We start from the raw sequence: 71,242 nt of genomic DNA, 5'->3' as shown, positions 1-71,242 counted from the left end.
GGCCTATTTGTGGGGTATTAAGGTCAAGCGTCCCCATCAGGAAGGCTAATTGGGCAACAAGTTAAGTTCCAATTTAAAGGTCACAGTTATTGAGCCATTACACCCAAAGAAGCACCCTTTGTTAGTTTCTTTGTTGCAGACTAGATCGGCCTGCAAGTGTTCAAAACAGTCTCATTATTATTCAGTGATTTGTTGAATATTAAGAGAAATATATTAGATAGACATCTGTGATCTGTATTTATCGTAGGTCTGGGTGTGAGTGGTTGCTGGTTGTCCAGCAGCTGATTGTCTAGGATGTGCTGACTCTTAGCTGAGATAGGTTCTTATAATTTCATGTCAAATAACCTTAAAGCCAAATGTAGTCCTGTGACGGGTTTGACTTTTTCTTGATAGAAAAGTATAAAGGTTTGCAATAATCCATCACTTGCTCTCTATCTGTATGTCAACTATTGTTTTGGAGGCTTTCTCAAACAGCCTGTTCCACAGCTGACCCTATGACCAGTTATCTGCCATTATGGATGATGCAGGCCTCTTCTTCCACTGGCATTCATGTGGCGATGTAAGGAGAGTCAGATTCACACAAGGCAAACATGTAAAAATGCATTGTTTATTAAACAACTGTCATGTTCATAACCTTTATTTACATACATCAACATTATTACTGATTTAGTCCACTCTATACTCACTTTTGTGGTGACTCAATGTTAGCAAAAATAACTCACTGTATTCTTCTAATAAAGAAATCAGTTTAGTCCCCACATTTTTTGAGAGTAAAATAAGAAACTAATGACGCAGTAACAACATAATACATCAAACACTGTTGGCCAGTAAAATCAAAGAACTGCGACAAAGCATGAAGCTGGAGTTCAGTGTTCCAGGGAGGTTTTGCCAAGTCTTCTGTGCCAAGTAAAAGTTCATCCCGGCTTCTTTATTGGCTTCTTGCCTTGAGCTCCTTTAACCAGCCATCCAGAGAGTGAAGGGAATCAGAATTGTGGGTAATGTAGTTAAAGGTGCCATACCAAAGTAAACAACAGAGATAATTCCAAGCAGCCCGGAAACGATAACAGTGCGCTGGTCCCTGATGATTGATTTCAGGACCTCACAGAACTGCAGAGGGAAGAAAACAGAAAAAAAAGTTATTTATCATTGTAATATTTCTTAAAAGTCTCGGGATACTTTAGACATGGCCCCAGGCAATTCGGGATGTATACCTGCTCTGTTTGCCGGCTCCTTGCTGCTCCGTACCTGCAGTACGTCACGAAGTGTTCACAGTTACTCCACAGTAAACTGTACGGAAAGGCTCCTATGAGTTTTTCAGCTCTCTTGGCGACGGTGTCGTCGGGCAGAGGTGGCGTCTTCATCATCTTATCAGCGTGGTTCACGAGGATGTTGGCGCCATACGCGAAGTCCTCCAGCGTGTCTACGCGCACCGTGGCACACCTGTATATGCAGCCGAGGATGAGCCTCTCGTTTGTGATGACAGAGCTGATGAGCTTGTCGTTGCTCGTGAGCACGGGGAGGATGTCTGGAATCAGGTGAGCTACTTTGTTGTCGCCTAAATAGATGCCGAAGTGAGTGAAGAGGGATCTGGGAACCTCTAGCACGTCTCCCCTGCGGAGGGGTGGCGATGGAGCGCGCCGCTCAGCGCGCTCCCGCTGCCGGCTTTCTAACCAGCTGGACTCAAAGAGTTTGAACTTGAAAAGAAGGGAGACCTTCTCCACCAAGAATGTCAGCAGCTGCAGCATCGTGAACATATGCGGGGGAAGTACACCAGAGTGCGTCTGTGGAATGGCCTTTTTATCCTTCCTCGCACGAGGAGGAGAAAGACCGTCCATAAAATCCCAAGGGCACGATTGGCCAGGAGTGACTTTGCGCACGTGCGCATTCCTCGTAGTTCGTCTCTTTAGCATCTTGCGTTTAGTTGTTTTCTGCGGTGCACAGATGCGCAATTGTTTTCCGCTAAACCGTTTTAATCTGTCTCACTGAGCACAAAAAGAACTCGTGTGAAATATTAGTTCAACGAGGAACGGCAGAGTACATCTGCGTTCAGACTGCAGATTTGAAATGTTAAACATCTGAAGATGAACTCATCATAATATGCATCAAAAGTTTTTGAATACACTGTAAGTTAAGGGAAGTCCTTTTTCACAGAGGCTGTATAAACTCTATTCATAACAACTTTACTGCTCTGATAGCCACATGTGCTCCAGCCTTTATTATGTTTAAAAGTGGAGGAGACAAACAAAAGCAAAGTTATAACTACAAAGGAAAATCTCTTTTTTAAGTTATGTTTTTCTATATTTTACATGATGTCAGCAAAGCCTTATTTTATTTATTGACTTAATAACTAACGGATTTCTGGATATTCAGTATCAATATGTTGTCAAAAGCACAAGCTTAAGAAAAAACATTTGCATGAACAAAATCATTCAGTCACATTCATGTGGCCAATTTAAAATCAACAGTTAACCTAATATCAGTGTATTTGAACTGTGGGAGGAAGCTGTATTACGTGGAAAGAACCCATGCAGATGTGGGTTCAACCAGCCGGTGTTTCAAAGCCAGGGGCGTCTTGCTGTCAGGAGATGGTTCTAACCATCTCACCACTTTGCTCCAACTGAGTTCGATGGTGTTAGATACCTGTACATAAAACAACTAGAATAATATAAAAGAGTATTTTAAAAAAAATTAAGTTAAATGAAAACTTTGTTCTCATTGGAGCTTTTTTCTGTCAAGCTAATTATTGTCATGTGAACTGTTTTTTTATTTGTGATTTCAAATTGGACAGTTAAGCTGATTATCACCCAAACAGTCATTTCTGGGCCGTGGATTTTGTTGACTCACAAGCCGTTCTTTTCCATCATCAATCCAGGATCAGTCTACCAAAATAAGTTGGATGGCCTACACTTTCCCAGAGGAACCATATGATGAGATTACCTTAATCCTTCAGGCTTCACTTACACGCTCATCTTTAACCCAGAAAATACTTTGAGAAACACAACAGCTTGTTTCGTTTTGTGTTTTGGATCATTTGTTGCACATTCGTCTGCTGACCTCGATTCTGCAAAATCCTTTCAGAAAAGTATAAAACGTTGCTGGTATTTGACTGTGTCTGTGAGAAAGCCGGTTTAATGAGGTGTGTGTTTGATTAATGACTATAAAAAGCATTAAGCTATACAGCTCACTATAAAACTTCAGTTACACTCATAAATTATAAGCAAAGATGAGGATCAAAGTGTCATATCAATATTTGTGCTGGAGGTGTCCTAATTAAAGCTATGATTATGATTCATTAAGATTATTCACTTTAATTTCAGCGTAACCTAAACAAACATTAGGAAGACCTAAGCAGTATTAGTAAGACATGTTTGTCTTTTATTAGTAGTATTATTGGATGGATGAAGTCTAAAAATGCCAATATCTACTTAAGGGAAAACCTACAATGTGTAGGTATTGCATCTAGACCTAAAGATAAAATGATTCTCTGATTTGTAATTCAGTGTCTAAAACAATATTTATAATGAGAGTTCATTAAAAACTCTAATTGTGATGAATGAAGGACCCAAGTAAAAAGCAATGGGTTGCAATCAGTTGAAAAACTGATATCAGTCTCTCATGGCAGCAGTGGTTGTTAGCAGTAGCAAACAATGTTAAAGAATGCGGTTGTTAATATCCTCTATCTTTCTATGCATCATCCAGCAATCTCATGAATAAAAACAGTGATTTGGCTCTTAGCTGGGGGTTATTTCTCTGTGTAGCTGACATCTAATGTCAAAAACACATCAACGGGCAACACGTAGCACGCACAGCTGTGAATTCACCTGTGGATGATAATGAAGAAGAAGCCACTTTCAGCTCACAGTGGGTAACTCCAAATTTTCTATTTTGTAGAGTTTTACACCAGAGGCTCTTTCTGACACAATCCCAAAAGGGATTTGTGTCTCCAGCTGGAACCAGCGACCTTTTGCTTGCCAAGTAAATGCGTAACCCACAACAATACTCTAGATGAAGTAATGTTTCATAAAAACTGCTACCTGGTCCAGTTTTAAGGGAATCATGAGTAATGTTAGGCTATTCAGGACTTTGTGTCTAATGAGTGCGAGGGCCACAACCAGTGCACAGAAGATTGTTATTGTTATGCATTCCACAAAGGTTTGATCTGATGTATTTCTTATTAACACATGAATGCGCATATACAGCAGACAAACACAGGTAGTTGCATTATTAACATAAAAAGTTTATTTCCACAAAAACACGCCAGCAGAACCAAATAAAGTCTGTGTGAATTACGCTGACTACAAATCTGCTACATTTCCTGATATTAGAAGAATTACTGATGATGATAATGTACTTTTTACTCATTAGTTTGTGATATGTGGAAAACAAAGTGTCAATGTCCCCGGATATGTTACTGCAGATCACACCACCTTCAGCTGAGGCGACTTAACCGCGCATGGCCGCAGGTTGAACCCGAATGTGGCCAAACCGCAAACCTTTGCCCTCCATCCTGGGGAGATTTACGCCACGGTCAAACAGCTCCAGAATTATAGTTGTGACCGCTGAAGCATCCAAACAAGGCTCTTTAAATTTAATTCCTGGTCAGACGACCTGTGAACTATGCTGACTTTGTTTTCAGCTTTGGTACTTAAGTTGATTACTGACGTAAGGACGTATTTTCCTAAGATGTAGAATGTGAATGTTTTCATTTTAAAGAAAACTGCATTTATTCTGCATAATATTCTTGTGACCTATTTCCAGAGTATGCACAATCTTTATAAAGAAAACTAAAAACTTGCTTTTTTGGTTGCTTTGCATCCTGATAACGCGCGAACAGTGTAAGAATGTCAGTCGGGCATGAGCATGTGAACGCATCGACAAAAGCCCAAAACACATCTAAACATCCTGAACCTGGTGTTTAGAGAGCGTGCCCGTGTCTTCATGGCACTTAGAGAAAGAAAGAGGCACTTTCCATCTGGTGTCTCTAGAAAGTTCAGCAAAAGTTCAACACTGTTTAGGTTCATGGGCCTGGCAGTTCATTCTCAGGTCAGCGAGGCTTTATATCCATTCTGGGCCTGTTTTTTTTCCACATAATAAAACCTGGTCACACAAAGGTAGTCAAGGTTTATCATTTAATGTCAACATGGGGCCCACAGATCAAGCATTATTAAGCTATATTAAGTCATATGTATCTTTAGTGTTTGTTCTGTTGTAATAAAGGTGTGTTTGCTCACAGCACCTTGAAGAGATGGCCACAGAAAAACAATTTTCAGCAGCTACACCTTTTTAAAACTACACAGCATCTTTGGAAGGATCTGTTTACTTAGTCGTGCCGGCTTATTTGATTTTTCCACCATACTCTGAAATTATAGCAGTGAAGTCTGCAAACACTTTGCAGTAGAAATAAAAGTCAATTCATTCATAAAAAGACAGTAGAAATCTTTAAATTCACAGCTGTCAAGGTACTTTCAAACTCATCTGCCTCATGAGAGCATGTTTCCTGTAACTGTGACTCAAACAAGCAGAGCAGCATGAAACTGGAGCCTTGTGATGAGCTGAATTGGTGCTTTTACTGGGCTACACACACAAAATCGCATTAGTGCATGCATTTTTACCTGTAGTTTAGTTTAATGCTAACTGTATTGTCTTGCTGTCTGTTGGTGGGGGTTAGCTTAACCCTCCATGGAATGATCCATCCAACTGATCCTTAAAATTCAATTTTCTTTTTTAAATTTAATGGCACAAGACTATTCAGTAAAATGAGGCACAGAAGAGAGTTTGACCTTTGACCCGGGGAAGCAATCCTTCCAAGAGCCAAATCCGGATTGGACGTAATGCCAGCTGCTTTTAAGACTAGTGTCTCCTTTATCTCTTTAAATTGAAATAAACATATTAAAAACATGCATGTACAGAAATATTTAAAAAAAAAATTAAAGTTTTTAAAGAAGTAAGACACACTTTGATTTAATTTATTTACCAAAACAGGATTGTTGTAGGTCATTTCCTACAACATTATGTAGTTACATTACAATAATGTTTGGTTTCTACACTCTGGTCCTTGAAACTGCTTGTTTTAGGTTTTTAGGTGCTTCTCTGCCCCCACAGCACTTGATTTAAGTGATTTAATACCCACCTGATCATTTGACGTGTATGAGCAGGGATTACAGTCACGTTCCCAGAGCGTTGTGTGATGGCATATATAAGCAGGCAACATGAACTTGTAGAGAAATGGGTAGAGGATATTAGCTAATTTGTTGATTGATTTGTCAACAGGGAACCCCAAGAGTGAAATTCACGTGATAGAGTAGTATAAAGGCTAGTATAAAATTCCTCATGATGTATGCATGTATCAGTATGTGTATTTTTATGCATGCAGTGGTTAGCAAGAAGGCTCAGGGCTCAGATGCACTGGATTCATGCTTCATTAACTCAGTTAGCTGTTATTTCCCAACACCATAATAAAGGTCAAAAGCCATCTGGGTCTGCGGACACTGTGGAGTAAATCTGAATATGTGTTCATGTATTGTCTTATGGGTATTAAACAACTAAGTGCTATTGATAAATACAATAAAAATGTAAGTTCCCTCAGAAACACAGAAGTGTCGTCTAGAAAATGTAATCTGCTAACACTCACCCTGCATGAAGATTAACTGCGCATTGATGATGAGATTACTTCAGATGGACTGAATGGGACTATATGTCCCTCTAAAATAAAGCAACTTTATAAAATGTTTTAAAATGGATTCATCCACAACAAAGCTGTTGTTAGTTACACTGATGTGTCCATGAAATTGAAATTAGCCACTGACAAAGAGTGCTGAAGTTACTCATTAATCATACCTGAGCTTTCTTTGACCACACGCCACAGTTTGGGTTTTTTCTTTGCTCTTTCACGTTGGTCTGTATTTGCTTCAGTTTGGCTCCAGCTCAGTCAACAATAACGCAGCAGCACATGTGCTCCTTATGAATTAAGCCTGTAACTTAGCTGCTTTGTTTTCCTAGAAAAGTAGATTTTTCCTGCATAATTAAGGAAGAGGATCATTAGTGTTCCCCTGCATACATACAGACTGCAAAGTCCACAGGGATTATTCCACTATGATTATTTCCAATAGCATTTTGTTCACAGACCCTTTGAAACTTGTTTTCTTGAAACTTCAGTAAGGCAAAGCTTACTTTGGTGCACTTCAGTGCTGTCTAATGTAGCTTATTTTCAATGATTTAGATAGTTCAGAAAATGGTGTTAGAGTTGTCTGTTCTCGCTCAACAACAACCAAAAAATAACCGTTTAAAAGTCAGTTCACTGCATCAGACCAAATCCTGTTAAAGTCTTCAGTTTGGTGGTGTGTTTGGTGTCCTGTGTATACAGTATGTGTCTTGTGGGGTCTATTGTGATTCCACACCCACTAGTGATTGGTTTTACATGCCCGTGCAGTCAACTTTCAAAATAAAAGTTTCAAAGTATCACAGCCTGTCCTGTTATTGTAAAACAGTTTATCTAGTAAACATATTTTAGTGACATTATAAGGCTTTGAGGATTCACTACAGAAAGGTTTTAAAGCTGTTTGCATTCAGTGATGGCTTTACAAGTAGGCTGCCCGTTGTAGTTATGATGAAGGCATTTCCTGCTTTATACCATGAGTGTATCATCACATGTCAGAAACCACAGATAACTACTTTGCTAGGGTTAGGGGACCCTTGTTAGGATAGTAAAGAATAGTAATAATTTTAACCGGCTGACTGAGAATCAAAGTGATCATTAAATAAAATTACTGTTGCAGGGAGAAAAGTCTCATTCAGGCAAGTGTAAATTAAACAAGCCAGAATGATTTATTAATGTGTAATTTTGGTTATTGTCAGTATGGAGACTTAACACAATCTTTTGTGCTGTTAATAATTGTAATTGGTATCAGTCTAAAATATAAAAACAATGTGTTTAATCCAATTTTTGTTCACAGGAACATATTATGGCATTTTTACAAGGAATGCTTGTTGTCTGTGTTTTATCAAGCAAAGATTAAGAAAGGTAAATAAACTATGTTACAATCTGAACTCTTGGCTAGAGCGAGCTCAATTGCGCTGGTTTCCAAATTCAATAATACTGTCAGGTCTTAAAGTGCAAGATGAGTCACGATTTCTTCAAACCTGCTGACAGCCTTACCATCACCAGAGTTTACAAAGACGTACAGTACATGGCAATCTCACACAAGTGTCCTTTACCACAGCTATCAGTTTCAGACCGCATCAGCTCCTGGCAATGATGTCTGTTGGACATTTGAGTCACAGGATTTTCACAACAAAGTGAGTGGGATTGTTTACCTATGAACCCCTTATCAAAGTCTGGACTGAGGACCTTGTTCAGATAAATAACCAACAGAGTCGAGCTGCTCTTCATTCTCCAACAAGACTAAACCACAACTGGCGGCCAAAGAAACATGGCTCCATCACTTCTTACAACAGCAGGAGGACTTTTATTACTTTTCTCCTTCTCGTCAGCAGTAAGTCACTGAGCACTGTTGCACTTTTGCTGATGTAGTTTTAGTGAGCATAAAAATTGTATTGATTGTTCCTTTTTTGTGCAGCAAATCCGAGGAGACAACATACAAGAATGCACCCTCAATGATGGCTTTGTAAGTGCGCAGCTTTAAGTCAAAGCTTTAAATGTTCTTTCAGGATGGATTATATTTCTATAAAAGCACACTATCATAAAGAGTTTTGTTTGTTTTGTTGACATGCTCCATCTGTGTTTAGGGAAAATACTGTCCAACCACATGTGGAGTTGCTGATTACATGCAAACATATACAGAAACAGTGGACCGGGATTTGGACAACTTGTTAAGGGAACTGGAAACAATTGCCAATTTGACTCGAGGGGCTGAAGAAACAATTACCTACATGAAAGATACAACTGTGGCACATCAAAAGAGCTCTGACCCAGGTACTGCAGTTATTTTGTGACGTTTAATCATCTCAGCACTCACATTAATCCAATCAAGTTGAGCGGCATATTGATGCGAAATCGAGAATACAGTCAAACCGGCTCATTTTTTCCATTTCAGACGTGCATTTCAAAAAGTCAACAAGTATCCTGGATGATGTTGTTCGGTTTGAGAAGACCATACTTGCTCAAGAACAGCAAATATTGTAAGTTACCTTACCGAAAGTTCAATTTATACTCTTATAACAGTTAGTTACTCCACTGCATTTGGTTACAATGCTCGTTTGTTGATTGATTTTTTTAAATCAACAACATATAAATGATTCTTTTTTTTAATATAATGTGCTATTGCTGAATAAACATGAACTTCTGTCAGGTTCTCAATGTGCAAAACACAAAACTGAATCTCTATACATAGCAGCATCAGTGTCCACCTATTCCCACAGTTCAATGCACTCAGGAGACATTTGTTACCCACACTATGTCCCTAAAAATCTTTGAGCTTATACGTTATATTAGATCTTTGTATACGTTCGGGTTCATACTCAGGATTCATCTCAGCTTTTTATCTATGTATAAAACCAAAGTAGAGGTCATAGACTGTAATCCTCCCTTCCAGTGAACTGCAGAACGTAATCTCCTCCAATGAGAGAAGAATGGCAGACTTGAAACAGCTCTCGAATCAGCTGCAGCAGAAATGCAATGAGCCCTGCAGAGACACAGTTGAGATCCAACCCACCACAGGAACAGGTAAAAAAAGAAGAAAATGAAACAGACCTCTAGGTCCATTTCACAAGAAGTTTCTCAATCATGTCTCATCCGAACAACATTTGTTCTCTTTCAGCGTTTAGTCACAGGCTAAATCAATATGCTGCTTCAGAGCAGAGCAAACATTTATCCTAGATGTAATGTCCTGTGACCTTTTCTAGTGGATGTGATTACATAATTATTTACCCAACTTAGAAAATATTCAGGTTTTTGTGTTTCATAATAGGCCGCTCATTTTTTAAAATATGTTTTTCCTAATCAGACTGCCAGGACGTTGCAAACAAGGGCGCCACAACCAGCGGTCTTTACTATGTGAAGCCAATAAAATCAACGGAGCAGTTCCTGGTCTATTGTGAGATTGACAGCTTTGGACGTGGCTTCACAGTAATTCAAAGGGTATGTATCATCTGAGGCCATAATTATCTTCATCTTACACTAAGTGATTCCTGTGTATTTATTTTGGGATGGAAATGGATAATAAGAGTCAGACAAAAGTCGCGTACACGTGAAACCTAAGAGTAACCAAAAATCGAGGCTTTGGCTTTAAAAACAAGTCCTCTTCAGTGTCATTAGCATTTCTTTGGACCATCCCTATGACTTGAGAAATCACGACAGTGATTTAATAACAGAAATCATAAAATGAAAGGTAACATAACTGTGTATCTAAACGTTTATGATCTATTTTAATTAATCTCTACATTTATGTAAAATTAAATATTCACTACAATTTTCATTAAGCCATGAAGGCATTAAATCATTAATGTTTTGTTAACTAACCACCCAATAAACTGATGACGCTGATCACGCCTTCCTGCCTACAGAGACGTGATGGCAGTCTGGACTTCCACAAGACCTGGGTCCAGTACAAGGAGGGCTTCGGTTATCTCTCACCAGATGACACCACAGAGTTCTGGTTAGGTAATGAGAAGATTCACGCGCTCACTACCAGCACCAACATCCCCACTGTGCTCAGGATAGAGCTTGTTGACTGGGATGGCAACAAAAGGTACACACACACGATAACAGATTATGTAAGAAAGGGACTTGTGGACAAGGCAAACATGACCGCTCTAGTAGCGAGGTTAGCTTAGAGGAAGAAAAGAGATGATTCAACAGTTGTTACCAAAAACTAACTTTAGATCCACGATTCTCTGTGGCCGTATTTCTCCAGGTATGCCGACTATAACATGTTCAGAGTGGGACCAGAGATCGACATGTACCGGATGACCTATGGTTTCTACTTTGGTGGAGATGCAGGAGATGCATTTGATGGTTTTGACTTTGGAGATGACCCCAGCGACAAGTTCTACACATCACACAATGGCATGCAGTTCAGCACCTTTGACAAGGACAACGACAAGTACGATGGCAACTGTGCTCAGCAGGACGGCTCTGGCTGGTGGATGAACAGATGTCATGCTGCACATTTGAATGGAAAATACTACCAGGGTAAAACCCTCCTGGCTAAGAGCAGCCATAGTTAGCATAAACAGAGACAAATGTACTAATTAATGTGAGGTCTAAACTGTTTGCATTATTTTTATGCAGGTGGCAGGTACACTGAAAAGGATGCTGGTGAATATGGCTTCGACAATGGCATCATTTGGGTCACGTGGCACAACCGCTGGTACTCCCTGAAAGAGACCACCATGAAGCTCATTCCCCTCAGCCGCATCACAGCAGGAGGACAGCAGGCTGGAGTCAAACAGTTTGGTGGACTTGGAGATGCTTAAAAAAAGGGACCAGGTTTTTGTTATGCTCTCACTAACAGCCCTGAAAACTCCTTAGATTAAATAAAATGCCTCCATGGAAACTTACTGACTTTTTGTTTTTCTGTAATGTCTCCAGAATATCTGAGTTCCTTTTTCCTCTTCACTGTTTTTCAGATCTTTAAATAAAGCTCTTTGCTTCTCTAGAAATGGGTGGTCAGTATTTATATGGATCATGTTGTTGTCAACTCAGATATACATTAATGTAAAGTCAGTTTGGCTAGCTGCTGAATTATAAAACCAACAAAAAATATGTTGCAATGAAACAAAAATATGTCTTAAAGTATAATGAACAGTCAGTTATATACACCTGTGTGTGAAGACATGCCCTGACATAAATGCCACCTTAAATACTTATTTTGTGTCCACTTCATTTGCTGTAATAAACGCCACAGACTGGTCAAACTGAATACCACATCAAACCTCTCTTACAGAACTTATTGCCAACTGAGTTTACTCTAAAAGCAACAAAACACGGAAACTAGGCCATGATTTTTTCTCTTTCATAAAATGAGCAGTTGTAAAATATCAGCATTGCCAGTGACCCTCAAAGCACAACACCAAAAAGCTTGACACAGTTCAATACGAGTACATAAAGGGTTCTTCAGAGAATATCTTCATTACAGTAATGAAATGTAAGGTAGGAGCTTAATAAGCATGTCCCTCTTTCCTTCAACCATTTTATTATCGAAGAATTAATTCAATTTGCTGTCAGCGTTAATCTCGTTAGAATAACATTAACGCCATAACCGCATTAACGCGTCAAATCTCCATATTTGCCCCCCCCCTCCAGATCTCCATCTCCAGATTTGCCCCCCTGGACACAATCAACGCGTTAACGCCATTTTAACGAGATTAACGCTGACAGCACGAATATATATATATATATATATATATATATATATATACATACATATGTATATACAGTTTTTCACAAATTATTTAGATCCCCACCCAATGCAAGGAAGGTTTATACCATTGCTGTGTAAAAGTAAGTAAAAGTACTAAAAATACTGACTAGCAATTCTTTATTATTTTTTATGTGCAAGCTCTTTAAACATAATATTTTTAATGCCAAAATATAGTTATTTTTGTTATTCATGAATTTTCACATTTACTGTTTTTTAAAAAGCAGAAAAAAATGCAGTTTTAAAAAAATAGTTATTTATTTACTTAAATAATAAATACATTTACTAAAAGAATTATTCCATTAATTTGTGAGAAGTTCAGTGTGCCAGATAAAATTTGTCTGTTAAAAATAGAATTTTAAAAAATAGCAACATAATTTTTGTTATCATCATTAACAATATCATTTTGGTTTAAAACAGTTTTTTGAGAGATTTACTGTCAGGGCTGTGTGCTGGTGGATGAAGAGGTGGATCCAAATGCAGGACTCATACACTGACTTGAAACTCAAAAACCTCAGCTTTATTCGCTGGCAGAAAACAAAACATAAACTGAGCAGTGGTACTGACATGAAACTAGTGAAACACTGACACGGAAACACACAGGCAACATCTGAGGGTACGACGCGCCACCGAGCATGGGAAAACACAGGGCTTATATACACAGGGTAGTAATGAGGGAATGGGCAACAGGAGGGAGACACAGCTGGGAGAGATCAGGACTAACGAGACAGGGGGAACAAAGCAGCACACACTAACATAAGACAAAGACTTTCACAGTAAAACAGGAAACATGAAACACTACTCAAAGACACGGACTCAACACAGAGAGACAGACAGAACATGACACATGAAACTGAACTCAACCTGCAGTAAACATGAGAACACAAACCCTACTAACTAATGCCTAAAGAATAAGCAAAACAGATTCATAATCATAAGAAAAGAATCCAAAATGCAAAAACACACTAAAACATAACAACTCAAAATACTGGGTCCAACGGACCCAGAACCGTGACATTTACAAAGTATTTGTGTTTTCCTGTTTTTATGGCAGGTGGTCTAATGAATTTGTTACGTACTGTGTGATCTCAGCATGTTGCTAACTAAACAAACCGTGTTGTGTGCTTTTCTGACCTAAAGCCATTTGTCGTATTGTTGCAGAGTGATTGGAAAATCACTGCCTTGTTTCTTTTGAACCACACCAACACCATTTATTTATTTTGTATTGTACTGGTTGTACTTGTCCAGACGCATCATCAGACTCACATCGATATCTCATGGAGTTCAAATTCCACCAGATCCTTTTTACACCATTATGCCAAATGACACATGAACTGCTATGAATACTGACCAAAGACAGTCGGTGATATTTTTGTTCTGTTTTGGGTTTTTTTAATTGTTTTTATTAGTTTTTTAAACTAATCTCACAATAATGTCAGTAAAATATTCATCTTAAACTAGATTGTTTGAATTTGCCATCCCACGGCACAGGCATCGCCCACACATTGCAATAGCTAGGTTAAAGTTTAGACTGGATAACCTTTGATAGATGTACTCTTCTGGGCAAACATAGTGAGGTACAAGAGGAGGGATAACCAAACTATGGCCCGTGACCCCACCAAATTAACAAATAACGTTCTCATTTTATAAAAAATATGTAATACAAAATGTGTGACTATTTAAAATTCTGACATTTCTGTGATGAATACTGTGTAAAAGTATAAATCATTCGGTGTTTTCTGCAGTAAGAGAGTCAGACTTATAATAATATGTATTGATATTTTGTATTTTACTCCTCGATTGAAATTATGTTCCCATTTAATAATTTTTTTGGTTATGTTTACATCGTAGTCGAATGCTGTAGTTTGTAGTCAAATGTTTCACAGAAACATTCAACTACATATTCATATTCAGTCTGACTCAGACAGTTACTTTTGTTTGAGTTATTTCGAACAATTATCGAGGTAAATAAAGTATGTTACAAAAGAGACTCGGTTTGAGTTGCAATCCAAATCTAACAATTTCATCATCTCCTCAATGCAAAAAATGAGTAATCATTATTGGGAACTTGCTTTGTTGTCATTAAGTGTTAGGGGCTGGGTCTGTGACCCAGCGTTTTGAGTTTATTTTGTATTTTTGTCTTTCTTCTGTTAAATTGCATCAGTGTTAAGTTCTCATCTTATTTAGTTCAGGGTTCATTTGTGGAGTTTCTTGCCTTCTTAATGGGGTTGGGACCATCAGTTGTGTTATGCAGAAGTCATGTTGGTACACAGCTGACAGCCCTATATGACAACTGTTAGAATCTTTGTTCATTTACGTTCCGTTCTTGTAAATAGCAATATTGGTGCTGCCTCGGGTTAAAGTGTGCCATTCCACTATCTTCAATTATGCAAAATCATGCAAAATAATACACACTGCTGTCAGAATTAAAACTAAACAAAACCACATGAAAAGTGGTTGAAGTTATATCCTGATGATTTGCAGTAGCATAGGTCAATTGATCATAATGAACCTACTGGAGCACACAAGGCAAATTATTACGTGTCTTACATCTAAGGCCTTAATTTCTGCATGTTTTTTACTTGATTTTTTTTATTTTGGTTTTCCTTACACTGCCAAAACAGAGCAAATAAGAGAGCCACCAAAAGTGGTCTTTACTATGTAAAACCATTAAAAGAAACAGAGCAGTTCCTGACCTATTGTGAGACTGGAGCCTGTCCCAGGTGTAAAAACATTTGTTTTCTGATCTTCGATAATAATTTTTCATAAATTCCCTCTGTCGTCAGTTTTTGATCAAAAATTTATCAGAATTTAACAAATGGTTCTTGTCTCTGATCATTTCTTAATGCCTACAGAGACGTGATGGCAGTCTGGACTTCCACAAGAACTGGGCCCAGTACAAGGAGGGCTTCGGTTATCTCTCACCACAGAGTTCTGGTTAAGCAATGAGAGGGTTTACCTGCTCACTACTAGCTTTAACTTCCCAATTGTGCTCAGGATACAGCTTGTTGACTGAGAGGGCAACAAATGGCACACACACACAAACTCACACACACGATAACAGATTATGTAAGACAGGAATTGTGGACAAGACAAACATGACCGCTCTAGTAGCGAGGTTAACTTATAAGAAGAAAAAAGATAACTCAACAGTTGTTACCAAAAACTAACTTTAGATCCACGATTCTGTGACAGAGACAAATGTACTAATTAATGTGAGGTCTAAACTGTTTGCATTATCTTTATGCAGGTGGCAGGTACACTGAAAAGGATGCTGGTGAATATGGCTTCGACAATGGCATCATTTGGGTCACGTGGCACAACCGCTGGTACTCCCTGAAAGAGACCACCATGAAGCTCATTCCCCTCAGCCGCATCACAGCAGGAGGACAGCAGGCTGGAGTCAAACAGTTTGGTGGACTTGGAGATGCTTAAAAGAGAGACAATATTTTTAATGCTCTCACTAACAGCTCTGAAAACTCCTTAGATTAAATAAAATGCCTCCATAGAAAAGTTATAACTTTCTATTTTTTTGTTTTTGTATTTTTCTGTGTTCCTTTTTTCTCTTCAGTGGTTTTCAGATCTTTAAATAAACACTGTTCCTTGCTACACTCTCAATTCTAAAAAAAAAAAAGCAATAGTGTGCACATTTCATATATCTAATACGATTTTCACATCAGAACATACAAAACATATCAAATCTTGAAACTGACACATTGTATACCTTCAATGAAACGCCAGCTTATTGTGGTGGAGGGGTATCCCCGGAATCCCAGGGGCTATGTTATTGGTGGGCTTTTGCCCCCTGCTATGGTCTCCCATGTCAAATCTGTCTGGGGTGAAGGACCTGACAAAGAGCTATTCAAAAACCCCTATGAAAAGATGATCCAGGGAGCAGTTCACCCTGCCTGATATAGAGTTACTTGGGCCCTGCCCTAAAGTCAGGCCCAGGGAGGGTGACCGAGGGCGAACACCTGATGGCCGGGCTTTAGTGCATGGGGCCTGGCCGAGCACAGCCCAAATAAGGGACGTGGGCCCACCCTCCTGTAGGCCCACCACCCTCAGGATTTGCCGTTGGGGGGCACATGCACTGTGTGCTGGCTGCGCTCAGGGGCAGAGACCCTGGCAGACTGATCCCCGACAACCAAGACTAGCAACTGGGACATGGAACATGACCTCTCTGCTGGGGAAGGAGCCTGAGCTAGTGCATAAGGTCGAGAGTTGCTGGCTAGATATAATTGGGCTCACCTCAACGCACATCTTGGGCTCTAGAACGAGTTTCCTGGAGAGGGGGTGGAGTTTTCCAACATAGATGGCAGGGTTTGTTAGGGTCAGGAAACAGGTCCTTACTGTCATCTGCGCCGAACGACAGCTCAGAGTACCAGGTTTCTTTGATTACCTGGGTGGGGTGCTTGAGGGTGCTCCACCTGGGGACTCTGTCGTCTTACTGGGAAACTGTAACACTCATGTGGGCAACAACAGTGAGACCTGCAGGGGTATGATTGGGCCAGATCTGAACCCAAGTGGTGTTTTGTTACTGGACTTGTTACTGAAGCAAACCACAGTTTGTCCATAACAAGCACCATCTTCGAACATAAGGGTGTCCATAATTGCATGTGGCAACAGGAGACCCTAGGCCGCAGGTCGATGATCAATTTTGTAATCGTATCATTAGATCTGTGGCCATATGTTCTGGACACTCGGGTGAAGAGAGGTGCTGAGCTGTCAACTGATGGAACTGGAACCGATGGAGAATCTGTACGGAGGCGCCCAGAGCTTAGAATGGAAAGGAGAATCTGACCGTTAGTTGAACCTCTGATACAGATGGAACAATGTGGTTTTCATTTCAGTCATGCAACACTGGACCAGACCTTTTTCCTCTCAAGGATCTATCTCACTGTTCACAATGGAGCAGTTCGCAGTCACGTGTGAAGTGGCGAGAATAAGAATCAGAACCTCCAAGTCAGAGGCCATGATCCTTGGCCGGAAAAGGATGGAGAGCTCACTACTGGTCAGGGACAAGTTTAAGTGGAGGAGTTTAAGTATCTTGGGGTCTTGTTTGCAAGTGAGGAGAGAGTGGAGCGGGAGATCAACAGATGGATTTGTGCTGTACCAATCCATCATGGTGAAGAGAGAGCTGAGTGTAAAAGCGAAGCTCTTGATTTACCGGTTGATCTACATCCCCACCCTCAGCTATAGTCACAACCTTTGGGTAGTGACCGAAAGAATGAGATCTCGGATACAAGCAGCTAAAATGAGCTCCGAAGGGTAGCTGGCCCCTCCCTCTGTTCGTAAGGGACAAGGCAGTGTAAGGAGTTTGGCCATCCGGAAGTGGCTCAGAGTAGAGCCACAACTCCTCCATATCTATAGGATCCAGTTGAGCTGGTTCGGGCATCTGACAAGGCTACCTCCTGATGCCTCCTCGGTGAGGTGTTCCAGGCATTTACCACTGAGAGGAGGCTCCAGGGCAGAACCAGGATACGCTGGAGGGATTATATCTTTCGGCTGGCCTGGGAATACCTTTGTGTTTCCCTGGACAAGCTGGAGGAGGTGGCCACGGAGAAGGAGCTCTGGGCGCCTCTCCTTAAGCTGCTGCACTTGCAACCCGGCTCCTCTTGAAAAATGTTAACTCTGTATGAATTTGAACTTAAACACTGGGACCAGGGCAACAAAAGGTTGAACATAAGTGGTACTGGTACTGAAGTAAGTGGTACTGACAAGAAACAACTGAAGGAGCATTTTCAACTAATTAATTGACAGCAGGTCAGTATAAAAAATCAGCATCTCAGAGAGGCAGAGTTTTCAGAAGTAAAGATGGGCAGCGGTTCATCAATCTGCAAAAAACTGAGGCTACAAATTGTGGAACAATTTCAGAATAATGTTCCTCAGTGTAAAATGAGGAAGACTTTTAACATTTCATCATCATCTGCAGTGCACAGGGAATCTAGAGAAATCTCTGTTTGTAAGAGACAAGGCCAAAAATCATCATTGTATGCTGGTGATCTTTAGGCCCTCAGGTAGCACTGCATTAAATCAGGCATGATTCTGCCATGGAATCACTGCATGGGCTCAGGAACATTTCCAGAAATCATTAAAACACTGTAGGCCTCTCTATAGCCTAAAGCTCATTTAAAATGGACTGCAGCTAAATTTGAAATTTGTTTTGGAAAATAAAGAGGAGAAAGACTATGCAGCATTGTATCAGCATTCTTTTCAAAAGCCTGCCTCTCTGATTCTCCTTTGGAATTGGCAGCTTGCACATCTGGAAAGCCACCATCAGTGCTGAAAAGTATACACAGGTTTTAGAGCAACATATGGTTCCGTCCACACCATAAACAGCTGTTTGAATGAAATTGGTGTTCTGACTACATTAAACATGTCTTAAAGAAATCATAATCTAAAAGCAATGAAACATCTTCCTTCAACTGGTCTCTTTAAAGAGAGCAGTTGTCAACTGTCATGCCAACGCTCTGCATGCCTTCCTTGGAAACATACTTCATCAATACTTTATTTTTCATAAAATTAATTGTAATTAATTAGCATTGCCAGTAACCCTAAAGCACTGTGATATAAATGACACACTAGAAACAGTCCTGTATGGATACAAGAGATGTAACTAGATTACTCTCCAGTTACAGTAACTCAGCGTTGTTGTACCAGATTCTGAATGTAGCAGCTTAGCAAGGATATTCTTGATGCCATCCATGGCCCCTGATTTTGTTTTATTAAATGATTATAATATTTTGTTTTGGATAATCAGTCTTTTAATCATTTTATTACAGTTTTCACATCAAAATCTCAAAACTGCTCTTTATGACTTTTAGATTTTAGTTTGCAGCAATTTTGACTTTTAATAAATATTATCTTCTTTTCCTGTGGTTGCCCAGATAAACTATCTTTAAAAAAATGTCTAACTGAACAAACTGTGAAGTTAAATCTTTGAGGACAGAAACCCATTTTGTCACATTGTTGCAGAGCTTTAAGAGCATCTCAGTTGAATTGTTTATTTTGAGCCACACTAACACAGTTTATTTACTTTGCATTGAACTTGTAGTACTTGTCCCCGTGCATCATCAGACTCACATCGATAATCTCTGTCGGAGTCCAAATTCTGCCCAGCTCTTGGCATGTGATTTTGCCGAACAATGCCTGGATTTCTAAAGCTTCTTAACAGGACAACATTATGTTAGTACAGCCAGTGACTCTTTCAAAAGCCAGTTTGTTTGTTTTTATTAAATTGGCCTCAGAAAGTTTTGAAAAACACTGATATAAACATGACTGTTTAAATTTACTCTGCCACAATAACACAACACACACACACACACTGCACCATTTAGGTTCAAATTCGAAATGGATAACCATTAATAGATGTACTCTGCTGGGCAAACATGATCTGATACAGAAGGAAGCAAAACCAAATTTGGCCCTGTCCTCCAACCAAATCTCAAGCACACCAAATCAGGAAATCAAGAAAATGATGAAGAAAAGTGTCGTTGAAATATACATACAGCCCTGATCGCAGTAAGCTTTTTGACTGTGTGGCATAGAAACAATGTTGCCAATGTGGATTTGTTCAGGCTCTTATATTGAGGATTTCATTAGAGACAGTGAAAACAGGTCCAGCTTACACATTCTGAGTGGAAGCTGAAGAAATGCCACTTTGACTCCATAAGAAACAGTTCACTGCTAACTAGGCGAGGACTAGAGCAAATGAGAGTTTGTGTAATATGGCTATGTCCCAACAGTTCTGTGTTCATCTACTGAACATTAAACATGATAATAATTTGACTGTCGCCATTGCCATCCATTAAAATAGGACCCTCTGGGAATCACCAAGACCTGGTATATTATGAGCTACTATTCATCAGTTAGAGGTTAGTCAGTCCAGAAATAAGCAGTCAAGGTGATCAGAAGTAAACAGACAGAACAATTTGTCCAGTTCAGAGTCACACAGGTGGCTGTAGCCTGTGCTATGGGGCAGTACACTGAACAGACAGACAATCATTCTCGCAATTTAGAAGCATTGATAAACCCATGCTTTTTTTTTTCTTTTGGACTATGTCAGGAAATGGCTGGACACAGCTAGATTTGATCCCTGGACCTTGTGGATGTAAAGCAACAATGCTAATCACACTACAGTGTTGCACCAGAACAAGCAGCTATTAATGATGAACCTTTTAAGTGCAAAAACAAAAAACTCGTGGCCACAGCAATGGAAATAGGGCATTATTTCTACAATTAGCAGGAGTGGTAAGAAAGAAAGGAGCAGTAGAGCGCAGACTGAACTGGTTAAAGCAACTTGGAGAGCACAAATTATTATTATTATTATTAGTGTCAAGAAACGAAGGACATGCTGTGTTCTCGCTTCACGCAGGAAATATAACGAGATTCGGAAGAGTAGAGGTTAAAGATGTGGGTTTTTTTCCATTTCAATTTACCTCCAGGCCTATAGGTGGCGCTAACAAACTGCTAGCTGTCCTTTTACCTCTTTACTTCCGGGGTATTCGGTCGTTGGAGCGTCGCGGTAGTCATGTTTTTGCGTTCGTGATACTTTTCGGGGAGCGTGCTTTGTTTACTGAAAAAAGGGATATTTTCCGCTTCTTTATAATATTGCTTTATTTTTACCGCCACAATGACTGAGGTAAGAAGACATTTGAAGTCCGTTTTTTTGTCTTTTTTGTGCTTCCGCCCGCCCGGCAGACACATAGCCCGCTCGGCTAATAACTGCAACCACACGCTTATGGTTTTGTTTGCATTGCACATAGTAAAAAGTAATTACTCACAAAGTTTACCGTGGTTGCACTCGTTTAAAACACATGCTTTACTATTTATTATCATCTACAGGATGTTCAGAAGCACTCAGTCCACACTTTGGTCTTCAGATCTCTTAAAAGGACTCATGATATGTTTGTGTCTGATCACGCCAAGTCCATCGCGCTGGATGATGAAAGGTAAACGTCACAGTGTTACCGTCTAATGATTTGAAGTTGTGTTTTTGGGTAAATTAAATTCACCTAGCAAGCTCTAATGTCATGTGAAATTGTTGTAGAGGTTTTAATTGAACAATTTTGTACTAGCGCTTTGTATTAGTGTTGCTCGCTAGTCCAGATAAATGAGGATGGTTGCCTCAGGAAGGGCATCTCATGTAAAAAAAAAAAAAAAAAACATCTTTGCCAAAAGTGAGACCTGCTATCATTTATGGTTTGGAGAGATTGGCAATGACAAAAAAACAGGAGCTGATGAGGTTAATCTTTTCATTGGGCGTGACTGGGGTGGATAAAAATGAGTATATTGCAGGGAGATCTCAGGTCAAGTACTTTGAAGACAGAGAGCTAGATGTAGAGAAACAAGGCTGAGATATTTTGGACATGTGCAGAGGAGGGTTTGGACAAAGGGTGTTTAAGATTGACCTCCCAAGCAGGAGAGAAAGACGAAGGAGGACAGGAGGAGTGTTTGACACAGGACGATGTTCAGGGTAGAGTGAGAAGGAGGCAGATGTTCTGCTGTTGTTAGGGAGCAGTCAAAAAAAGGAGGATTTGTAGCTGCAACACTAAAGAGCATCACTTTGTTAGGAGTTTATTTTCAGTTTACCAAAAACTCTTTTGTCTGTAAATTTATACTGACATTATGGTAATAAGTAGGAAGTTAAAGCTCTATCAATTTGCTGCTCAAAGAAAGAAAAATCTCTGCTGCTGAACCCCAGAATGTAAATTATATCTACTTTAATATGCCAGTAAAAACTTCAAGATATTTACTGTGTGTTGTTCATGTGTTTGAATATCATTATGCTAATTTAATCAAACATATTAGATGTTTTTAAGGGGAAATGCATCATTATGTCATCTGCTTGCAGCCACAAGTTGAAGATGGGGGTTAAACTGAAAGCAGACTACAGTGCAGTGTTACACCTGCCCATCCTGAGGGAAGGGAAAGACAGAGCCTCACACCTTTCGAGCAGCATGGAAGGCCACCAGAACTACACTCAGCCAGGTGAGGATGAAAGTGTCACTGCATGTCAGAGTCACTCTTAAGTGTACCAACAATTTATTATTAACAGATATGTGGAAATGCAGATTTTTTTAGTTGTGTTTTGCTGTCAGAAAGCTCAGTTTGTCTTTAAATTGAGCTTTTCTTTGTTTTTCTGAAACCTTTTATTTCAAAACTACATGATTTAAAGACATTTTGGGAATATTATTGTAGGTGAGGATCCAGAATACCTGATCACTGGGACACATGCCTACCCGTCTGGACCAGGTAAATACTCTCAATTTGTGACTTTTTAATTTGATTTCGTCATCCCAATTGGAGTGTTTATAACAACTATTTTTTTTCTCACCAGGGGTGGCATTGACCGCTGACACAAAGATGCACAGGAATCCCAGTGACACCGGAGTACACTCCATGGCGTTAGTTTTACCCCCATCGCAAGCTAGGTAAACTTTGTCCCTCACACACACAAAAACAGTACAAAGGGAGTCAGTCGCCAGTAGTAATTTAGCATAAAAACAAAATGGTGCTTACTCACACATAAACCATCATTTACTCTGTGGGTCATTTGTAGGCAGGACGCGAGTCGCACAGCAGCCAGTATTGCTGACATCCACCGGCATGCTGGAGGAGCAGAGCGATCTCACCCTCCGTCATCTGCAGTGGTAGATCACAGTTTATTCCTACTTTTACTCAGCCTAATCGGTTTGAAAGAAAGAAGTGCAAAACTGATCATCCATGTGTTTTCAGTCGCTCCTGGAGGGAGGTGGGACCAGAAATTCTGCCCTCATGAGAAGAGCGCCCACAATGCCCAAACCTCAGTGGCATCCGCCATGGAAACTGTTTCGGGTAACTATAAATCATTTCAACTTTCTAAGTTTAAGCTTTACTCGACATGATACAGTGGGCAAGGTCTGGGTTCTGTGTTTTGTTTAATTGTAGTTTGTTTTGTCTGGTAGGTCATCAGCGGTCACCTTGGCTGGGTGAGGTCCATCGCTGTAGAGCCTGGGAATCAGTGGTTTGTCACAGGCTCTGCTGATAGGACTATAAAGGTGAGTCAAGTGGGAAATAATAGTAAGCGACAAACTAAAAATGGCTCATCCGACATGGACTGACTGAATTAGCTGTCCTCCGAGTCACCTCTCCTCGGGATCGTTACCTGTGTTTGTTTTATAGATTGTGTTTTCTGTATGCTCAAACATGCCACAGTGCCTGCTTGCAACTTTAATATCCTGCTCTTCACAGATGATTAAGTTATACTAAAAACCCAATTTTTACCTATTAAACCTACTATGTTTGTAAATTAATCTCAGATTATCTTAATTTGACTTGAAGGCTGCCTGTCTTGACAGATCTGGGACCTGGCCAGTGGAAAACTGAAACTCTCTCTGACTGGACACATCAGCACAGTGCGTGGGGTGGCGGTCAGCAGCCGCAGTCCTTACCTTTTCTCTTGCGGGGAGGACAAGCAGGTCAAATGTTGGGATCTGGAGTACAACAAGGTATACTTTCAAACAAGGGAGTTATTGGTTTGTGTCATTCAAAACAGTTTATTTAGCGGCTTTATGCTGTAATGATTTACACATTCACCTGTGAAAGTTCCTTTAGGAGGTGACACAAATGTTTTTTGGGTTGCATCTGGCATAAAATCTTTTCCCAATTAAACAGGCACAGCCCTGGTGAATAAAGGTGCAGCTGAAACTTGCTAACTAGCTTCTGTTGTGGCTTTTTTTCTTCTTTTTCTCTCCTTGTAATGTTGTGGATGTTTCTTGACTATATTGGTTTATATTTTAGGTAATTAGGCACTATCACGGACACCTCAGTGCAGTGTATGATTTGGATCTGCATCCGACCATCGACGTGCTCGTGACATGCAGCAGAGATGCCACAGCGAGGGTAAGCTCTTACTCTGTGTTGAATCAGTGAATGAAATTGATGGAATGACTTAAATTGATCAGGTTTAAGCAGTACCGTGCAGAAAACTGTGTGACAAACAGCCACAGACCGAGCAGCAGGTATACCGTCATCTAAATGTTCTCCATTGATGTGTCATCATGGGACTTTCAACTGCGTTGGTATAACGACCCCTCACGTATTGAGGTGGTTGTTAATCGTAATGGAAAATGACCGAAACAGAGTAGAGTCAAGGCACATAGGTACTAGTGAAAAGAAACTTACCAGTCATGGATCCGCCCCTCCATCGCTCAGACCTCAACATTATTATAGCAGTGTGGGATCATCTTCACAGAGGAGAGAACCAAAGGCAGCCAACATCCAAAGAAGAGCTTTGATTGTCCACCACAAAGCCCAAAGACTTAAAATTACAAGAAAGCTTGTCTCAAAGAGAGAAGAGAAAATATGAAGAAATGAGGGGCGGCTCAACCCTTTTGCACAGTACTACATATCGCGTTTGTTATAGAGATGCCACTCTTCCGCTAAAGGGCTGTGTTCAGATGTGATGTGGGTTATGAGATGACACTAACTGCTTGTCCTCCCGGTCCATGCAGGTGTGGGACATCAGGACGAAGGCAAACGTGCACACACTGACCGGTCACACAAACACTGTGGCCACGGTGAGATGTCAGGCAGCAGAACCACAAATTATCACAGGTACAATTATGTTTTTTCAAATCGCTCACAACAGCAGTATAAACCCCTCCGTAAGACAGGCTTTAAAGTGGTTTCTCTTGACTCTTGTCCCTAATGTGTGATTGGTTTGTGCAGGGAGCCACGATTCAACCATCAGGCTGTGGGATCTGATTGCTGGGAAAACCAGAGCAACTCTTACAAACCACAAGAAGTCTGTGCGAACTCTGGTCCTGCACCCCAGACAGTAAGTGGTGTTTTATAAGGTAGCGTTGGTTGGAGTGGGGGAAACGCAGCATGCAGACTCCTCAAACAATGCTTTTTACAATATTGGTTAAACTTTGCAGTCGTTGATAAATATGTTTTTACAGAATCTCCTTCGACATGAGGCAGGTAAATGCAGGTGTTACTAATTGCATCAGTTAGTTGTAAGCCTAATTAATGTGATTAGTAACACCTTTGTTTACCTGTTTCATGCCAAAGTGAATCCTGTAATTTAAAATAAATAAAGTTTTGATTGTTAATGAAGATAAATTAATACTTGAGTCATGATTTAGGATTACAGGAGCACATTTGTTCATAACTTTAATTACAAGAACTAATTAAGAGGAGTTGTTCTTCAGATATCGATGTCATATTTGTTGTTTTGCAGATATACTTTTGCCTCTGGATCTGCCGATAACATCAAGCAGTGGATGTTCCCAGATGGAAACTTCATCCAGAACCTGTCGGGCCACAACGCCATCATCAACACTCTGGCTGTTAACTCTGATGGCGTGTTGGTGTCTGGAGGTAATAAAAAGCTGCGGTGCTGTCTTTAACTGTCTGCCTTTTTTGTTTGCTTGTTTTAAATCATTTTTATTGAGGCCAATGTTGACCTTATTACACACAGCCGACAATGGAACTATCCACATGTGGGACTGGAGGACCGGATACAATTTCCAGCGTATCCACGCAGCCGTGCAGCCCGGATCTCTGGACAGCGAGTCGGGAATCTTCGCTTGCATGTTCGACCACTCTGAAAGCCGACTGATCACAGCAGAGGCTGACAAGACCATTAAAGTTTACAAGGAGGATGACACCGCTGTACGCTACACTGTTACACTCAACTTGTATTTCTGTGCCGATTCTTATGCAGCAGGAAATAAAATAAATAATAACCATGTTTTCTTTCCTGCAGACAGAAGAAAGCCACCCAGTCAACTGGAAACCAGAAATCCTCAAGAGAAAAAGATTCTAAAGATTTTTTATTTGTTTTTCTTGCCACAGTAACAGCAGTGAATTTTATTTCCACCAACTTTTGTTTGCTCGTACTTTTTCTGTCAGGCAAACTCTCAGCTTTCACAGAAGCATCCCTCTTTATTCTAAAAACCATTTGCAGTCCTCGTTGTATGATGTTAGTCCGATAAAGCAGCCGTTCTGGACTGCCAGGAACCTCCCTGAGTGTTTGTTCTTGATGATAACGGCTCTCCACTCTTCACCTTCAGAAGGACAGACTTGAGAATGGACCTGCTCCCTGCCCGAGTCAAACCCTTCAAAGGAAAAGTGTTTGGAAGTTTTAGCCAAGAAAGAAAAAAACTTGTATTGTTTCAGCAGAATTGGTGGTTGTACAGACATGGAAAGTTTATTATGCTCCATTTGAATAAAAACCACATTTTTCACATGCCTGCGTTTGTTCAGTAGAGGTGGGTTTTGTGTACTCACCGAGGTATCCGTGGGTGAAGACGTTCCTGTAGTACTTACAGCCGTCACCCTTCATCTCCCAGTAACACTGATCTCCACAGCACTCGCTGAGCTCCACTGTGGTTCTGCTCTCAGCTGCTCTCTGCATTATCTGCTCGCCTGTGAGGTCAAGATGGAACAGCAGAAATGTTAGATGAATCTAAAGTGGCTGCCACTTCGTAATTAAGTGGCTGACTATCAGTAGACTTGGGAAATTAAAGGCCTAGTAATGCTTAATATGTATTCATGCTGTGTACAACAGGATTATTCTATGAATAATTTTCCATATTTTTCTCCCAGTTAACAGTAATTGAATTGCTTTCATTAAAGCGAGTTTTAACCAGACAACCTTTCTATTGAGGGGGGATTTATTATTCCTGTTGTGTAACGATGTTCAAGTAAGATTTTTATAAAAATGTGGCTCAGCTACGAAACAGTCTGGCAAATTTCTTCTGACCTCTGAAAATATCTTCACTTAGAGAACGGCCACTCGTTGGTTATTTTCTGCTTTGGGGACCGTCCTCAAACATGCTACATTCAAAGTCTCTTAAATCACTTTTCTTCCTCATTTTGATGTTCGCTTTGAACTTTAGCAGGTTGATGAGTTGCTGGCATGTAACTGGCTGGTTTGGATTAATCGTTTAAAGATGTGTACCTAATAAAGTGGGTGTGAGTATTTAATTCCAGGCATGATGGAGAAGAATTTGAAATAAGATTTCAGTCATCTATTGAAGCCAAAGTGGGAACATTGGGAAGAACTGCCTCCATGAAAGTTGTTTTTGTTTTTTTTAAGTATTGACATCCTTTAGGGTCCTCTGTCAAATCATCAATATTGCTCTAAGTGAGAGTAATTTGGTTGAATTGTCGGGCACATGGTGTTGTTTGTTAATGTTTCCATGGCTACCTGAGTCCTGCATGTAGAGCTTGGAGTGAGAGTGACAGAAGGCTCGGCCAGGTTTCTTCTTCAGACGGGCTTTTCTTGGCTCTGGCTGCTCCTCCACCTCCTTCGGAGGTTCTTCAACTGTCAGTAGGTGGCCCGCATTATACATGATCTCCTCTTCTAGAGACCTGAGACACATGTCAAAGTGCTCTTCATCCTCCTCTGCATTTCTGGGAGACAACAGCATTGATGGTTGAGAGTTGAGATGCTACAGTTAGGTGCACTTGTGATCTCTATGATCTCTAAAATATATTTTATTTAGCTAAGATATTTTTTTCCAAGACAACATGAAATGGTGACATTATTCCAGGAAATTCAAGGACACGTGTGACTGAAGTACGACACTTTATAACAAATGCAGATGTCATCCAGGGAAGGACGGATGTTGTTTTGCTTTGTTGTGTTTAATGTGAAGTGTGTTTATTTATTTATATTGCATGTTTTGGTTATATTTTGTGCAGTGTTTTATTTATATTGCATGTTTTGGTTACACCGTCAATCTGTCCTGGAGAGACTCCGCCTTTTTCCCATTTTACTAATTTGACACACCTGGAAAGGCACAGAAGTGGATAAGAGAGCCTGCCAGAAGACTGAAGGTGTGCTCGAGGGGAGGCTTGAGAGGCAGGCAGCAGGAATGGCTAAATGAATGGTGTCAGGCGGCGGCGCCTGTAAGCCCGCAGAAAGTCTGGTGGAGCTGGGTGTCAGAAGCAGGAAGATATAGCGCCAGCAAACAGGGACGCGGAGCGAGCGGTCCGACTGCTGCAGCAACGGAAGGCCCAGATTACGCGTCTGCGAGAAATTAGAGGCGGGCCGGTGCCGATTGGCGGTCACAAGGAAGCGGCGGGCAGAGTTGAGAGCTCTGCCTACCCGGGGTAAGTCTTTTGACTTATCCCCTTTAATGAATGATAGCTCCCTAAAAGAGTAGTGACTGCCGCTGCTTTTCTTCCTTTAGCGCACCGGGGCGCAGAACGCGGAAAGGAAGGCGAGGACGCCGCCGGGTTCCCTGCTGTACCGCTTCACTGGATTTTTAATTAGTGACTTTTATACCGTGGCGGACGCCACTGGACTTTTAACGTTGTTTTGTTGATTTTTATGGTGTGTTCTCCCCTGGCCAGGGCTGTTTTAATTCTTTTTATATTTTTAACTGTTTAAATATAATAAATTATATTTTAGCCTTACAGTTTTTAAATTTGTGTGCATTCCCTTGGCTGCTCCACTGCTCTGTCCGTTTGGAGGAAGGTTTCTCTCCTTTAATAACACTGTGCAAAAAATCACCTTCCCTCCGTTACGGTTTCCATCCTGCTAAAATTTCAGGTTTTAAAACGTGTCCTCTTCACCTGAAGTCCACCCACAGCAGGCCTGCAGTGATCAGTCCCAGCCACTCACTGGCTTCCCAGTTGTTTGTCAGCATCACCGGCACAACGATGACCTCCCGTGTTTCGGCATAGTTGAGTTCCTTCTTACAGCGCTGTGATGCCTGGTAAGCCGGAGTCATAAACGGACAGATCACAGCAGCCTCTTCCACTCCTGCAGCCATGCTGAAAACGCACACAGCTTTAATATGCACAACACTTAGCAGTGATGGAGCGCATCAGAGATTAGAACAGATGAAACATGTTATCCACGTCACTTTGCACTCACGCGTCGTTGATGTCCATCCACACCGGGAGCCCGTCATCTTTCAGGTGATCGTATATCTTCTTGACAAGAGGCTGATCATCCCACTGGTAGGAGAGCATAATGTGAGACGGCATGTCTTGGTTTTTTTTGAATTTTACTTGATTTATGAGAAAGAAAGTCCTGTGATGCTTTGGAGTTGATGGTTTTCTGCGTTGCTGAGCAAACTAACCCAGACAATGACACGCTGTAGCTATGCTGCTTTTTTTAAACTGTGGTCAGATTACACCTGTTGCGTGGTTGCAGCAGGCCATGATGGCGACTACAAGCTGCAGGACAAATGAGAGGTCAGCAGTGACAAACTTTAAGACCAGCATTTTCCAGCCATTCCTACCATTTATTATTTATACTGAGCACAGTTTAGACTTACAACAGACAGACTGAAGTCTGTTATGAAGAAATAAGAAACGCCCTATTTGTGTTTATGATACCATTTGCTTTAGCTATGACAGATATTATTGTAATGTTTTTCTGGTTTAAATATAATTAGCTTAGATTTTTTTTTTTTTGCAACAGTGTTTTTAAAGAAGCACAAACTGCACAAACAAATTTACATTTATTCAGAAATCCTTGTATATTAGTATCAGCTGCTAACTTCAGAGCTTAGATCAACAAACTGCAAACATGTCGTTATTATCAGGATTTCTTTCATCATGTGTTAGTTTTATGCTTCCGTTTCAAAGAGAAAATCAAAGTATCTAGTTTGTAAAGTTTTAAATATTTTATGCAGAAACATTGAAATATTCAGGAAAAATTAACTATCATTGTTGTAAAATTGTATATAAAATTAGTTTGTTTCTTTTCCCCAGTGAAGGAAGCGGGCTCCCATGCAGTAATCATCTTTTATAAATTTCAGAGCTCTTGCTTGCTTTATGCTCCTGAGAGGTGAGGAAAGAATCTTCCCATTGAACATGAGATATCAATGTAAAGCCCAGGATGTCCTCTATTTAGTACAGCGGGACTTATTGGGATAGCTCAAATAAGTCAGAAGATATAGACCAAGAATAAGTGTCCATTGCAGAGGACATAAATGAATAGGCTGGTTCTCAGCTATTCATGGACTATGCAAATGCACAACCCCCCCACAGCCACTAGGGGGTCCTCAAGCTGCAAGCTCAGCCTCGGTATATTTGGGAAAATATTTAAATGACCTGTCTTCATTTGGAGCCAGCTGCTCTCTTCTGTGTGTTTACTGAAACACGTATGTGGTTAAAACTGAAATGTGGGATATCGCCAAAGCTAAGCTGCAATGACAGGGAAGCTGTGGCTGGTGTTTGTGTGGTGATCATTTTAAAAATCACCATTAGGATATCTTGTTGTGAATCAAGTCTTCTGACAGGTATGATGTATGACTGACAGCCTCACATCTTCACGAGGAGAATAAAGGTGGCCCAGGCTGCAGTGAAACCTGGAACACATCAAAATGTGTTTATTTTTTATGCATAAAATTAAGAAAAGAAATCTACAGAAATATGCCCATGATAAAGGAAATATTTGCTTCTGTGGAGGAGGAGCCAGAATTTTAATTAAAAAAAAAAAACAAAAACAGAAAGCTGAAGTTGAAGAGGTTGTATTACTCTTCTTATTGTTGTTTTTCTTGTTTGAACTTTAAAATAGATGCTATAGTTTCTTTGTATTTTAATATGGTATTTCACTTTATTTTCACCTTATGGCGTAATTTTCACACCGCTGTGGATGAAATAGCGGTTTCATTAATTTTATGTTCATCTGGAAAATTTTGGAGGAAAATGGTGCGAAGAAGCTTCATTATTTACTTTTATGTAGGTTTTAATTGCTTGCACCAGTTGGAGATCTTTCATCGGAATTTGAGATATATAATTATCACCATGGATCATTGGATCATCTTAAAAAATGTAACCCCTCCACCCCCACCCTCCCTGTTATAGTGTTATAGTGACCGGATAGCCTTGATTTTTCCTTTCTTTTCCTTTTAAAGAGTGGTACAGTTTCTGCTTTTTACCAGCAGAGTGAGCCACCCTAACACTTATATGCTCCTCTGCTTAGACGGGAGCACTTTATTAAATCACTTCAAGCTCATTCTAACCACATTACCACAAAGGGGCCTTTTAGGACACTGTTTTGGCTCAACTGGTGTGATATCTGTATTTATTCCACTTTCCACCTGCCTTCTTCCGTAGGTCAGCTATACTAGGCCACGTGTCAGCAAGTGGCACGGAAGGTAATCTCTCAGCCTAATTAAATCTTAAGCAATCAGGGCCACAGATGGAGCCGATCAGCGTGGGACGCGCCGCCTGCCAGGAGGAGTGTTCACGGCGCACAGTTGGTGCCAGTCAGAGGTGTCGAGTTATGTGAAGGAGCCAAAGGGGGATTTGCACTGTGCCATGGCTGAATTTCTTGTATCCAGTATCACGCAACAAGCTACTGAAGTACGGTGAAGGAGAATGACCGCTCGCAGTCGCCCTGCGCGCAAAAACGCGTTCGTCCGTTTCGGTTCGGAAAAGTGCGCTCAAACATGACGACCAAACTGATGACTTAGATTCGGGAATATGCTGCCCGGCATCGACCTCAACAAACCGAGAGCTCAAAGCCACGCGTAAAGGAGGAATGGGGTGCAAGGATGCCTCAGCTTTGCTCCTTCAGACGCTCGTCCTGTCCCTGCTGTGCGCGCAGTCGCTGGGACAGGTCTTCAACCTCACGCTGTCTGTTAAAGAGGGTCTTCCGGCCAGAACTATCGTTGGAGATCTGGGAGCGGGACTAAGCAGGCCGAGCACTGGGTTTTTCATCTCAGAAAGCAGAGACTCGTATGTTTTCAGAGACTTGGAAATAGACTCGGACACGGGCATCATCTCCACAGCTGTAGTCCTGGACAGAGAGAGCAGGGATAAGTATGAATTTGTGGCAGCCACTCTCACGGGTGAGATGATAAAAGTGACAATAGAGGTGAAAGATGTGAACGACCATTCCCCCGTGTTCCCCTCCGAGCAGGTTGAGCTGGATATATCAGAACTGAGCCCACCGGGGAGTCGGTTTCAGATTGAAGGTGCTAAAGACCAGGATGAGGGCGAGTTTGGTACTCAGGGATACAGGATCACAGAGAGTGAGATGAGTGACTTATTTCACCTGGATTATCGCAGTGGATCTGAGAACCACCTCAGCCTGGATCTAGTTCTTAACAGTAAGCTAGACAGAGAAGCGCAGGACTTTTACACACTGACAATCGAGGCCTTTGACGGGGGGATCCCAGCCAGGACTGGGACTCTTCAGGTGAACATCCACATCCTGGATGAGAATGACAACCCGCCTGTGTTCAACCAGACTGAATATCACACCTCAGTGCGTGAGGATGCCCCAATCATGTCTGCTGTGTGTCAGGTGCAGGCCACTGACTATGACCTGGGTGACAATGGCAGACTCACGTATGAGATCAACAGGAGGCAGAGCGACCCAAATGAGGTTTTCTCCATCAATGAAACCACCGGGCTGGTCTATCTCAACAAGCCGCTTGATTTTGAGACTCAGGCTTTTCATGAGTTGATCATCAGCGCGAGAGACAACGGGGTTCAGCCTGAGTACAGCAGCACTTTTGTGGGTGTCAGAGTGCTTAACATCAACGATAACAGCCCCACCATCAGTGTACTGTTTCTCAGTGACACAGGAGATGCTGTGGTGTCTGAATCGGCAGCAGTCGGGGACTACGTAGCCCGGATTTCAGTGTCGGACCCCGACCTCGAGGGGGAGAGGATCACTGTCACACTCGAGGGAGGTGATGGGAAGTTCACCCTGAAGCAGACAGATGACTTTCTGTATGCACTGTGTGTTAACTCTGAGCTGGACAGGGAGGAGAAGGATTTGTATGAGCTGAAGGTGCAGGCATTAGATTTTGGCAACCCTCCCCTGAGCAGTGAGACGGTCTTCCTCCTGAAGGTGTCGGACATGAATGACTGTTACCCAGTCTTTGAGAAGGATGCGTATCTCATAAGTATTTCTGAAGATGCTCCTCAGGGGAGTTCCCTCATCCAGTTTCAGGCTCGAGACGCAGATGAGGGTGCAAACTCAGAGGTCCGATACTCCATTCTGAAGTCCAACCAGGACAGCCTGATCGACATCGACCCGGAGTCAGGCCTGGTCACCACAGCTGCAGCTCTGGACAGAGAGACGCAGATGGAGATATGGTTCCTGGTGGTGGCAGTGGATGGAGGAGAACCGGCTCTGTCATCCACAGCGACAGTCACGGTGCTCGTGGAAGACGTCAACGACAACGAGCCAGTGTTCGAGCAGCAGCTGTACAATGTGTCCATACTAGAGCAGAGCGATGTTGGAAGCTGCTTTTTACAAGTATGTTGGAGGATATTCAGCATCATTTTGGTGACTTATCTAAAAGAACAACACATTATTGTTTCTGAATGGCTCTAATTACATTTTCTATCCAAGGAGGATCCACAAGATGATAATAATGATAATAATAATTGGCACTGAATCAGGAAGTAGGCAGAAAAGCTTATCAACAAGGCAACAAATATATATATATTTTTTATAATTTGGGGAGCTGACACTCATATGAAATCACATGCATATTTATTTATTTTTTTACAAGAACACATCCACACACAGACCAGGGGAGCGTTTCACTTGACTTGGCACTCATCTCAGTAAAATATCAGCTAACATGGATTCACAGAAACAAAAATAAAGATATCTTTGTAGTTTCTGAAAGATTCACAGTAAATATCCATCATCTCGTGCTCTTTTGCTGTGTCTGTCTTACGTCTTATAAGACAAAAGTAGCCTTCAGTCTGTTTGCACAAAGCCGTCAGTGTTCCTCCTAAAGATGCTCAACATGCACCCTTTCCAGCTCAGCTCTGTGGCTTTAGTATGACAGATGTGCTGCCTGGTACCACACTCCAGCAGGCTGGCACAAAGTGCATCCCATCACAAAGGAACATTTGTTTAAGGGCACATTTTCTGCAAACATGAGATTCGATGAATATATAAGGACTGAAAATTTCTAAACATCTGGCTGAATTTTAGGTGCTTAGATTCTGATTCGAGCTTTAGCAACAACGCTTCAGAATACTGAAGACATCATCTAAAATAAATGTGAGAACTAGCAGGTGCAAAAGTAACAGGAATAACTGGGAAGTCATCTATAAGGAACCCCCCCTCCTCTGTCACATGATTTTGCAAACGCAGCACATGCGCTTTATTCTAAGAAGCAAGCTTCAAAAAACTGACTGGGTTTGCGTGACTGTCCAGACCTTGACCCGTGTCTTTAAACTTCCTTTGATCAGAGTTCACAAACTGGGAGGTGATATCATCTTTATGACTGTAAAATGAGCGCTCTATCTGTGAGACATGTCTGCAGTCACAGTCACAGGCAGACATGAAAGGAGCTGCACAGGATATAAGGCGCGTTTTTACTATAATCTTTATATTGCAGGGATGGTCCTCGCCCTTTGATTGTGGGGATTTTTTATGCTTTTATTATGTTGACTTTCACTGTCAAAGGAAGACGCGTATTATGATTCATAGTACAAAGCTTAATCTAAAAGCTGGCAGTTACTGTAGTATGGGAGTGCTGTTTTACAAGGAATATTTCTTTTAATATATAAACACTTAAATATAACAAAATCAGCTGATTTATACATAAAGTATTTGAGTAGGAGCACTTCATGGAGTCACACTGAATTTGTTTAAGGTGCTAAATATATACATAACAAAACTAATGGTAAATAGAAAGGTAAATAAACAAGAAAAAGACCTTTTATAATGGAAAGTATTTCAAATTCAACAAAGCAAAATAAAACGATAAAAATCTAATTACTAAATGTAATACAGAAAAAGTACAACAAATATCACATCACGTTAAAGTGGCTCATTACATCAGGTTGTATTTGTATAATAATATTAGAATTAATATAATATAAGAATTTCTTTTATGCACTTATGTGAACACAAGCTTAATAAGATGAGGGACATGAATTGAAACAAAGCATGAATGAATTCATGTCAAACTGCATGAACCACAAAGACTATCTAGTGTGTGCTTTGATTCAAGAACAATATATTTGTTAATGCATTTAATAATTAATAATAATTAGTCAGTTATTAATCACGTCCATGTCATTTCATACTGAACTCTTTCGTTCTCAGATCACCTAAAAACTGGGCAGCGACGAACTCAAATGTCATAATCATTCAATCATCACTAACTAAGGAGGTGTTCTTCCTCGCTTCATCGTCATTATATAAGTTCAGATAAACTGGTGTTGAGTTATTAATAAAGGCCTTGTAATTATTTTCATTTTCAACGAGCTCACCTAAACCAAATAATCTACCTGTGGACATTTTTCAAAAGTATTTCTCTTAATTCTTTATATTTTCATTAAACCTATTACATGTTTTACCTTTACTTTTGTTTTTAGCATTACAGTCTAATCCTCTAATGTTTTCCCTGTTAACATGTTCAAGTTAAAATAAAGGATCAGGGCACCATTTTACCAGAAAGGTAACAGTTACCTGTTAAAGTTGTGAAGAAAAAAAATCTTAGATGATCATAATTACACCATATGGCACATTATAGGCTCCTGATAGGTTTTAAATTAATTATTTAATGGGGGGGGGGTCCACATATGATCTTAGATATGAATATATAAGTTTTACTGTAAATTGTTCCCAGTTATTCTGCAGCACTGGTTTTAATTGAATTTCTATTTTGTGTTAAAGAAAAGATTTAAGATGTTTTCATTTTTGCACCTCCTGTTTTCATGCCTGCATTTCTCTTCTCTTTAGGTCGTCGCTACAGATGCAGACAGCCCTGAGTTTGGGACGCTGCTCTACTCTCTGTCTGATGGCTTCGACAAACAGGCCACACATCCCCTCTTCCAAATAAACCCCCACACCGGAGAGCTGTGCGTCTCCCAGAATATTGATCGAGATACGGGACAGACGGTCCATGACATCCTGATCAAGGCTGAGGATCCAGTGAGTGACACACAGATATATAACAGTGGATTTCATTTAAAAATTTTGTCCCTAATTTCTGGGTCCTAATAAAATTATCTCTCTCAGGGAGGCTTGAGTGCCCAAACCTACGTGCACATTGAGATCGAGGACTTGAACGACAACGCTCCAGTGTTCAGCCCTGAGGAGTACACCGTGAGCATCAGCAGCCACGCGCAGCCTGGCACAGAAATCGTCAGTGTTATTGCCACTGACCGAGATTCTGGCAGGTTTGGCCAGGTTACCTACGACCTCCTTCCTGGCGACATGTCCACTTTGTTTGCTCTGGATAAACAAACAGGTAGGGCCATAAAGATGTGAGAACACTTTCTGTTATAGTCTGAAACATAAGTGTGTGGACACAATTTCCAGTAAACCAACTGTTGCTTTTCCAATATTGAAATAAATAAAGCTTTGTGTAGGTTTCAGTCTTGGTAAAGGATAGCATTTTGACTTCTCAAGCTTGATTTGTCACATTGATCCAATCAGTAGTCTTTAAGTAAACCGTGTGACTGGCAGCCTCCATTATTCAGGGATAAACGACTGCTTACTTTGTGTAAGTCCCCATGAAATGATTGCCAGTGTCACAGCTCAGCAGGGGTGGTGCAGAAAGCCCCAAAAGGCTTAGATCCCCAGGTGGCTAAGGGGTAAGATAAGATTTGTGCTCAGCCAAAATTTAACACAATGAAATGGATAAATTATAGGAAAAGAAAACTTTAATCTGACACTTTTCTGCCTGCATTTGTTTTTATAGACATATATTGATTCTCTTGCACTTATAAGATGCATTTTGGTTACAAAAACAAGCCCTGTCCTTCCCATCTGTCAATATAATAAACGTGAAGTGTTGTGAATCTCATTTCACACATTTGAAAAGCAGAAAAGAACTGGGGAAAAATAAAAACATTTGAAATTAATTTTTCCATGTCATATTTTTCTTCTGTAGGAATGCTTCTCCTGACCTCCACTTTGACTCACCTGGGCACAGCTAATGTAAAGCTCTTGATAACAGCACAGGACGGAGGAGGCTCGATCTCAGCCAGACCTGCAGAGGTCACGATCAATGTTTTACGCAGTGCTCAGGCTCCAGCTGTGTTCCAGAGGTCACGTTACACTTTTACAGTGCCTGAGGACGCACCACCGGGGACACCTGTGGGGACGGTGCAGGCCATCAACCCAACAGGTTAGACGTGTATTATCTGCTCCTTATTATCCAAACTGATGTTAGAGCTGCTGGGAGAGAGTCATCACAAGGTCCCAGACTCTACCTCTGCTGAACATCACTACGGCAACGGGAGAAGTTTAACAACTAAGATTTTGTTGAGTTATTGTAGAGGACACAACATACACCATATGGACAAAAAAAAGCACTGGGGTCACCTACAGGAGCTGCTCAGACATGGACCCCAGGCCATGAAGCTCCTGGTCCTCAGTTTTTGTGCTGATGTTAATGTCAGAGGAGGTTTGGAGCTTTGCATTCACTGAGTCAGCAGAGTGTTGGGGATTTTTACATGACTCAGCACTCATCAACCTCGCTCTGTAACTTCACCTGCTCTGCCACTTCTTGGCTGTGATGCTGAGGTTCCTAAATGCTTCCATTTTACTGTAATCCCACTAATAGGTGATCAGGGAATCACTTGGAGGGACGAAATCCCACAAACTTACTTGTTGCATTGTTGAAGTAACACTCTCAAATTCATCGAGCCATTTTAGCACCATGGCTGCGTGCTTGATTTTATACTCCAGTGGGACTGAAGCAGCTGAGTTCAATAACAGAGAGGTGTGTCCCAATACTTTTGTCCATATAGTGTAATTTGTCAGTCCAATTATACTCTGAAAGCTTCACACTCTCAATAAAGGATCGGAATCAGTCCCTCAAAATAAAACATCAGTTTTAAAACTGAAAAACATTTTGAACATTTTATAAGTTTCTCTCTTCTTTATGCTTTTGTCACGAGTGCAAACAAAAGGAACAAAGCGTAAAAGTGTTCTTGCATAATAAAACTATAGTAAAAGCTTCAAGCTAGTCCTGCTCCAGCATCCTGCTGTAATCACGTTCTGCTGAGAGTTACGTTTGTGTAAGTAGGACTCTGAAAATCACTGAGTTTCTTTTTGGCCTACAGTTCAAAGAAATTCAGGTCGGATGGTTCGTAAACTTTATGAACTTTATGGTAAGATAAGCTAAACAAGCAAAGCTAACATCTGTATCTTGAAATATATTTTTTTTAAACCTATACAGCTGTTTAATATGAGGTGGATTAGTGCCGATACTGACATTGTCGTGCTTCATAGGTCTCTTGAAACATAATAACTGGATTTAGACACATTCAGAATAGGTGGCTGTTACACAAAGGCATTAATATCCCGACAGATGATTGCGACAGAAACGGTTGAGCGATAAAAGTTGCTCAAATCTCCTTTCAGACATGAAGAAGCTAAAGTTTAATCTTTAATCCCTTTGAGTCTCAGGAACACATGACAGATAATAAAGTGTAGCTGTGCAGTGTACTGCATCTACATCAGAAACAATCCTGTTACAGATCAACGCGCTCTGCTCTTTTCCTTCCTTGTTGTTCTAAACTTATTTATTGGGCACTTTCTGTTAAATATAACAGCAGGTTATGGTGGCAGCAGTTTAAGTAATAGAAGAGTGGATATCATTTATAATTTTATTCTCAGTATCCTAAAAAAAAACCTCTGCGTAGATGGTTTTCAAAGAGTAAAGGGATTCATAATTATCTCCTCATAGTCTTGTTTTTCCACTGAATGCCTTCAACAGCTAAACACCCCAACAACACTAGACAGTCATTCAAGGCTGTCTAATCACTTAAGAGATTAACACTTCGACTTAAAGCAGAAACAGCAGAATTGGGGCTGTTTGACAGGAGTCGAGCACCATTAAGCTCTCTGCTTGTTTCAGGAGTTTTTAGTTTACAGTCGAAGCACAACAAACACTTGCAGGGGATTAATGGGATCTTCTGGCCTGTGCTTTAATTACTTAAAGTGTATTAGCGTGTGTGTGTGGGTGTGTGTGGGTGTGTGTATGTGTGCATTCAAAGTTACATCTGATTAAATCCCAAGACATCTGGAACAATGTCTTTAAATATCTAATTTATGTAAGCCCTTTAAATTTTCATGACTATTTCATAGGGAAAAAAGTTGTTTTTTTGTTTTTTCTACAGACTCCATGGAATCTGTATCTTATCGAATCTCTTCTGGAGACCCTCAGAGTTTGTTCTCCGTTCATCCAAAGTCGGGTCTGATCACTAACCTCAAGCCCCTGGATCACGAGTCTCAGCCGTACGCTCTTCTGGTTCTTCAGTCCTACACCGACACCTCTCCCGTTTACAGCACCACCCAAGTCAACATCACTGTAGCTGACGTTAATGACAACGCCCCTATCTTCCCCAAACATAGTGACACCATCACGGTGTCACAAAACACTCGACCGGGAACCGTGTTGTTCATCGCTCACGCGCATGACTATGACAGCGGTGCCAATGGTCGGGTGCAGTATTACCTGAAGAGCAGGAAAAATGGCGTGTTTGTTATTGATCACAATCTCGGGACGGTTACGCTAAATGAGAGTTTAGAGATGGATCATCAGCAAGGATACAATCTGGAGATTGTGGCCAAAGATGAAGGAGAACCGTCCCTGAGCTCCACCCTGACCCTCTCAGTAAACATAGACCAAACGACTGCCGAAGACAGCCTGGCATTTGAGACTTTGATCTATCACATGGAGATTGGGGAGGGCTACAGGAAAGATGCTCGGGTCATCCAAGTGAGGGCTCACCAAACACGGGGAGTCCACATTTCAAACTCCGGCATCATCTACTCTCTGGAAGGAGAACCTGGCTTCCCTCTGGTTCCGTTTCGGATTCACCCAAAGACGGGATGGTTGTATCTCTCAGCCAACCTGGACTATGAGACAGAGTCCAAGTATCATTTTCGAGTGTTGGCTACGGAGGCTTCACTGTCAAATACCACGGCTATGGCCACAGTGACGGTGCTGGTGCTGGATATCAATGACAACGCCCCGGTGTTCAGCAGGGACGTTTACTACTTCACTGTGTTGGAGGGGTCGTCGCCACAAGGTTTGGTGGGAACCGTCAAGGCTGTGGATAAGGATTCTGGGAAAAACGGCCAGTTGTCCTATCTCCTGCTCTCAGATGGGAAATTCTTCCGCATCAATGCTAAAACAGGTACAAACACATCAAGTAACACCACCTTAAAGTTACCTTGTGCTCCGTGGTCACCTATGTGACGTTAACCTTTCTCCATCTTCTGCCAGGTGAAATCATCAACTGGGTGGCACTGGACCGGGAACAGTACAGCCAGCACACTCTGAAGGTGATGGTGACAGATCAGGGTCACCCTCGTCTCAATGCCACCGCCACCGTTCACATCCTGATCGATGACATCAATGACAACGCGCCGCAGTTCACTCACCTGCCAGCCAGCAAAGAGCTGAATGTGCAGGTAAGAACGATGCGTCTTCATCACAACGTGATGCAACTACTGATGCAATCAAAAGCAGTCTTGGTAAATTACAGTTGCATCTGCACTCCAAACTGCACATGCTTCTCAATAACGTTTAGCTGTTGTTGCCTTTTGATGCATCAGGAAATGCATTTGTCACTTTAGCAGTAAAACTCAGGAAGTTCACTCACATGTAGGCAAAAACCAAATTGGATGTTAGTCTGTAAAGGTACTTTAATGTTGTTTTGATTAATACCTAACCAAAATGACAAGCACAAGGGCAGGAAAAAGTCCTTTACACTAAGAAAAAACAGAAATAAGAAGAAGACACAGAAATAGTGATGACAGACAAAGAGCAGCTCATGAAGCAGGCAGTTAAAGACATGGAAAAGAAAAACTAAGTGAAAACTAAGTACAGGTCGACGAGTTAATACAAAAAAACATGACAATATTCCCCATATACCAGCATTATTTAATATTAGAAATTATTACACCGGCTTACAGCATGGTAAGGCACGACAACAGAGCCCAACAGTACTTGACAAAGTACTGAATTAAACTGTCAACATAGATAGTACGCCTGTGGGAGATGTCACAACAAATACATGTATCAATACATACTACACAAATTGATATATTATAGATTTTGGTGTCATCGTGTTGTCTCTCAACGACCCAGCAACAGGCAAAAATGATCCAAGTGGGATAATTTATCTAAGTAATACTGTAGCATGTGTATATGCTAATAAGGACCATGTATGATCACTACACAACATATTATCACCATACAATAAAAAGCAAGTATAAGGAGAGCAAATGCCACCCTGTCAGTTAAGTACTTGGTAACTAGCAGTTGGGTGACTGAAAAAAAACAGCAAGTATTCTTATCATAAATTACTTCCAGTGCTAATATACTGTGAACATAAACGTATAAATGTGCCAAGAATAAATGAACTTGAGATAAATATGACTTAGTGTCTAAGATTAGATACAGTTGTGCAAATTCTACACTATATCTTTAGTGTATGGGTTGTTATGTTGTCAGATGTACTTATGCTCTCTACGTGTTCACTTCAGATATGGGCTGGTCTACAGTCAGGATCCTTGGTCACAAACATGTTTGCCAAAGACTTGGACGCAGGAGAGAATGGAACAGTTATTCATTCACTGGTCACAGGTGAGCTGTAAACGTGTGTCCTGACTGATTACACAGATTTGGTCTGAAAAAAATGTTTTTTTCAGCTGCATGAGATATTTCTGGTAAATTTTATGGTTTTTAGGGTGCTGAATCCACAAATGATCTCCATTTCCCTCAATCACGTACAGTTTTTTTGCAAAACATGATGAGTTTACATAAAAAACCATAACAACGATGGAAAAAATCAATATTTTATTACAATTAATGATGCATAATTTTTCTTCCTTACTTTTCACTATGAAGAAAATAAACCTGTTGCAACACGATCATCTGAGGTCCTCATGCCGCCAAGCCCACCGCACCCGACCCCCTGTCCTCAACTCCTCGCATTTTCTATTTATATTTCTCTTGAGTCTCACTCTTAGAAATATTAAATTAATGTAAGAAATTATTATTGGATATGGTTTTTTGACTCACGTATGGGATACAAGACTTCAGTTTAAAAAGGGACATCGTATGCTTAATTAGACTAAAAACAAGAGTTGTGGAAGAAAACCTGACGAGGATAGAATTTAAAAAATATTTTTCATAGTTTCAGTGAGTAAAAATCTACAAGAAACAGTCAGAAAATTCTGTGCTGTTTTTTTGTTGCAGACCTGTGTTATTAACAGTTCGCTCTGTTCGCATCTCTTTTCGTCTGCTTTAGAAGATGATGATCTGGGGCACTTTGAGATTGACAGCAAAACTGGAGATATCACAACAACAGAGCTCTTCAACCAAGATGCAAAACCGTACTACACTCTGAAAGTGACTGCCAGGGACAGCGGAGTCATCTCTCAAGAGGACACTGCAGTCATTCATGTACAGGTACAGGCTGTGCTCCAGTTAGGGCCACACCTTTAAAAACAGCGACATATTATTTAATTGCAGTACAAATGTTCAGCCTTAATTCAAGAGATTTTACAAAAATACTGTATTAACTGTTTTGGAAGTTTACACTCATTTTTATACAGTACAGCATTTTATTGCTTTATTGTTTGTATCTTTTCATGCTAACTTTAAATTGGTAACTGTAAAGAGTAAAGCTGGGTTTGGTCAAGTGCTTTCCTCCCATAATCCGAATGGAGGGAAAAAGGTAATTATAGCAAACTAAAACTTTGTCCTGTTTTTGTGCTTCTCAGATTCATGGATTAGAAGATCTGTACGGCCGCTCCGATCGCCAAATTGTGAGACGCTTTTTGGTGCGGGAGGACACGGAGCCCGCGACTGTTATTGGCTCTGCACGTGTTTCAGATAAAGGAAGATTTCACTATTCCATCACTGAGGGGGACGGGAGCGTTCACTTTGGGATCGACAGCTCCTTCGGTGACATATACATCAACCAGCCGCTGGATTACGAGGCTGCCATGCAGTACTTCCTCGTGGTTCGTGCTGAGGACGCCAGCCTCATTCCCATCGTGAATGTGTCTGTTCTGATTTGTGTGATAGTGGAGGATGTGAACGACCACACGCCCTGGTTCCCTGATAAACTGGTGATGTTTGGTCTGAGGGAGGACGCTGCAGTCGGATCGCTGGCGTATGCTTTTCATGCCAGAGACGCTGACGGGACCTTTCCAAACAGTGCCCTCCGCTATGAGCTCGCCTTAGACGCTGAAGTCAGCGGGTCATCATCACGCTTCCCCTTTTGGATCGACCCTTACACGGGGAGCCTGACTGTAGCAGCACCTTTAGATCGCGAGAGCACCCCCAGCTTTGCATTCACTGTAACAGCCACAGATCAGGCGAAGGAGAAGAATGAGCGTAAACAGGCTGCGGTGACGGCTCAGCTCTTCCTGCTGGACGTGAACGATAACCGACCGGTGTTCGTATCCGCAGACACAGCTCAGGTGATGGAGGACGCAGAGGTGGGGAGTCTGCTGCATCATTTTGTGGCCATAGATGGAGATCAAGGTGAAAATGGGATCGTTTCCTTCTCTATTATTTCTGGAAACAAGAAAGGCTTGTTCACACTGGAGGAGAAGACAGGTATTTGTGATTTTTGCACAGCGGAAAAATTTATTCTAAATAAGATTTTACCTAAAAAAAACTCGTCAGACACACCATATGAATATCAGACATATGAACGTCTGCTGATTCACAGTGAATTAAAACATCAAACATTTCACTTTTAAATGTGAAAATTAATTCTTCTTTTATTTCCTTCCTTCTTTTTCAGGCCTCTTGCTTCTCACTGCCCCGTTGGATTATGAGACAGAACGTTTCCACCGTCTGACCGTCCGTGCGCTCGACCAAGGCCTGCCCTCACTCTCCTCCACCCAGACTCTGACAGTGGAGGTCGGGGATGTGAATGACCAGGCGCCTGTGTTTAGTCAAACCATTTACACCGCCACTGTGGCAGAGAACAGAGACCCTGGAGAACCAGTGATCAGGGTCTCTGCCACTGATCAGGATTCAGGTAATATTTAATTTGACTGGTAATAAGTCAGAGGTAATACCAACAAATAATGGCTGAAATGGGACAATTATACTGAGGTAGTGTAAATATAATTTTGAGCTTCAACTATTTAAAAATCCCTAGTTTTTGTTTTCATTTCATTTAAAAGTTATTATCTAATACAGTAATTTTCCAAATGAACACAGCATTTAACAGCATTTAAATTTAGTTTGAAATTGCCCTGATATTAAAGTGGAGTTTCCCTGTGAGGCACCTAGATGGCAGCACTAGCACGTGTCCATGAAGCCTAAAACCATAAATCCACTAACCATGAAAAGATGAAGGCATCAAAATAAAGTAGGAGCCAAATTGCAAAACTACAGCTTTTCCTGGCAAGACAAAGTACAACAGTCCATGTTTATTACTTTTTTTTCTCGTACCATGTGCCGTAATGCAGCTCAGCTTCCTCGTCGAACTTCAGCTCTGCTGTTTTTTCACTCCATTAACAGTTTAATTGAAACCACACCCTGCCCTTTTCCTCTTATGCTGTTCGGTTTGTCTGCTCTGCTCATTGCACATCCCACCGAATCTCATTCACCCGACTCTTTAATCATATTCCCAAATCTACACATCGGCACTGTTTATTTTAACACATCGCGCGCGGGGCCTTCTACATCCCGTTTCGTCTCCTCATTGTTGACAGTAGGATTCTTTTTAAATACTGGAGATGGAGGGCGTGCGGCAGGGGGACCTGTACAGGAGGGGTTTCAATGTGAACTAACATTCTTGGGGGTGAGAATTGTCCAAGAAAAGCAAGCAGACAGCTCCTCTGGGAAATCTGAAAGGCCCTCTCTCGTGATGATTTCCATAATCCAAGCCATCTGTGCCAATAGGCGCTGTGTGTTCTCATCCATCTCCTCAAATCGCCTCGTCTGGCAGGCCGGCCTGCTCTCCCACCAGTCTTATTTGATTATCATTTGTGCTGCTTTTTTCCCTGCAAACTCTCACCAGAGATGACCATTGTTTTGTGTCTCTGATGATCTATGTATGTAAGTTTCCATGTGCTGGAGTCAATCACAGAAGAGGTGCAATGTGAATGAGTGTGACAGCTAAACTTCTGAGCCTTCTGGATTTCACTTTTGTTAAGCAAGAGTTGAGATTTTGGGAGGGATTTTTTTTTAAAGAGTAACTGTGCTGTCTTTGTGTTCAAAAGAAGAGTTTGATTATTTACAAAGAGGTTTGATGGTAAGATTTGGTCATTGTGCCAGGGTTGCACTGGGAATCCTTTGGCTGAAACTTAAATGTTTTGATGGAACACTTTTGTTTGTTAGTACCCGGAGTGGGAATTGTTTTTGGTTGTTTATGCACAAGAGACAAAAGTGACACGGTTTACACCAAAAGAGTTATGAAAAAGACATTGACAGAGTTTTGTAGTTTTGACACCTACCAAGCAAACCAAGTTAACAGCAATGTAAATTAAATCAGTGAACCAAACAAAGCTAAGCAAAAGAAGTCGAGTTATGCTCTTATAAAACATCATAGAAGTGTGTGAATAGACCGTCATTTCAAAAACATGCAAATGCCCCGTGATTCAAATGTTTTACTGCTATCAGCATAAAAGATATCTTAGTAATCATAGCCTTAAATGCTATACGCATTCCTCGCCTTGCTCTATCTTCTGAGACTACAGTGATGTGACACGTGCATTATTGTGATGGTCATCAAGACCACAGTTTGCACGTAAAGTTGAGGTGAACTCTGTGTTTGCTTCGTATCACAAGAACCATAAAAGCTGCAAGCAGCAGGCCTTCGCAGAGGTTTTAACTGCCTTGTGAAGTTCAGTGGCCACATTGTTCTCTTTTCCTTGAGATAAGGACTGCCTGAAACAGAAGCAGCAATAAACATGCAATAAACATGAATGGACCTGAACTAAAGTTGAATGTGTGAGGTAGATAACGATTGAACGACTAGAGTTATCGGTTTTTCTGGAGATCGTGAGTATAAAACCGTATTGTTTTTGACATTCATAATCTCATTAGAGAAGCCACATTTTTTGTCTCACCAGTGTTATGGCTATTTATATCTGCTTGAAACTGGAAATGTTTTTTTCAATAGAGAAACATGCATGTATCTTTTGTCGGGGAGCAAATCTGTAATGTAAATCACTGGATTCCTGTAATTATGGAGCATTATCTGATATATGATCAAGTTGATTTTTGTTTTTTTCTATTAACCTTGATTTTCCTTTTTTTTTTTTTTTGATTGAGCATTTGTTTTGAGGTCTGTGACAGCATTTACATTCGCCTCCTGTGTTCATTTCCTCAGAGGAGAACGCTGTGGTGTGGTACAGTCTGCTGCCGGGTCCCGGCTATGAGCTCTTCAGCATCAACCCGTACACCGGTCTGATTACCACCACCTCCTACCTGGACAGAGAGCAGCAGCAGCATTTTACTCTCAGAGGTAGGACACATGAGCAAACATCTGTTAGTCCTGAGCAATAACATTTTAAGTAACAGTTTTCCACAATAAAAGCCAGAAGTAAACCATGTATCTATTAACAAAAATGAGAAAGTTTAATTATAAGTTCAGGGTTAACAAGCTCAAGGGAAAATCGGCAGTTGTGCAATACAATGCAGTAAAAGTCACATGTTTAATGACTTCCAGAATGATAAGACTCAAGACATCAGAATTATGCTCAGAAACTAAGTAACTGACTCATCACCAAAATGTTTTTTTCTGTAATAAATCAGAGCAATCTAATACAACAACAGTGGTAAAAGGAAATCTTGTGTTTGTCAAGTGTCGTGACAAACACGCCAGTCAGTCGTACAGCGTCGGGCAAAAGTCTTGGGAAATAGGTGGAGGGGTTTGTTGAAACGTGTAAACAAGACAAGTTTTCTTCTAATTTCTTTAAGTAGTCTTCAGGAATAGTTCTCCAGGCTTGTTGAAGGACATTTGAAGCTTTTCCTTGGATGTTGGCTGCCTTTTTTTCGGTTCTCTGTCAAGATGATACCACACTGCTTCAGTAATGTTGAGGTCCGGGCTCTGGGGAGGCCAATCCAAGACTGATGGTGTTTAATGGTGTGTTTTTCTATGCAGGTATGCTTTTACTGCATTGGCAGTCTGTTTGGTATCATTGTCAAGCTGAAAACTGAAGCTGCTGCCAATCAGATACTTTTCAGATAATATTGCATAGTTGAACAAAACCTGACGGCACATTTCTACGTCCATAACTGGTTGGAGTGCAGCCGCAGACCATGACTGAGGCTCCACCGTGTTTTACAGATGGCTGTAGACACTCACTGTTGGATCTCTGTTCTGACTTCTTCCCCACATATTGAGATGATTTGAGCCAAAGATTTCAAATTCATTTTCATATCACTCCATAAGACCTGTTGCTGATGATTTTCATTCTAGTTCTTGTGTAACTTGGGATACTTCAACCTTTTCTCCTGTTTCTATTCTTTAAGAATGGCTTCTTGAAAGCCAATAAGACCATTTCTGATGAAGCTTTAGTGAACAATAGATGGATCAACTGAAGGGACAGATACATCTCTCAGGTGCTTTGTCAGGTCTTTGCTGGATTGTTTTCTGATTTGTTAAGGACATGACTTTTAGATTCTGTTCATCTCCTGCAGATAGTTTCTTACTCTTGCCATTTCTTATTTTTTCCTCCAGTTTCCTCAAATTTTTTAAGAACGTGGGGCACACTATGCTGAGATTTGCCAAGTTTTCAGCCAATAGGTCTTTAAGAATTACTTTGTTGGTGCAAAAATACATTACTATTCTGTCAAATGTGTTATGTTTGGTATTTTTTGTGGATATAACCAACGATGAGATGTGTTTTTGTGCCAGGGCGCTAGAAAGAAAGGGAAAATGAAACTGAGAATGAGTGAAAAAGCAGCCAATGTTTAGCAAAAAACTTTGAAAAAGCTCCAGAAAGACCTGGAGAACTATTGCTCAAGACACAAAATATAAAGAAATAAGGGGTGGCTCAAGGCTTTTGAACAGTACTTAAAGTCAGTGCAAATTTCTGTAATTGTTCAATTACAGCCTGTCAGGCAGAAGATACAATCTGCTGATGAGGCAGTCTGTATGGAGGTGATGTTTGTGTTGAGCTGCCCTGTTATTGCATCACTAATGGCTATGATCAAGATGTCCTGAGGAAAACTGGTTTCAAAGACATCCTTGCTAATGTGACAACAGCTGTGTAAACACAGGAATTTGATTCTTTTCATATCACGACCTTGCTTGCTTAGCCACACACTCACAACGATAATTGGGTGAGAGCCTGCATCTGAAGGGTTATACAAATAACTTTCATTCTGTACCTTCTTCTTTGTCACGCTTCACCGGCAAAGCCGTAAAGAATTTAAGGTCGACCTTCTCCGTTAAAGCAACGTTATTCAGCAGATTGATTTATTTTAAGGAAACAGAAGACTTTTAAAGGGCTGAGCTACAGTATATCTAACCTCTTCTGACTGCACCGCTACACCCTTCTGTCTTTTCAAGAGTTTGCTTTCGCTCTCACGTGGGTGCGTGCAGTAATTACGTTCAACAGATTCACCAGCGTTTGGTGATTAAAAATGCTTTCACATGTTTTACCATAATATTTGTACAGTTGCCAGTATAATTAAAAATAAAGTCCCAGTAATTAAATATAATAACAGGAAGGCCTGAATATTTGGAAGCCACGCCAAAATCTCACAGGGCTTATTGGGAAACACTGAAATATATGTTTTCTCTGGCTGTAAATGAATTGGAAAGAAATAAAAAAGTTCTTGTCAGCATGTGTTAAAAGCTGTGTCTCATTATTTTCCGTTGACTGATTTGTTTTTTAATTTTTTGGAGTTTTTACTGCTATTAAACATCCAATCTGGCCACACAGTGTCCAGACACAGAGCCAATAATTGCCTCATTGCTGTGTTGTAAGAAAGAATTTTGAGTAAAATTGTTACATATAATGTTTACAGTATGGCTTTTTAAAATTATACTCTAGTGTTGAATGAGTTATTAAAATAACAGCGTGTGGCATATCTGAGACATTCAGACATTAAGACATCAGGTTTACAATAGCTACACTTTGCTTTTGGTGCTATTTGGATGCTATTTAAAAAATGCCAAAGAAAAATAGAAAAAAGGATCTAAAGAACATGCTAATAGTATTAGGCACTTGTTGTTTAACACATCAGTACTTATTATAAATCCTGTGGGTGTCAAGCATTTGAATATTTTAGTAAAAATTAAAAAAAAAACTGGTGAGTAAGCCTCTGTGTCGTTTCCTTTCTGTTCTTATATCCAGTCCAGGCTCGTGACAGCAGCGCTCGGCCACTTTCGAGCACGACGACGGTGATGTGCTCTGTGCTGGACGACAACGACAACCCCCCAGAGTTCATGCAGTCGTCCTTCCGCATCAGCCTCCCAGAAAACCTTCCTCCTGGGGTCATCCACACCGCCCAGGCCTCTGACCCAGATCATGGAGAAAATGGCACCATTCACTACTCCATACTTGGTGAGAAGATCAGACCTTGTTTTGTATTTCAAGCAACTTGAAAGTTTTACCTGTACTTCATGCTGTCATTCAAGTTGTACAGAATGGGTCATTCTAAAGAGCTCACTGAATTCAAGGCTAGTACTGTAATGATGCCACCGTTGCAACAAGTCCATTATTGGCTCCCATAAAGTGGCAGCTCAGACAAAGTTACAGAGCAGGTTAGTTGAGTGCTAATGCAGTCTGAGCAGCTCTTGTAGGTGTGTAACCAGTATTTTAGAGCATATCATTTATTTAACAGTTAACTGTCTGTAGTGAAGGGACAAGCACAGCTTATCTACTGACTTCTTGGTTCAATATTGAGCTGTGTGCATCTAATCTTTCTGCTTGGAGAGATCATTAGCAGCATACATTTAGTCTGACCTTCAAATAAATGAAGCAAGCAAAATTCTAAATGGATGAATGTCTGACTGCTTGGTTTCAAGACATCAAAAGTTATTTTTCTAAGTGCATTGTTGAGTCGAGTGGCCAAAGTTAAAGTGGAATTATCCTTTATTTCCTTTCCACTGATGTCATCTCTGATTGTCTCCAGGTGAGGACTACAGAGGTCGGTTCACCATCAACAGTCACACCGGAGACATTAGCACCACACAGGTCCTTGACCGGGAGGAAATGCAGAATTACACACTCACCATCCAGGCCCATGACTATGGCCCCACCCCACTCAGCTCCTTCACCCAGCTCCATCTGGTGCTGCTGGACCAGAACGATAACATCCCTTCCTTTACCCGCAAGAGCTATCATGCCTCTATCAGCGAGGGCCTCCCCGCAGGAGCTGAAGTCCTGCGTGTAAGTGCGTTGGATCCTGATGAAGGGTCTAACGGGGAAGTGACCTACTCCCTGACAGATGATAACAGCCAAGGGGCCTTTTTAATCGACGCCTTGACGGGAGCAATCCGCACCACCAGGTCTCTGGACCGAGAGAGCAGAGCTCAGTACAGCCTCAGAGCTGTCGCTACCGATGGATGCACTCAGGGACCGCTGAGCTCTTTGGCGTCGGTCACCATACAGGTGGAGGACATGAACGACAACATGCCGGTCTGTGAGCAGACTCCCTTCAACGCGTGGGTTTCCATGAGGACGCTGCCGAACCAGATAGTTACCACAATGACAGCAACAGATGGGGATCAGGGTGAGAATGGGACGATTCATTATGCGTTATCAGACGAGGAGAATCTGTTTGACATCAACACAGAGACTGGAGAGATTTCGCTGAGAAGACGAGTGAGAGCGGGTTTCTCTGGGAGGAAGCTGCAAGTTGTCGTTTCAGACAGAGGACATCCTGCTCTGACCTCTACCTGCCTGGTTTTTATCCATCTGAAGGGAGAACACGAAGGACTGCAGTTCACAAGCAAAGTCTACAACAGCAGTGTCAAGGAGAACAGCAGAGCTGGTACGTTTTATCTGTTTGTCTTGTTTTCACTGATACCTCTGAACATCTCAGTCATTGTTTTCGTCTCTTTCTTTCTAAAGGCACTTGGATTGCAAAGGTGGAGGCCAACGACCCAAGCAGCAGCAGACAAAGAATAACATACACCATATTTAGCGGCAACGAGAACCAGGTTTTCTCCATTAACCGTCACACTGGTAATTAAAATGTTAATTTCTAAATACAACTTTTTAACCAATAAAACCATCTAATCCCACAATTTAGATTTTCTGTTAGTTTTTTGTATTATCCCTAAATTACCCCTTTTCAAAAGAAATAAGCTTTTCTGGTCCTTCTGCATTTTTTAATACATAAGTATTTCAAACCATGTATGATTTTATCATATTTTCCCCCAAATTCCTTTTTTTGACTCACGTCTACATGCAGACACACCAAGTCAAATACACAATCTCATACTGATGTTGGACTGAACGTTCACCACAAAAACTTGAACCTAAAAGTACTTCTGTCGACACCTTTGTTGTCAGATTAAAAGCTGTGTTTTTCTTTCCACTACTTTACCATGACTTTTCTATTATTTGGTGAAAAGAGGCCAAAGAGGAAAAGGCCCTGTTCACAGAAGGGCGTGAAGTAAAATGTCAATTAAGATTATGATTTCTATGATTTGTGTTTTTAAAAATAAACCTTATTGGCTTGATATTAACTGAGCTGTACTTCCTTTTGAGTGCAGCTTTTACCTTCATGTTACCCTCTTATGTAGGTGAAATCCGAGTGCAGAAGGATAACTCTCTGGACTTTGAGGTGAACCCCCACATCCAGCTGGTGGTGCTGGCTGACAGTGGGCTGCAGACAGCTCACTGCAGGGTCTCCATCACTCTGGTGGACATCAATGACAACGCACCACAGTTTGAACACAGCAGCTACAGGACAGCTGTCTGGGAGGGCCAAGTGCACAATACCTACATTATGCAGGTAAACTTTCAGTATTAACACCCTCATTGATGTGAGATGCATGAAGTGATCCCTCTGATACTGACCACTTCTCATATTTTGAACAGGTGTTTGCCTCCGATGCTGACAGTGGCATGAACGGCCAGATTGAATACTCCATTCTCTCTGGTAACCCTAATGGAGCTTTCATTTTGGACTCTGTACGAGGAATCCTTGCAACCAATGTTTTACTGGACCGCGAGATCACTCCATCATACAAGTATGCTCAAACTGTTCAATAAAAAATATTAAGTAAAACTTTATTGCACACATAAAATTGATTCTACTTCCAAAATGGAATCAGCTACAGTTGCATGTTTCTTCTACTTCACTTCTTTGTAAATGTTACAGCATTTTAACTGGCATAGTACAACAATTATTTTGGTGGCATTTTACAATCTTCCTACAGTCCTGGTGAAAAGAAGATACACCTTCTTTCATTTCTAAGCTTTTACATATCAGGATATAATAAAAATGATCTGGTTCTTAGCAGGTCTTAAGCTCGGATAAATACAATATCAGATAAATCACAAAACGGGGCATATTACACCCACTCTGCCTCCTGAGCTGCAAAACCTCTGGAACAATGTCTGCTGGACAGATAAGATCAAATGTCTTGTTAGGTGAAAACCACACACAGCGTATTAGCACAAACAATAGTCAAGCACAGTGGTGGAGGTGTGATGATTTGGGACCTGGGCACCTCGCCGTCAGATATTTGTATACCAAGTAATCTAGACTCAAATATGAGGCCATGTGCCTGACAGGTGAAGTCTGAAATTGGGTCATGTAACAGGAAATAGATCCCAAGCACAGCAGCAAATCTACAAAACAAAAGGCAAAAAGGAAAAGAATGAAGGCGTTGCAATGACTCAATGAAAGTCCAGACCTCATACTGATAGAGATGCTGTGGCAGGACCTTAAGAGAGCTGTGTACAAACAAAGTACCTCAAACCTCAATAAGCTGAAAAAACATTGCAGAATGAGCCAGATTTCCTCCACTACCATGTGAGAGGCTGATAAAGTCATGCAAAAACGATTAGTTCAGGTTGTTGCTGCCAAAGGTGGTGCTACAAGCTACTGAATGATGGAGTGTACTGAGGTTTTTCACACACTGTTTGGCTTAGTTTTGATAAATAAATAATGATATGGTGTAATGTGTTGTTGTTCATCTGAGGTTGTATTTATCTGATCTCAAGACCTGCTAAGGACCAAATTATTTTTATTTTATTTTTATTTGTAAAATTTTAGAACTGAAAGAGGGCGTACTTTTTTCTACCATGACTACAGGTGAAGATTTTCAGGATTCAAGGGAGCAACAGGGTTTTTGGGTTTTTTTTACAAAGTACTGATTTGTCTCTCTTACAAGAAGGGGCCAAGACATCTTAATTATTCTGAATTAAGCCACCCATGGAGCCTGTAGTTACAACTGACAGTAAGCCTAACCCTCTTCACTGCACTGGTCTTCCATTTCTTTGAAAGGCAGAAAGGAAATAGACTTGACTAACTTTTCCTCCTGAGAAAAAAATCCTTACAAGACAAAAGAGGTTACAATAAAAAAAGGATTATATCTTTGTGATTGTGGGTGTAACCAAGAAACTCTGTTTTACTCTGAGTCAACAGGCCTGCTCAGCTGAAAAATGGATTTGAGAATTTGACTAAAGCTCAGTTGTATTATTTGCTAATTTCCTACCTATCTATATTACAGGCTGGTTCTACAGGCAGCAGACAGGGGGAATCCTCCACTGAGCAGCACCGCCACCGTTAGGGTCCAAGTGGTAGATGTCAACGACAACAGCCCTGCCATTCCCCCCATGGAGCCTGTACTTATAACTGAGAGTAAGTCTAACTCCTGTCAATGCACTGCTCTTCCATTTCTTTGAATGGCAGAATCTCTTCAGTACATCAACACTTACAGTTTTTGTAGGACAAGATTTAAATCCAAGTTCATTGTAGTTTAAACTACAATCTGCTATTCTCTGCCTAGATCTGCCAGCAGGATACATGGTGACCCAAGTGACTGCAAATGACGTTGACCTGAGCTCGACTATCACCTACAGCTTCTCAGACAACAGCAGCACCAATATTCCCTTTGCTATCGACCGGTATACTGGTGTCATTACCCTGACTCGAGCCCTGGACTATGAGGAGCAGACAGACTACACTCTGACGGTTTGGGCATCTGACTCAATTCACCAGACCAACGGAGAGGTTAAAGTTCAAGTGCTCGATGTCAATGACAACGCTCCAGTGTTCACCCAGGACTCCTACCAGGTGCAGATACAAGATTTTTCAGTCAGATGGTTGAAAGCATTCATAATCTTAATTATGTGGTACTCAAAATTTGAGGCTCCACGCAGTATCTTTGCTGTTCCTAGGACTGCACTCTTCTGGACAACACCTTATATACCAGCACCACATATATAATATGATCAAAGTTTGGATTGGATCATTTTCCTAAAAGCCCGTGGCCTAATTGAATGAAAGTTAGAAAAGGAGGTGGAATATGTAAAGAGTAAAAACCCAATACATCTTTCAGTAGATTCAGAAAACTTTCTGCAGATGTGATTTGCTCTTTGTTTTTCTCTTGGAGGTGGAGTTATCAGAGCTGGTCTCAGCAGACACGTTTGTCATGTCCGTGTCAGCTACCGACAGAGATTCTGAACTCAATGGCAAGATCAGCTACAGACTGCTTTCATCTCCGCTGCAAGGCTTTTACATCCAGCCAGAGGATGGTAAGGAACAGTGCAACTCATGAAAAGGGAAAGAGCTCCCATACATGATGTATGAACACTGACAGCAAAAGATTACTCTATACTCTATGCGCACATGTATATGGCACATGCAGTATCTAAGTATACCAGAGTTACTATACTCTATACTCATACTCTACTGATATCAAACGTTATGACTGTCAGGTGGTCTGATTTCTATATTCAGGAGTTGCTGTCCACATTGAAGGTATCTTTACTTGCACAGTTAAAGTCATGCATGCCTTAACCAACGGCACACAGAAAACCTGATTGGGAGCAGCTCAGGATACAGCAGGAAATGATACTTGGACTTTTTCTTCTGCCAGTAGCATTTTAGCAATGTGGAAATATATTTTTGAAGTCTTGTGCTAGTGAGGTTCTTGGGCAAGAGAGAAAAAAAGCCAATTAGAAGTCAGCGAGATAGAGTGCTTTGGATGAGCCGTGCCTGTGTTATTATCTCCCTTTTAAGAATCCCTAAACCCAAGAAAGAAGATAAATCCTACATAGCTGAAACCAAACCAGCTCCCCTCAGTTCTGGCCAGTTCTCTTTCACTTAAGAGTAATTTATGGGCTTTTACCAGGTTTGAACCCCAAATTTAATATCAGAGAAATGCATTTGCCCTGTTTTGTGGTGAGAAGCACTAATGGAAATTTGCAGCAATGTTGCCGAGTATGGCGCTTTCTGTGGTACGGTGTGTCTCTGTTAGAGTAGAGCCTCAGAGTGAATGCAATCGTCCTGTAGAAAACCTTAAGTGGCACTGAAGTGGAATAATAAATTGGATGAACAGACACTTTGTTGCATTTCACCAAGAAAATTGCCCTTCCAGTCAGCACATGGAAATAATGTTGCAATGCTGTGTCTAATGACCACGGCAGTTTTGATTTAACCCTTAATAAATTGATAGATTGTTACAATACACTGATCTTAAGAGGAGCAAATCCTTCAACTGTATATTTCTTAAACCGAAGGCCAGGTCTTTGAATTCAGTGAAGAATATTTTGGTCTAAATGACTATATAACCATGAATTTATTTGCATTTGGTGGACCCCCTTTAGCTTGTTGATATATTATTCCAACATGATCTAACTGTTCAAAAAGAGCTTCTTTTCATATCAGGATTGTTCGCCTTTCTTAGTCTCCGAGTGCTTCTTGAAATATCCAGTGTGCATTGGGATCATTATTCTGCTGCATTAAGTCTGTTAATCCATCTTCACAAAGAAAAATGAAGCATCTGGTGTTGTGCTGCTCCTCCTGGGTCAGGATGAAGTCCATTCAGGGAAAGTGACCAACTCCAAAATAACCAAAAAACCCTTGAAAGTTCCCACCAGCATGTTGCACTGTGAATTTTCCTTCCATGGCAGAGTCATTATCTCTAGTCTTTGTTTTCTTGTATACACATTTCGGTTGCTACCATAAGCTGAGAGAAGAACAGTTTGTTTAGAAATCATTATGGGTGATTTACAGATTACACTTCCCTGCAGATTTGTAGTCTTGATTTAGTCATTTCTATATCTGTGTTGAAGTTTTCTGTCCGTCGGGCTTGATGTATTGATCTTCTGATTACTTTTCGTCTAACAAATCTTGCTTTATAAAAATATTCTATTTTTCTCCTTACCGAGAGGAGGGGGTGACGTAATCGGTAGATACCAAAAACAGCTCGAACTCAGTAAAACTTTATTTTGCCCACATTTTTTTATGGATCGTCTTGAAATTCCACAACCTCATATTAGACCTCGGGTGACATGACTGCCTTGGTTGGCTAAACATTTGACCTTTGTTGTTAGCGCCAAAGATCAAAGTTGACCTTGGAAAAATAATTTCAAGTAACCATTTCGAGTAATATATCGTATGAAAGGGCATGGAGGGAGCTGTACAACTTACTTTTTAGGTTTTCAATGTAACGCCTTATAATGTCACAAAAACACCGTAACAGGCTGATGTCGTCATATTGTAATGAAAGCAGGCTGACGTCAGCATGTTGTAATAAAAACATCAGTTTTAGTTTAGCCCCTGGCCTTCGGTGGAGTTGTGCTCTCAGAGTGCTCTTGTTTCACTATGTTCTGTTTTAAGTGTTGTCAAAATATCTGATTATTACCAGATTTGGTGGTCATGAAAACACTACGGTTTTTACATGTGGTTTCAGACATTCGGATCCACAATATTTTGAGTCACCTTACCGACTACCTGAAGTTTTATCTTTGTTCCCGTGCTTGCCTATATATATATTAAAACTCATAATTAGATGCAGCAATATATTTCTGTCATAGATGACCATAGCTGGGAAGACTGCAGGCTAAACCAAACCAAACCAAAACCAAAGCACTAAACTATGAGCTAAACTTCCAAAGAGTTGAAGAGTTTTGCAATATTTGACATGTATTGTAAAAAAAAAAGTTATATCCCCTTGTTGAAAAACAAAGATTTGAATAAAGCCTTTATATTAATTTAGGCTTCATTTTGAGCCTAAGATTATATGCTAATAGTCCTGTTTGTGACTGTTACTGCCGTAAGTAACGGTCATGAATAACTCCTTTTACTTAACACATTAGAATGTTAGAACCATTATCAATACAACAATATCAACTGGTCCTTTAAAGAAACTTATTAACTGATGGGAATATATTCTATTTTGCAGGCTCTATTTTTACTAACAAGCCCTTAAAGGCCATCACAAACAGTAACCTGATCCATCTTCTGGTTGAAGCAAGAGATGGAGGAGATCCTGTGCACTCCACCGTTACCTCCATAGACGTGCTGATTTTGGACACCAACGACCACGAACCTTCGTTTTACCAGGACATATACACACTCACCGTCCCAGAGGACACGCCTATAGACACTACCCTGCTGACTCTTTCTGCAGAGGACCAAGACTGGAGCCCTGAAAATACCTATTTGGACTTTACCATCACCGGGGGAAATGAGGAGAAAAGATTCTGTCTGGAAGTAAAAATGGTTCAGATTGAGAATCAGATTAAAAATGTTGGAAAGCTTGTTCTTTGCAACGCTTTAGACCGTGAAACTACTGAGAGCTATGCATTAACAGTGAGTGTTTCTGATCGAGGAATGCCTCCACTGAACAGCTCTACCGTCGTCATGGTGACTGTAACAGACTGCAATGACAATGTCCCTGTGTTTTCCAGCACAGAGTACCATGCACAAGTAAGTGAAAACAGCCAGTTAGGTACCAAACTGGTCCAGGTCAGTGCCCACGATCCCGACCTCGGAACCAATGGCCTGGTGCGGTATGATATAATTTCTGGGAACAGTAAAGGTCACCTTAAGCTTGATCCTCAGTCTGGCCTCTTAGTAGTCAACAACTCTCTCGACTATGAAAAAGACTCGAAATACATCCTCACCATCAGAGCATCGGATGGTGGCAAATCATCTGAAAACCATAAAGTGGCATTTACGATTGTCTTCATCACGGTGTTGGATGAGAATGACAACACCCCATATTTCATGTTTCCTACAGTTAACTGTTCTGTGCTGGAGAACCTCCCTGCATTTACCCATGTATGTTCTGTTCACGCTGTTGACAATGACTTAGGCCCTTATGGGCAGCTCACCTACTCTGTTATGTCCTCCTGCTTCATGAACTATGGCAGCGGTAACCCAGAGAGGAAGGAGGCCTTTGCTATCGATCCCCTGACAGGCGACATTCACACCAGACAAACCTTTGACTATGAACGAGAAAGCGAGTACTGTTTTATAGTGGAAGCCAGAGATAAAGGTGACAAAGCTGCTACAGTGAGAGTCCAAGTGAATATCAAGGGAGTGGATGAATTTAGTCCGGTCTTTACCCAGAAGCAGTATCACTTTCTGTTGCCAGAAAACGTCAAGCCTGGTGATACAGTCGGTTACGTGATGGCAATGGACCATGATGGAGGTGTGGACGGGGTGGTGGAGTACTCACTTGTGAATTCATCACCTTTTTTCTCCATTAACAGAACAATTGGGGCTATCTTTGTCTCTGGTCCTGTGTATCATAGGGCAGGCAGCCAGGACATGGTAGAACTGGTTGTTTCTGCAGCTAGTCCCAGATTAGGCTCCAGGACTACAACCTGCCTGGTTTTTGTCAATATCTCTAGTTCAGCTGAAGCACTAACTGGAGTCCCCCTGGATACTCATATGCTCAGTTTGACTGTTTCATTAATCATGTTTCTCTTTCTGCTTATCATTTTTGTGAGCTTGGTTCTCAGATGTAAGCTCAAAGATGCAGCCATCAGAAAGGCTGCTGCCATTGCTACACACTTGAGCCATGGCACAAGCTCGCTCACGAGATCTAATAACCAAACACAAAGTTCCATGTCTTTGCATGACATTACACGCCCAAGCATCATGGTGACTAAAATGGATATCTCAAACCCATATAATCCATCAGACTCGAGCGGGCGAGGTTCAGCAGAAGGCGAGACAGCTGAGGACCAGGAGATCAAGTGGATCAACGAATACCCCTGCCGTAAAAGAAACGAATCTGCCCAGAAGTCCACAGAGATCCCAGACTATGCCTTACTAGGAGATAATATCTCTTGCAGTTCTATCGATGTAGGACCAGAGCACATCTTATCAGTCAATAAATGTTTAGTCTCAGGGATAGCCAGCACAGAAAGTCTCCACCACTTCAGAGAGGAAGGAGGAGGCGAGGGACTACTTCCTGGAATACTCAGGATGAGAGATTTAAAGGAGAACATGGGGATAAAAGGGTTCGCCCCCCTTTCTGAAGCCCAGGCTTCTGCAGATTCTCTCTCCTCACTGGTGTTTCTAGACGAGGAGTTGCAAGGTAGCTACTGCTGGGACTACCTTTTGGACTGGGAACCCCGTTTCCAGACTCTGGCCTCCGTATTTACTGATATTGGGATGCTCCCTGATGAGGAACTTCAAGGTGGCCGTGAGGACTTAGCAGCAGAATCGAGTTGTCTCATGTACCCACCACCTCTTATAACAGGGGTAGCACAGCCGGGCATAAGGACCGTTCCTCCACGAAAGCCGGGGCGTGTGCCAAGCATCGCCAGACGACCCTCTTACCGGAAATATGCTTATTCCCCCTTAGCCAGGAACACTGGACTTACCCCTTCAGCTATGACACCTAATTTCTCCCCATCACTGTCTTCGCTCACTATTAGGACCCCCAGTGCCTCACCAGTTGTCTCAGACACTGGAGTTGGGGGGATCAGACTTGAATCAGGACCCCTCACTGCTAGCCTTTTAGAGGCAGAAATACAGGTATAGGCAAAAATTGTAAGTGACATCACTTTCATTTACGATTCACCTTTTGAAGTTTTTTTAGGAGACACTGCACAGTTTGGTTGTGATTTTGCTGATATTCAGATATATTCCTGGTATCATTTCCATAATAGCCCCATTGTCCACTTGTGTGGTTTTAAGGGGGTGATACAGTAATACAACGCAATAATATCCTATTGAAGTTAATGTAGTGGTTTGCATTCCGGGCGACATCGTAACTCACTTCAGTAAAAATACTAAATTAATATCTGAAAAACTCGGACTGAAGCCTGTCTTGCATTATATTTTTGTTATGTACATGTCTGAAAAAGAGCAGATGTTCTAGTCAGCAATTAATTACCGAATGTTTTATTGTAAACATGTATATGAGCAGAAAATGAAACACTTTGTTATTGCAGTTGGTTGCAGCTTCTAAATGGAAACTTTTTCATGGTTGATTTAACTTTAATAACCAAAGAAAGGCAATATTTTTCTGTGGTTAGCTATGTTAGCTGCTTCCTGGAATAATAAAAAATGGTATTTTGAATACAGGCCTTTTTACCTCCCCTTTTCATATAATCTCTCAATAAATCCCAATGAGAAACAGAATACATTTTATTCCTTCAATTTAATACTTTAATACTTTTAAAGCTAAAAGAAAGGCTGGGTTAGTGCAGCTATCTCTCAAAACCAAAATACAGTTCAGGAATTCCTCACTGGTACAAAGTTTGTACAGATTATACCGTTTCTGCTGTCTCTATTCATAAACCAGTTCCATATTTTTGTCCTTTTCTCATGATATATATTCATGATTGTTTCTGTGTGCTGTCTGTAAACTATGGCCACCCTGTTAATAAACAGCACTTTAGGTATAATTTTCAGAGAAATGTATAATCTAAATATTAAAACATTTGTAAGTAAATAATTTGTAATAAAAAAGTTTCTCTTGGGGTTTTTTTTGTCATATTGTGCTACTGAGTTTCTTTTAGGTAATTTGATTTGCACGTATTTCCTTATTTCCAGTGATAAAAATGTTTTTTCGTCACTGTAACTGAGAATCAGTGACATGAACCACTAATAAAGACAGGATTCTTGTGGTGGGGCAATAATAAAACAGCTCTTTAAAGGCATTTTTGCAACAAATACATTAAACTTTTATGATGTGTTTTCCCAGGATATTGCATTTTACGCTTCAGACGGTTTTCTTTTCATGAATCGGGTCTTTCACATGGTCAGCTTCAATATTTTGCATCTGAACAGTAACAAGAGTTTAAATTCTTTGATAATACTTTACATAAGAAAAATGGGATAAAGGTTTTCAAACTATGTAAACACTTGTGGTGGTGTGCAGAGCTATCACAGATTCTGTTCTTATTCTTTATTTTTAGGATGCTGATGTAAACATTTACATCCTGTATACATGCTTTTTATAGACCAACACTATAATATGTGTACACTCTCGAACCACTTTGTTAGGTACACCTGTTAAACTGTTTTTTAACGCAAATATGTGTCTATCAGCCAATCAAAGGGCAGCAAATCAGTCCATGTAGGCATGTAGACATGGTCAAGATGACCTGCTAAAGTTCAAACTGAGCATCAGAATCATGATTGGAGTTACTTTGCCAGTCCTTTAGTATTTCAATAACGGCTGATTTGTCCACACAACCGTTTCCAGGGTTTACAAATATGTAGCGGCAGCAAATCTTTGCCTGGTAATTAAACCTCAAAACATCAGTCTGGCTCTTCTAATGTGAACATCAGGTTATGAAGCAAATTGATTAAAATAGAGGAAAGCCAATATCATCACTAGTATATTTCAACCTAATACTTACTGATGGATTATAACCTTAATAATGAGTTATTGTTGTTATGTTTCCCCTTTTATTTCAAGTTTTAGGTACCTCGCATCTCTCCTTTCTTGTTTAAATGATCTGAAAGTGGTTCAACATGGCTCCACGTGGTCTGCTGTTAATCCAAGTGTGCTGCCTTTGGGCAACATATGAGCCGAGGAAGCTGAAGAGCTAAAGTCTTTATCAGATAGTTTCACAGAAGATAATAAACAGTCGAGCCTTGAACTATACTGGCCAAGTGTGCCCTGCATGTAGCCACTGAGAGATGTATAAGTATTTATTGACTTAGCCAGCTTCTCTACTGCACATCGCAGGGCTTTGACAAGCTTTCCACTCTTCTGTATTTGTGATTTCAGTGGGTCTCTGGCCTCAGGACCACAGTGATGAAAGATATCTCTAACTATATCAGGTGATCTGGCAAAGCAAGCTTGTGTGTCTCAGCACATAGCTCAGCAGTCCCTGCACCAATGTTAAGAGTTATTCAGTGGATCTTTATAAAACGCTGCCCATCACCCAGGCAGTCAGGTATGAGTACGTTTACAAAGAAGGGTCAAGAAGTCTCAACCACACTAAGATGTTTCAGTACTTACACGAAAGAAAGAGAGGTTTGTGAATAATGTTGAACACATGCTTGAGAAATTTTAACGTCATATTAGGCTGGCTTAAATCATCAGCATGACCGGATTGTTCAGATTGTTTATCCACTGTGTGCTAAAATATTACATAAATGTTTATGTGGACACAGGGTGACCACATCCCAACAAAGTAAATGTGAGGCGCGTAGACTATGTTTGTGTGTTACAATGTGAGGCATCCTGCTGAAAAGGTGGTCTAAAAAAATCAGAAATATCTCACAAACTGCAGGCTAGAAGTTTGGCATTCAGCATGTGAAAGACAAATCTACTTGGTTTAACTCGCTCGCTAAAGCATTCCAATAAGCATACGCCAAAGTCTATTTTTATCATGTTATCTGCTATTATTGTTATCTGGCGTCTGTGCGGTCTGGTAACACTCTTTGAGTTTCAGCAGGCTTACATCACTACGACTCTTTTTGAGCCACACATTTTTTGTGATACTTGGCATGTAAAGGGTAAACTGGTCCTTATGCAGCACGTTTCTATTTTATCTGCGCACTCAAGGCACTTTACACAACTCGCCTCATTCACACATTCATACAAGCATTATTTTTCTATGTAAGTGCTTTCTATCTAATGATGGATTTGTTAGGAGAGAGCAACTTGGGGCTAGTATCTTTCCCAAGGATTTTTGGCATGCCCCGCTCTATCCCCTGAGCTACAGCCACCCTGTGTCACTTCATGTCATATGTACCATAGTCATGGTAATGTTCAGCAGGAAAAGACAGTGATAAATAGTGCTGCTATCTTCACAGCCATTAGTTATGACAGCGAGAATTTAGAAAGTGTAGAAAATGGGACATCGTCTTACTGAACTGAAGGCCTGAAAGTCAGATTCTGACGCAATGATAGTCTCATTCTGTTTAACTTCAAAGGCCAGACTGACTCTGTGCAATAACCTATTGTTTTATGTTTGAGAGGAGACTTTGTTATACCATAACCCATAGAAGCTGTAGTAGCAGTTTGTCAGGTGTGTAAGTCAGCTTTTGACATGTTAATTGAAGACTTGCTATAGGCTGATTTAAGAACCATATGTTTTACAGCCATTAGATTCTTCTTGAGTTCTTCCTGCTGTGCGTCATTAAGCGCAGTACTAGATCTATTTGAAAATTCCAACGATTCGGCCATCGAGAGGTCTGGAAACGAAGGCAGTCTGTTTTAAACAAAGCTGCCTCTAAAACCTCCTCCTCTCTTCTACTCCACAACCACTTCAGACACTTTTCTTATGTACACATCTGAGCTCACTCCTTCACAACAAACATTTAGCACATCTTGAAGTATAGTCACTGAGAGCAGCAATAAACAGTTTCGCCTTCAAAGAGCCAATTGTCTTGTCCCGTCACACCGTTTGACACGTTTTGAACGGTGATTGTTTGGGTCTTGGGATCCAGGAGCATTGCTCCCTGAACAAGTCAGACGTATGCATTCAGCTCAATAAGCGACTCTTTAATTTTCACTGTAACGTGCAGATGGTTGAAGTGTAAATTAAAAGCCTATCGCCTTATGTAAAAACAACATATATATATATATATATTGCCAACAGCTACAGAAACAGACATGTTTCCTGGTGTGCACAAAGAGAAAAGTCTGTTTATTGTGTATTTTGGGTGAGACTGAAGGCAAAGCACAGTACATTTTATTGCTCATTACAAGATGATTTAAGGGTGGCATAAAATGTTCCTAATTCTGATGCGCTCCTCTGGATACGTGATTATAAGAAACTTGAGCTGTGTTTTGGGTAGGAAACTTTTTGTGCGGTTAATTTTATTTGAGCCCAGGACCAGAGACAAAGCTCTTTGTTTTTTATTATATGGAGGGTTTTTTTGTTGTTTATATAGTTTGACAAATGCATCACCACAACTACCAATGCAAGGCAACTTATATAAGACTATGAGCTTATACTAGATCTGCTATTGTTAGATCAGGTCGAGCTAATACTATTCCTCCTGAACCAGGTTTTCCTACCGAAAAGGAAAAAAAGAAGAAAAAACGCTCGTTCAGCCTGATCAACTGGAAGAAGAGGCACTGACAAATAAAACCCAGCTGTGTTCTCCTCCTGGATTGGATTTCATATTTATCTCTATTTGCATTCTGTTGAGATATATGCTGGCCTCTAAACAAGTTTTGCATTGTGGTTTCTGGCTCATATCACAGGGGGCTTGAGGCCCTATGATGCACTGAAAGAATTTAGGTTACTTCAACTTGGCTGAGAAACCGTTTTCAAGTAGGGGAGCAATCAGGAATACAGCTGAGGTTATAATTAAACTGTTTACATACTCATCATTAAAGGTGTTGATGACTGTTAGGGTTTTTTTCTCCTTTTGGCAAAACAATCATGATTTAATGGACAAGGTGAAAGTATATAGGCCACTATACAGGATGCTGCGAGGCATATTTGTGTGTTTTACCTCACACATATGTTTGTGTTTCTGTTTAGCTAATCAGGAAGTTTGAGCAAGGACCAGTTTAATGTAATCATAGGGTTCTGATACTTTATTTTTTTAGCCATACACATTGGATTTAAAGAAAAAAAAATACAAAGTTTGTAATTCTAGTTCACCTGCTGATACTAGTACATATTGTGAAATAGTAATTTTATAATGCACAAATATAGACTATATCCATTACTTGCACTTGGCACAAATGATCCCTAATACATGTGTTTACTACCGAGAGGCATCCATAACATCATCCTGAGAGCATTAGTTCAAAATCACAATAAAGAGAATGTTCTCGATTAGCACAATACATGGCACGATGATACAGTTTATGTAACAAGGTTTGTTGTCTATCAGTGTTTTTTCCAGCATTTGTGACAGTCCCGTCCAATTTGTCCCTGTTTGCCACAGTCATATCATATGAAACGGAGATTTTGAATGAATAAATATTGTTGTTTTGGCTAACCCCAAATCTCTTAATTTCCTCCTAATTTAAAGCTACTAACAAAGTTATTCGAGTATTTTCACAGACCAATCCAAAAAGTTACTACAGTGCAGAAACATCAATCTTTATAAAAGTAAGTTCACTCATGGTGAACAGTGTGAGGTGGCATGGAGACCAGATGTGGCCAGCTCATTGGGAACGGCTAAGATGTTATTGATGCCCAGATTTCTTTGGTCGCAGCGTTTAGCATGCAAAACTTACCTTCATCTGAAAGCTTTGGACTCGTGACCACTAGTCCACTTTTATTCTCTTTAACCAAGCTAGGATGCTCCTGCTGTTGGAGTGGCTTTGCTGTGCTATTTGTGATGTAACAGTGTTACCCCCTTTTTCTGAAACTGAGTCTTAATGCACTGCGTGTGAAGCTTGTTCCTGTTCCTACCACGCTTTTCCTTGCAGTTAGAATTCCATTAATATGACTTACAGTACTCTCCAAACAGCCAGCCTTTTCAGCGATGACCTTCTATGGCCTCCTTGTGGAGGATGTCAGCGATGGTCATCTGTCCAGCTGTCAAGTCAGCAGTGTTCCCCATGACTGCAGTTGTGTGTACTGAACTAGACTGAGAGACACACAATATTTACACTGTTTAAATAATATTTAACTCAAACTGCTGTTTGTGATTTTCATAAGCTATTACAAGAATAAAGCCAAGGCTTTAAATATTTCACTAAACATTTATATAGAGGATATGAAAGTTTACCTTTTCAGTTAAAAAATGAAAAATAAAAACGTTTTCATGATATTCTATTTTTTTCTAGATGCACTAGTGTGTAATAATCTTTGGGGAGGGACTGATTAAACTTTTTTTGCAGAATGGTAATAATTGTTGACCCTGCTGATTACTAGGAGCTTTAATAAGCTCAAAGCAGCAGAGAGAATGTGTTTTTGTCATAGATTTTGTTTGGACTTTATCAACATTGTGCCAAAAAAAAAAAATAGACATCATCGTCCTCACTATCATCAATCACACTGGGACACTAAATTCAGACAATTAACATGTGTGCAGCATCTATTATATATATTTCTCCACAAATCTATAAGCTCATCCATGCTGTGCTGCTGAAAGATTATATAAACATTGTCACACTGAGTGCACGCTCTATGATTTATTTACAGACTGGAAGTGATCCATTTTTGTCCCTCTTACTCTCTCTACCACCTTCAACGCATTTGATAGGTGACAAAAGAAAAGTTAATCATCGTGATTAATTATTAATGAGGGCCGCTTAGTATTTATTTATAATACAGAGACTTTACCACAGACATTTATAATCTTAACAAACGATAGCAATGCTATTTACATACAGGATTAATCACAGAACAAGTAAGCTGCACTCTGTACCCATATTTACCTCTGTTTTTATCGGAAACATGTGGAACATCCTTTCAATGCTTTTCAGATGTTTGACAAGTGTGCGGGACGATATACACCAGAGTGCCTTGCTGGGCCTGCTCCTGATGAAAATTCATACAGACATGATGTGGGATAGCTGAGCAGAGCCAGGAACAAGAGGTTGAAAATGGGGTTCATGCTGCAGAACTGCAGAAACAGACTAGAACTGTTCTGTACATTCATGTTAAGATGGGAGTTTTCACAGGACTGCATGGAGAACTGAGTAAACTTTCTTTAGAGAAAACATCCATATCTCTTAAATATACTTCATTCAGTCTATAGAAATGGTTCCTTACAAACGGCAGCACTATTCTCCATTCAAAAATATGTGATAGTTTTACTCTGTGTTATTTAAAAGGAAAATGTTGCACTTTGCATTGATTGTTATAAGGACTCCAATCACCTTCTCTAGTACAGTCTGTTTCCAGTTACAGCCTAAAATAGTATATATAGAAATGTCCATAAGGCATTTATTAAAGAAATTTAGTATACATTGATTCATAAAAGTCATAAAGGTTCGATCATCTTCAAAACTTCTTGAGCACCACAATGAGGCTGGTATTTTATAACTTTGAGTAAAAGATATAGATGGATTGTTCTATGTTTTAAATTGATTTGTTTGGTTTTAGACTTACCCATAATCTTCAGTTATGCTTTTGTATTGGTTCACATATTTTTCAGAGTTCCATTATAAGGATTTTAGGCGGCTGAAGTTTTCGATTAGCTAAAACAATACACTATTGAGGTTTAGCAATCACGTGACATTAACTTGTCTGTTGTTTTGGATGTGACAATGACTTTGACACTGTAGGAGCCAAGAAACCAGTTCATGCCCATCTCGCAACACCAGAAAAATGTGTATTTCCTGACCAGTTGACAAGTGGTTGATGACAGGCACTGGGAAAGTGATTGCTAAAGCCCCAGGCACAGTCCCCAGTCGGTGACTTTCTGGAAAGCAAAGGTTGCTAGGGGAAAATGTATATACCCTGATTGATTGGATGGAAAAAATCTCATGGAGCACGCAGACTTGTTTCCCAACACTCACTAAATACTGCCTGAACAATATTAAAACTGTTAAAAAGTGATAACTAGAAACAGAGTCCATTTACCTTCAAAGTAAAAGCTGTGCCCTGGCAAACATGTTGGCTGTAGTACTGAGGCACAGCTTTTACTGTGAAGAATTTTCAACCTTTACGACCTCTAGTAGTTAGCAAGTGTTTGCACAGAGTATCTTCCATGCAAACTAGAGGAAACTGCGACAATCTGCTAGCAACCAAAGCAACAATAAGGAGGGTTTTGGTGCAGCACTGATTTTGCAATCAACTTCGCAATATTTCGACACACAGCAAGTGCTTAGCTTATGAGGTATGACAAATCCGACCGTTATTGCTCTGCTAGTTGTGATCATTTGCAGCTTTTTGAAAATATCCCCACACAATAATTCTGTTAACAGTGAAAACCATTTCATGCACGTAAACATCACTGCCTGAAAACAAAAGTTAGCTTGTTGGATGGTCCCTCAAATTCCACTACAACGCAAAGATGGCAACCAGGTTGAGAAGTTTACAGCGGTCCATGCTCAGCAGGTAAAGTGATCTGCACATAGCCATGTAGCCATGCATATAGCTTCTTGTCAGTACAGATCAAAAAACTGTTTGGATTTCTGATTTTTGTCATTCTACTAACCACCTGTGTTTATTTCTCTTGTTTGTTGTAGCTTGATGAGTGTCTATAGAGTGTAAACATTTATGCACTCAAAATAGAGAGTGTAAGTATGGAGTTTTGCTATTTGGCTCCACTGCTAGTTTTGTTCTTTCAGTACAATGTGTATAAAATGTCTATATGTGAATCTACCACTTAGACTAAGATTTTCAATGCCAACTTTTCAGGAGTATTTGCAACTAGTACCAGAAGTTTTTGGATGACTTTAACATTGCACAGACTGTCACTGCAGGACCAAGAAGTTGTGTCACACACACACACACACACACACACACACACACACACAGATTTAGGATTGGAGCCCCTTGAACAAGACCAGTGGGGAGAGGGAAAAGGAGCTTTGTTGGGAGGGTCAGACTTTGGATGTATGAAGGAGCCTCAAGCGTCACATTTGGGTCCAATCAAATCAGTGATGTTTTTTGGCTATAATATATAAAACAGATGGACCAAAAGTGGGAGGAGTATGATTCTTTTGTTGCAAAAGCTGTTTGGAGTGAAAAAAAAATAGCATTCTTTTTCTTTCTAAAGAAAAATGACCTGCACTTTTCAGCTTTCCTTTATATTTAATTAAATGATATCTGCTTTTCCATGTTGTTTTTTTAATTAATTTCAAATGTGTTTTTTGTCTCCTTGCATGCAGTCAGTTTGACTCCAGCAGTGATTATCTTTAAGGTTCTGTTTCTTCTGTAGCCTGTGTGGCCGTCTGTTAACATTAATAAAATCTCAGCTTCTAACGTGCCCGTAATACGAGCTGTAATAGATTCAGCCACAGACTTAAGTGTGAATGTCACATTAAAAGAGTGTCTCTGGACATGCAAAGTTGTCTCACACCCTCAAATGACCTCTAACCTCTCAGGAAAGCAGTGGGGGAAGGGGGGCGCCTGGGACTGTTGGGGGTGGTTTTAGCCACAAGGTGAAAACCTAAGGGCAGGTGCTCCCTATACGGGCCTCTGTTCCCAGTATAAGAGTCTGGTTGTCCTGTGATGGATGGGTCTATCTGAGATGCCAGGACCCTATGGAGCAGAGTCCACAGCAGGGGAGGCACCATCTGGGAAAAGAATGTCAAGGTTGGCCCGAGGGTGGAGATTTATGTCCCAGCCTCAGGTTCAAATGGCTGTGTCTGACGATGTGTAGACGAGGCAGCAATGACAGCTTTCCTTCCTTCTTGTCCAAAAAGAGTCGGTCCATTTTTGTCTTTGCAGACATCAAGAGGATGAACGGGATCAAACAATGTTAAGGGTCAAGTTTTTTCCAACTGGGCCATATTCTTTTTTCACTGGGTGTCCTTCACCCAGTGACATGAAGATAAACTTAAAAATAATACAGGTAGCAAACGACACAGGCACAAACATCAATCTCCTGTGGTGCCAGTTTTGTTTTCTTATGTCAGTAGAGCTCAAAAAAGGATAGCTGATGTGAGGGATTTTTTGTCTATATCCTTCCTCAAGAGCGTTCATAAATTAAGGACAGGCCGACAGACTGGAACAAACACAGCCAAATATTTTTTTCTTACCCTGTGGTGGGCATTACCCAAGTTGTTTTCTGGGTCACTTTACCATCCTCTATACACACTCACACGCACAATCCAGCCACAACAAACATGTGAAATAAACACAGGTGGTAAGTACCATGAGTTCATTCTCTGACTACAGAACTACTCATTGGTTAGCTCAGGATAACAGAATCAGAGACCCCGTCAGTTTTTGTTGTTGGGCTTATAAGTGTCTGTGCCGCATAGAGAAGTTTGAATGGCAGAGGTATTAAATAATAAAATCCAAAGACACAGATATGTGAGACAGAGGGAATTAATCAGTGTATGTGTGTGTGTGTGTAGTCCAGATATGCCTTATTGTGGGGGACTGAATATGTTTACACAATCACATTATGGGAATCTATAATCCTTATGAGGACCACACTGTTTACATGTAAGGTAAAGATATGATTCATGGTTAGTTTAGCTGAGCAATAAGAAGAAGTGGAGAAGTGGTCATTAAGGTTAGAGCGTGTGTGTGTGTTATGTTTGTGTGTTTGTGGGAGTGGGTGTGTGTGAGGACCAGTTTGAGGTTTACACCATCAAAGTGAGAACATTTTGGAAAATGACAAATTGTGGCTGGTCCTTACTTTTCCACACCTCCTCAAAGGGGTGAGGGTTTAGTTTTAGGGTCAAAATTAGGTGTAGAAAATGTTAGGGTTAGAGAAAGCCACACAAATGTGTGTGTGTGTGGATAAGGGGAGGTGGGGGAAGGGGTGGGAGTTTGGGGGTACCCAGGGCTGTACAAGAGAAGGAACAATGTTCCATGTGGAGTTCATTTTATCCCTTTACTTTGCGGATAATATGGAGAGTGTAGAAGCATAATGCATCTGTGCAGTTAAACATGTTTAGTTGACTGGCATGTACAAGGAATGCGACTCTGTCTGTGTTTTTTTATTTTAGTATATAGCACACGAACAAAGACATACATA

The 71,242-nt window shown here is 40.7% G+C and overlaps 4 protein-coding genes across 5 annotated transcripts; 3 read left to right on the top strand and 1 right to left on the bottom strand.

Annotated features, from left to right (window-relative positions):
• Window positions 1-626: 626 nt before the first annotated feature.
• Window positions 627-1,923, bottom strand: lrata (lecithin retinol acyltransferase a). Its single transcript, XM_063475194.1, has 2 exons — window positions 1,212-1,923; window positions 627-1,107 (listed from the first exon to the last, which is right to left on the bottom strand). Exons 1-2 carry the CDS (start codon window positions 1,908-1,910, stop codon window positions 955-957), a joined length of 852 nt encoding a protein of 283 aa, XP_063331264.1. The 5' UTR covers window positions 1,911-1,923; the 3' UTR covers window positions 627-954.
• A 6,185-nt stretch (window positions 1,924-8,108) lies between these two features.
• Window positions 8,109-11,517, top strand: fgg (fibrinogen gamma chain). Its single transcript, XM_063475193.1, has 9 exons — window positions 8,109-8,492; window positions 8,577-8,624; window positions 8,746-8,932; window positions 9,054-9,138; window positions 9,552-9,682; window positions 9,963-10,096; window positions 10,522-10,706; window positions 10,872-11,149; window positions 11,249-11,517. The coding sequence occupies exons 1-9, from the start codon at window positions 8,430-8,432 to the stop codon at window positions 11,431-11,433; spliced, it is 1,296 nt and encodes a 431-aa protein (XP_063331263.1). The 5' UTR covers window positions 8,109-8,429; the 3' UTR covers window positions 11,434-11,517.
• A 9,370-nt stretch (window positions 11,518-20,887) lies between these two features.
• On the top strand, window positions 20,888-26,613 carry plrg1 (pleiotropic regulator 1). Its single transcript, XM_063475192.1, has 15 exons — window positions 20,888-21,018; window positions 21,222-21,328; window positions 22,231-22,367; window positions 22,578-22,631; window positions 22,717-22,810; window positions 22,939-23,029; window positions 23,115-23,213; window positions 23,324-23,416; window positions 23,717-23,866; window positions 24,159-24,260; window positions 24,872-24,974; window positions 25,089-25,197; window positions 25,603-25,742; window positions 25,843-26,036; window positions 26,131-26,613. Exons 1-15 carry the CDS (start codon window positions 21,010-21,012, stop codon window positions 26,188-26,190), a joined length of 1,542 nt encoding a protein of 513 aa, XP_063331262.1. The 5' UTR covers window positions 20,888-21,009; the 3' UTR covers window positions 26,191-26,613.
• A 4,957-nt stretch (window positions 26,614-31,570) lies between these two features.
• dchs2 (dachsous cadherin-related 2) lies at window positions 31,571-61,179 on the top strand. Of its 2 annotated transcripts, none has more exons than XM_063475978.1 (20): window positions 31,571-33,606; window positions 36,061-36,252; window positions 36,340-36,571; window positions 37,217-37,453; window positions 39,453-40,475; window positions 40,565-40,752; window positions 41,830-41,929; window positions 42,600-42,757; window positions 43,072-43,915; window positions 44,106-44,345; window positions 46,650-46,784; window positions 49,627-49,836; window positions 50,408-51,268; window positions 51,349-51,462; window positions 52,026-52,237; window positions 52,324-52,475; window positions 53,964-54,094; window positions 54,243-54,529; window positions 54,849-54,990; window positions 57,645-61,179. In XM_063475978.1, the coding sequence occupies exons 1-20, from the start codon at window positions 31,876-31,878 to the stop codon at window positions 60,239-60,241; spliced, it is 9,786 nt and encodes a 3,261-aa protein (XP_063332048.1). In that variant the 5' UTR covers window positions 31,571-31,875; the 3' UTR covers window positions 60,242-61,179. The 2 variants fall into 2 exon arrangements, with proteins under 2 accessions (XP_063332048.1, XP_063332047.1); XM_063475977.1 differs by having other exon boundaries at window positions 42,597-42,757.
• The last annotated feature ends 10,063 nt before the right edge of the window (window positions 61,180-71,242 follow it).

Source organism: Pelmatolapia mariae, linkage group LG6 (assembly GCF_036321145.2).
Source record: "Pelmatolapia mariae isolate MD_Pm_ZW linkage group LG6, Pm_UMD_F_2, whole genome shotgun sequence".
Classification (NCBI taxonomy): Eukaryota; Metazoa; Chordata; class Actinopteri; order Cichliformes; family Cichlidae; genus Pelmatolapia; species Pelmatolapia mariae.
Note: the sequence above shows the minus strand (reverse complement) of the source record. Positions and strands in the feature narration are given on the sequence as shown.

Coding starts and splice junctions, on each gene's coding strand:
- lrata (XM_063475194.1), bottom strand. CDS start 1,910: ATGCTAAAGAGACGAACTACGAGGAATGCGCACGTGCGCAAAGTCACT. Junction 1,108..1,211: donor GGAGCCGGCAAACAGAGCAG/GTATACATCCCG, acceptor TTCCCTCTGCAG/TTCTGTGAGGTCCTGAAATC.
- fgg (XM_063475193.1), top strand. CDS start 8,430: ATGGCTCCATCACTTCTTACAACAGCAGGAGGACTTTTATTACTTTTC. Junction 8,933..9,053: donor TCAAAAGAGCTCTGACCCAG/GTACTGCAGTTA, acceptor TTTCCATTTCAG/ACGTGCATTTCAAAAAGTCA. Junction 9,139..9,551: donor GCTCAAGAACAGCAAATATT/GTAAGTTACCTT, acceptor CCTCCCTTCCAG/TGAACTGCAGAACGTAATCT.
- plrg1 (XM_063475192.1), top strand. Junction 22,632..22,716: donor TGCCTACCCGTCTGGACCAG/GTAAATACTCTC, acceptor TTTTCTCACCAG/GGGTGGCATTGACCGCTGAC. Junction 25,743..25,842: donor TGGCGTGTTGGTGTCTGGAG/GTAATAAAAAGC, acceptor TATTACACACAG/CCGACAATGGAACTATCCAC.
- dchs2 (XM_063475977.1), top strand. CDS start 31,876: ATGGGGTGCAAGGATGCCTCAGCTTTGCTCCTTCAGACGCTCGTCCTG. Junction 37,454..39,452: donor GCAGGCCATCAACCCAACAG/GTTAGACGTGTA, acceptor TTTTTTCTACAG/ACTCCATGGAATCTGTATCT. Junction 40,476..40,564: donor CCGCATCAATGCTAAAACAG/GTACAAACACAT, acceptor ATCTTCTGCCAG/GTGAAATCATCAACTGGGTG.